Genomic DNA, 70,128 nt, shown 5'->3' on the forward strand with positions numbered 1-70,128 from the left:
GTTTCACAAGAAAGACTTTGCATACAAACTTCTATTTACTATATCAATGTTTTGAAAGAGTTTTAATGATTGATATTAAAATCTACATATTACAATAATTTTGATTCAACTCTGGCTGTGGAGTAACAATGTACAGTGAAACATGTATCTAGCAATAGGATAATATAAAATGGTTGAATATTGTAAATAAACATTCCTTACATTCTAATTATATTTCTATCGATGGTGTGAGTTGGGTAAGATATCTTTTAAGTTTAAATTCAATTGAAAGTTGTCTTTCCTCAATAATAGTCATTCGAATTTCTGAAGTCTGTCGACTAGTGTTGACATATCTGACCACCACTTTGGCAAATATGTACTTTCACAAGAAAAACTTTGCATACAAACTTCTATTTACTATATCAATGTTTTGAGAAAGTTTTAATGATTGATATTAAAATCTACATATTACAATTATTTTGATTCAACTCTGGCTGTAGAGTAACAATGTACAGTAAGACTTGTATCTAGCAATAGAATAATATAAAATGATTGAATATTGTAAATACACATTGTTTACATTCTAATTATATTTCTATCGATGGTTTGAGTTGGGTAAGATATCTACTAAGTTTGAATTCAATTGAAAGTTGTCTTTTCTCAATAATAGTCATTCGAATTTCTGAAGTCTGTTGACTAGTGTTGACATATCTGACCACCACTTTGGCAAATATGTAGTTTCACAAGAAAAGCTTTGCATACAAACTTCTATTTACTATATCAATGTTTTGAGAAAGTTTTAATGATTGATATTAAAATCTACGTATTACAATTATTTTGATTCAACTCTGGCTGTGGAATAACAATGTACAGTAAGACTTGCATCTAGCAATAGGATAATATAAAATGATTGAATATTGTAAATACACATTGTTTACATTCTAATTATATTTCTATCGATGGTTTGAGTTGGGTAAGATATCTACTAAGTTTGAATTCAATTGAAAGTTGTCTTTCCTCAATAATAGTCATTCGAATTTCTGAAGTCTGTCGACTAGTGTTGACATATCTGACCACCACTTTGCCAAGTATGTACTTTCACAAGAAAAACTTTGCATACAAACTTCTATTTACTATATCAATGTTTTGAGAAAGTTTTAATGATTGATATTAAAATCTACATATTACAATTATTTTGATTCAACTCTGGCTGTGGAGTAACAATGTACAGTAAGACTTGTATCTAGCAATAGGATAATATAAAATGATTGAATATTGTAAATACACATTGTTTACATTCTAATTATATTTCTATCGATGGTTTGAGTTGGGTAAGATATCTACTAAGTTTGAATTCAATTGAAAGTTGTCTCCCCTCAATACTAGTCATTCGAATTTCTGAAGTCTGTCGAATAGTGTTGACATATCTGACCACCACTTTGGCAAATATGTAGTTTCACAAGAAAAACTTTGCATACAAACTTCTATTTACTATATCAATGTTTTGAGAAAGTTTTAATGATTGATATTAAAATCTACATATTACAATTATTTTGATTCAACTCTGGCTGTGGAATAACAATGTACAGTAAGACTTGCATCTAGCAATAGGATAATATAAAATGATTGAATATTGTAAATACACATTGTTTACATTCTAATTATATTTCTATCGATGGTGTGAGTTGGGTAAGATATCTACTATGTTTGAATTCAATGGAAAATTGTTTGCCCTCAATACTAGTCATTCGAATTTCTGAAGTCTGTCGACTAGTGTTGACATATCTGACCACCACTTTGGCAAATATGTAGTTTCACAAGAAAAGCTTTGCATACAAACTTCTATTTACTATATCAATGTTTTGAGAAAGTTTTAATGATTGATATTAAAATCTACGTATTACAATTATTTTGATTCAACTCTGGCTGTGGAATAACAATGTACAGTAAGACTTGCATCTAGCAATAGGATAATATAAAATGATTGAATATTGTAAATACACATTGTTTACATTCTAATTATATTTCTATCGATGGTTTGAGTTGGGTAAGATATCTACTAAGTTTGAATTCAATTGAAAGTTGTCTTTCCTCAATAATAGTCATTCGAATTTCTGAAGTCTGTCGACTAGTGTTGACATATCTGACCACCACTTTGCCAAGTATGTACTTTCACAAGAAAAACTTTGCATACAAACTTCTATTTACTATATCAATGTTTTGAGAAAGTTTTAATGATTGATATTAAAATCTACATATTACAATTATTTTGATTCAACTCTGGCTGTGGAGTAACAATGTACAGTAAGACTTGTATCTAGCAATAGGATAATATAAAATGATTGAATATTGTAAATACACATTGTTTACATTCTAATTATATTTCTATCGATGGTTTGAGTTGGGTAAGATATCTACTAAGTTTGAATTCAATTGAAAGTTGTCTCCCCTCAATACTAGTCATTCGAATTTCTGAAGTCTGTCGAATAGTGTTGACATATCTGACCACCACTTTGGCAAATATGTAGTTTCACAAGAAAAACTTTGCATACAAACTTCTATTTACTATATCAATGTTTTGAGAAAGTTTTAATGATTGATATTAAAATCTACATATTACAATTATTTTGATTCAACTCTGGCTGTGGAATAACAATGTACAGTAAGACTTGCATCTAGCAATAGGATAATATAAAATGATTGAATATTGTAAATACACATTGTTTACATTCTAATTATATTTCTATCGATGGTGTGAGTTGGGTAAGATATCTACTATGTTTGAATTCAATGGAAAATTGTTTGCCCTCAATACTAGTCATTCGAATTTCTGAAGTCTGTCGACTAGTGTTGACATATCTGACCACCACTTTGGCAAATATGTAGTTTCACAAGAAAAACTTTGCATACAAACTTCTATTTACTATATCAATGTTTTGAGAAAGTTTTAATAATTGATATTAAAATCTACATATTACAATAATTTTAATTCAACTCTGGCTGTGGAGTAACAATGTACAGTAAAACCTGTATCTAGCAATAGGATAATATAAAATGGTTGAATATTGTAAATAAACAATCCTTACATTCTAATTATATTTCTATCGATGGTTTGAGTTGGGGAAGATATCTACTAAGTTTGAATTCAATTGAAAGTTGTCTTTCCTCAATAATAGTCATTCGAATTTCTGAAGTCTGTTAACTAGTGTTGACATATCTGACCACCACTTTGGCAAATATGTAGTTTCACAAGAAAAACTTTGCATACAAACTTCTATTTACTATATCAATGTTTTGAGAAAGTTTTAATGATTGATATTAAAATCTACATATTACAATTATTTTGATTCAACTCTGGCTGTGGAGTAACAATGTACAGTAAGACTTGTATCTAGCAATAGGATAATATAAAATGATTGAATATTGTAAATACACATTGTTTACATTCTAATTATATTTCTATCGATGGTTTGAGTTGGGTAAGATATCTACTAAGTTTGAATTCAATTGAAAGTTGTCTCCCCTCAATACTAGTCATTCGAATTTCTGAAGTCTGTCGAATAGTGTTGACATATCTGACGACCACTTTGGCAAATATGTAGTTTCACAAGAAAAACTTTGCATACAAACTTCTATTTACTATATCAATGTTTTGAGAAAGTTTTAATGATTGATATTAAAATCTACATATTACAATTATTTTGATTCAACTCTGGCTGTAGAGTAACAATGTACAGTAAGACTTGTATCTAGCAATAGGATAATATAAAATGGTTGAATATTGTAAATACACATTCCTTACATTCTAATTATATTTCTATTGATGGTGTGAGTTGGGTAAGATATCTACTATGTTTGAATTCAATGGAAAATTGTTTGCCCTCAATACTAGTCATTCGAATTTCTGAAGTCTGTCGACTAGTGTTGACATATCTGACCACCACTTTGGCAAATATGTACTTTCACAAGAAAAACTTTGCATACAAACTTCTATTTACTATATCAATGTTTCGAGAAAGTTTTAATAATTGATATTAAAATCTACATATTACAATTATTTTGATTCAACTCTGGCTGTGGAATAACAATGTACAGTAAGACTTGCATCTAGCAATAGGATAATATAAAATGATTGAATATTGTAAATACACATTGTTTACATTCTAATTATATTTCTATCGATGGTTTGAGTTGGGTAAGATATCTACTAAGTTTGAATTCAATTGAACGTTGTCTTTCCTCAATAATAGTCATTCGAATTTCTGAAGTCTGTTAACTAGTGTTGACATATCTGACCACCACTTTGGCAAATATGTAGTTTCACAAGAAAAACTTTGCATACAAACTTCTATTTACTATATCAATGTTTTGAGAAAGTTTTAATGATTGATATTAAAATCTACATATTACAATTATTTTGATTCAACTCTGGCTGTGGAGTAACAATGTACAGTAAGACTTGTATCTAGCAATAGGATAATATAAAATGATTGAATATTGTAAATACACATTGTTTACATTCTAATTATATTTCTATCGATGGTTTGAGTTGGGTAAGATATCTACTAAGTTTGAATTCAATTGAAAGTTGTCTTTCCTCAATAATAGTCATTCGAATTTCTGAAGTCTGTTGACTAGTGTTGACATATCTGACCACCACTTTGGCAAATATGTAGTTTCACAAGAAAAACTTTGCATGCAAACTTCTATTTACTATATCAATGTTTTGAGAAAGTTTTAATGATTGATATTAAAATCTACGTATTACAATTATTTTGATTCAACTCTGGCTGTGGAATAACAATGTACAGTAAGACTTGCATCTAGCAATAGGATAATATAAAATGATTGAATATTGTAAATACACATTCTTTACATTCTAATTATATTTCTATCGATGGTTTGAGTTGGGTAAGATATCTACTAAGTTTGAATTCAATTGAAAGTTGTCTTTCCTCAATACTAGTCATTCGAATTTCTGAAGTATGTCGAATAGTGTTGACATATCTGACGACCACTTTGGCAAATATGTAGTTTCACAAGAAAAACTTTGCATACAAACTTCTATTTACTATATCAATGTTTTGAGAAAGTTTTAATGATTGATATTAAAATCTACATATTACAATTATTTTGATTCAACTCTGGCTGTGGAGTAACAATGTACAGTAAGACTTGTATCTAGCAATAGGATAATATAAAATGATTGAATATTGTAAATACACATTGTTTACATTCTAATTATATTTCTATCGATGGTTTGAGTTGGGTAAGATATCTACTAAGTTTGAATTCAATTGAAAGTTGTCTTTCCTCAATAATAGTCATTCGAATTTCTGAAGTCTGTCGACTAGTGTTGACATATCTGACCACCACTTTGGCAAATATGTACTTTCACAAGAAAAACTTTGCATACAAACTTCTATTTACTATATCAATGTTTTGAGAAAGTTTTAATGATTGATATTAAAATCTACATATTACAATAATTTTAATTCAACTCTGGCTGTGGAGTAACAATGTACAGTAAGACTTGTATCTAGCAATAGGATAATATAAAATGATTGAATATTGTAAATACACATTGTTTACATTCTAATTATATTTCTATCGATGGTTTGAGTTGGGTAAGATATCTACTAAGTTTGAATTCAATTGAAAGTTGTCTCCCCTCAATACTAGTCATTCGAATTTCTGAAGTCTGTCGAATAGTGTTGACATATCTGACGACCACTTTGGCAAATATGTAGTTTCACAAGAAAAACTTTGCATGCAAACTTCTATTTACTATATCAATGTTTTGAGAAAGTTTTAATGATTGATATTAAAATCTACATATTACAATTATTTTAATTCAACTCTGGCTGTGGAGTAACAATGTACAGTAAGACTTGTATCTAGCAATAGGATAATATAAAATGATTGAATATTGTAAATACACATTGTTTACATTCTAATTATATTTCTATCGATGGTTTGAGTTGGGTAAGATATCTACTAAGTTTGAATTCAATTGAAAGTTGTCTTTCCTCAATAATAGTCATTCGAATTTCTGAAGTCTGTCGACTAGTGTTGACATATCTGACCACCACTTTGGCAAATATGTAGTTTCACAAGAAAAACTTTGCATACAAACTTCTATTTACTATATCAATGTTTTGAGAAAGTTTTAATGATTGATATTAAAATCTACATATTACAATTATTTTAATTCAACTCTGGCTGTGGAGTAACAATGTACAGTAAGACTTGTATCTAGCAATAGAATAATATAAAATGATTGAATATTGTAAATACACATTGTTTACATTCTAATTATATTTCTATCGATGGTTTGAGTTGGGTAAGATATCTACTAAGTTTGAATTCAATTGAAAGTTGTCTTTCCTCAATACTAGTCATTCGAATTTCTGAAGTCTGTCGAATAGTGTTGACATATCTGACGACCACTTTGGCAAATATGTAGTTTCACAAGAAAAACTTTGCATGCAAACTTCTATTTACTATATCAATGTTTTGAGAAAGTTTTAATGATTGATATTAAAATCTACATATTACAATTATTTTAATTCAACTCTGGCTGTGGAGTAACAATGTACAGTAAGACTTGTATCTAGCAATAGGATAATATAAAATGATTGAATATTGTAAATACACATTGTTTACATTCTAATTATATTTCTATCGATGGTTTGAGTTGGGTAAGATATCTACTAAGTTTGAATTCAATTGAAAGTTGTCTCCCCTCAATACTAGTCATTCGAATTTCTGAAGTCTGTTGACTAGTGTTGACATATCTGACCACCACTTTGGCAAATATGTAGTTTCACAAGAAAAACTTTGCATGCAAACTTCTATTTACTATATCAATGTTTTGAGAAAGTTTTAATGATTGATATTAAAATCTACGTATTACAATTATTTTGATTCAACTCTGGCTGTGGAATAACAATGTACAGTAAGACTTGCATCTAGCAATAGGATAATATAAAATGATTGAATATTGTAAATACACATTCTTTACATTCTAATTATATTTCTATCGATGGTTTGAGTTGGGTAAGATATCTACTAAGTTTGAATTCAATTGAAAGTTGTCTTTCCTCAATACTAGTCATTCGAATTTCTGAAGTCTGTCGAATAGTGTTGACATATCTGACGACCACTTTGGCAAATATGTAGTTTCACAAGAAAAACTTTGCATACAAACTTCTATTTACTATATCAATGTTTTGAGAAAGTTTTAATGATTGATATTAAAATCTACATATTACAATTATTTTAATTCAACTCTGGCTGTAGAGTAACAATGTACAGTAAGACTTGTATCTAGCAATAGGATAATATAAAATGATTGAATATTGTAAATACACATTGTTTACATTCTAATTATATTTCTATCGATGGTTTGAGTTGGGTAAGATATCTACTAAGTTTGAATTCAATTGAAAGTTGTCTCCCCTCAATACTAGTCATTCGAATTTCTGAAGTCTGTCGAATAGTGTTGACATATCTGACGACCACTTTGGCAAATATGTAGTTTCACAAGAAAAACTTTGCATACAAACTTCTATTTACTATATCAATATTTTGAGAAAGTTTTAATGATTGATATTAAAATCTACATATTACAATTATTTTAATTCAACTCTGGCTGTGGAGTAACAATGTACAGTAAGACTTGTATCTAGCAATAGGATAATATAAAATGGTTGAATATTGTAAATACACATTTCTTTACATTCTAATTATATTTCTATCGATGGTTTGAGTTGGGTAAAATATCTACTAAGTTTGAATTCAATTGAAAGTTGTCTTTCCTCAATAACAGTCATTCGAATTTCTAAAGTCTGTCGACTAGTGTTGACATATCTGACCACAACTTTGGCAAATATGTACTTTCACAAGAAAAACTTTGCATACAAACTTCTATTTACTATATCAATGTTTTGAGAGAGTTTTAATGATTGATATTAAAATCTACATATTACAATAATTTTAATTCAACTCTGGCTGTGGAGTAACAATGTACAGTAAAACCTGTATCTAGCAATAGGATAATATAAAATGGTTGAATATTGTAAATAAACAATCCTTACATTCTAATTATATTTCTATCGATGGTTTGAGTTGGGTAAGATATCTACTATGTTTGAATTCAATTGAAAGTTGTCTTCCCTCAATACTAGTCATTCGAATTTCTGAAGTCTGTCGACTAGTGTTGACATATCTGACCACCACTTTGGCAAATATGTAGTTTCACAAGAAAAACTTTGCATACAAACTTCTATTTACTATATCAATGTTTTGAGAAAGTTTTAATGATTGATATTAAAATCTACATATTACAATTATTTTGATTCAACTCTGGCTGTGGAGTAACAATGTACAGTAAGACTTGTATCTAGCTATAGGATAATATAAAATGGTTGAATATTGTAAATAAACATTCCTTACATTCTAATTATATTTCTATTGATGGTTTGAGTTGGGTAAGATATCTACTAAGTTTGAATTCAATTGACAGTTGTCTTCCCTCAATATCAGTCATTCGAATTTCTGAAATCTGTCAACTAGTGTTGACATATCTGACCACCACTTTGGCAAATATGTAGTTTCACAAGTAAAAGTTTGCATACAAACTTCTATTTACTATATTAATGTTTTGAGAAAGTTTTAATGGTTGGTATTGATATTACTGACAATTATTTTGATTCAACTCTGGCTGTGTACAGCAAAACCTGAATGTAGCTATAGCATAATAGAAAATGATTGAATATTGTAAATACACATTCTTTACATTCTAGTTATATTTCTATTGATGGTTTGAATTAGGTAAGATATCTACTAAGTTTAAATTCAATTGAAAGTTGTCTTCTCTCAATACAAGTCATTCGAATTTTGAAATGTTGAAAAGTGTGGACATATCTGACCCCCACTTTGACAAATATGTAGTTTCACAAGTAAAACTTTGCATACAAACTTCTATTTGCTGTACCAATATTTTGAAAAAGGTTTAATGATTGATATCAATATCAACATCTACCTTTAGTATAATTACTTTGATCCAACTGATCGTCAAATGAAGAAAGCGGTACAGCAAAATCTTGATGTAGTTATGTTATATGGTTGACTATAAATTGATACACACACTTTCCATTCTAGTTATATTTGTATCAATTAAGATCACATGCAGCGTGGTCTCTATAATTACAGATCTATTTCAATATCATTGAGAGTTTCAACAATTACATGTCTCCCCTTACAATTAAGTATTGATGCACACCTGCAAAGCAATTTATTCACAGAAAGTAGCTCAAGATATTCTAGCCTTTGCGCTAACTACAGGTCTCGGCCAGTTTATGATCACATCGTCTTGCATAGCTGCTTCAACATGAACACAAAGACCAACATTTCTTAGTGGATGAACAACTGATGCTGTTAGTTCATGTTCAAACTTATCATCCTTCAAGCTGGGTTCCAATAGACAGAAATATGTACAATATTTCAGCATATGGATAATCACCTCTTGTAAACTTGCATAATTGTTTCTCCTAAATAGTATGTCATACTTCAATGAAGACTATTGATCATTTCCTATACAACCAATCTTGTGAATGTGAGAACATCTATCTCAACAGATATGCTGGCATCAAACAGACCCTTCAAGTCATCTGGAACTCTATGTGACATCTTCCAGTCTCAATGATGTTTGCTTTCTAGAAAGACACAGGTGAAAGAGCAAATGTATCTTCAGAGAGGATTCAACATGTTACCACTGCAAATTAACGTTCCTTAACTAAAGCATAAACGTGTGTGTGTATGTGTGTGTGTGTGTGTGTGTGTGTGTGTGTGTGTGTGTGTGTGTGTGTGTGTGTGTGTGTGTGTGTGTGTGTGTGTGTGTATGTGTGTGTGTGTGTGTGTGTGTGTGTGTGTGTGTGTGTGTGTGTGTGTGTGTGTGTGTGTGTGTGTATGTGTGTGTGTGTGTGTGTGTGTGTGTGTGTGTGTGTGTGTGTGTGTGTGTGTGTGTGTGTGTGTGTGTGTGTGTGTGTGTGTGTGTGTGTGAAGTATTTTAAGTATTTTAAATTTTAATTAAATAGTTGCACTACTTTATGTAATATTTAAATTAAATTAATAAAATAAATATTTGAGGTAAAAATAAATTTGCTTTATTTCTTTTGAAAATATTGGTAGCTATCTTTATTTTTTTCCATTCCCCCTAAGTGTAAATTCGGAAGTGAGTAATGAAGTAAGGGTCACACCAGGTGTGCTCATTAGCTAATTAGAGCACTAAGACCTGCTTCAGTTGGACCATGTTACACCAGTTATCTTAAATGGTTTGAGTTGCCGTCTTACAAGATAATTTAATAATAGCCATTGCTCCACCCGTTTGTCTTTGATATGCAAAAGTACTATTCTTCTGTTTGTTTGTAGGAAGGGCTTCGATAATTTAATAAACAGACATGCCACACCTAGCGGTTTCTAACGATACCGAGATCATCGCGAAAGTCCAAAAAGCAGCGAAGATACTAATGATTTTCAAAGTTCACACTTATGGGGAACAGACAGTAGACTGAGACAAGTGCACGAACGAGTGATACGTACGGGGACTGTTTAGTAGTCACGTGTACTTTACTCCCAGTTTTCTTGAATGGCGTTCACCAACTTTCTAACGCTATTTAGTTTGCTCGTTGCGCTACTTCGTTTGCAAGAAGTACAAAGTAAGAAGTGCTTTAGAGGAAGAGCTAGATTAGCAAATCTGCTTTGTTTGATGTCCGAAACGCCCACAAGTTTATATCTAGTTAATAATTACGAATACTCAGACTTATGATATAGCATGCACGCTGTTTCAACACTGTAATAGTTGTTGTGTACGTTGTGTGTCTTATTCTGTCTAGCAACAGCATTTGTACATGCGGCTGATGTTCGAGCACATTGGGTGTGTCCTATTGTTGGTTAGATAGTATGTACATGTAAACACTCTAGCTTAGTAGAGGCCTCCAGATATATGAAAAATGTTTTGATCGATCAGGAAAATATGTTGGGAAAGGCCAGACTGAGGCTGTGTACTACTGTTGAGAAGGAAGTACAAGTGGGCGGTTCACTTCCGTCTTGCTCATACGGATGTATAGAGCTCGATATCTCTTTCGTAGAGTAACCTGCCAGATTTTCTTTGTTGGTCTGAGGTAGTGGGATGTACACCTGTTAATTCACGTTTACGTCGCCAATATATAATGATTGTCAGGAAACATGCTGAATGAATGTAAACAATATCTGGCAACTCATTCGTTTCCAAAATTCTGTATGAGAATTTTTCAGAATGTATATCGTGGTACATGTTTAATGAGTATGTTTGCAAAATATTTTTGTTTCTAAATTAGAAATATTTTACCAAACTTTAGGATGTTAACTATTTACACTTATATCTATGTTGAGTGTTTCCATCATGTCGTCATTACAGGTTGTTCACTTGTATGTGCTAATGGAGGCACGGCCTTGCCAAATTGCGACGTTTGTAAATGTCCTCCGCAGTGGTTTGGAGACACGTGCGCAGGTAAACAAATGATTATGATTACAATCTATTCATACAGCTAAATTGCTGCCAAACTATAAATTTATTGCGTGTGTGTTTGCCTGTGCGCATACTTACGTGAGTGTGTGTGTGTGTGTGCGTGCGTGTGTCTTTGTGGGAGTGTGTGTGCTGTGGCACAATTGGTTAGAGTGCGTTTTGAGAATGGAAACATCGGCACCTTGCGTGTTTTTAAGTTCAAATCACAGCGATTGCGAGCTATGGCATAATTTCATAAGGCAAGAGAGTCACACACAATTGCCTCTTTCTTGAATTGAGAGTATAAATGAGTACCTGGTCTTTGACTATGGAGGCGAAGGCCTCCGACTGAGACAAAGTCCATCAGCCACTTGGGTCCGGGTGGGACTTCAGGTGCCCACACCACAGTTGGCGTCGCAATCGGTGCTCCTGCGAGCACCTGACCAGGCTCCAGGAGATTGCTTAGCACGACCCATAGCTTTCACTTAGTGCACATGAACCCAGTTATCTGGCTGGGGGCATTACCGTTTAAAGGCAGCTCCTTATCTATTTGCCATTGTCGTGTGTGTGTGTGTGTGTGTGTGTGTGTGTGTGTGTGTGTGTGTGTGTGTGTGTGTGTGTGTGTGTGTGTGTGTGTGTGTGTGTGCTGTCACGTATACATATTCTTGTGAAAGTATGCAAGGTATCTAATAAATTAATACAGTCCGATTACATCTATTTATATTCTAGATCCTTGTGGTGGAATCATCTCATCATTTTGGTATCGCATAAACTCACCCGGATTTCCAGATCATTATGGAAACTACATAAACTGCAGTTGGAATGTCATCGTGCCTCCAAATTTTACCACAGTTCTATCATTTACTACATTCAACCTGGAAGAAAACTATGACTATCTTTTTTTGTATAATGAAACTGCAACAGATTCTAAGCTGATCGCAGCATACACTGGAAACAATATTCCTCGTAATGTCAATTTGGTGAAATCTTCCTTTTTGGTGTTTCTCAGTGACTCTATAAAATCGTTTGAAGGCTTTTCTTTACATCTACAGAGATATCAAGGTATAACTAGTTAACCATGCTTTAACAATTGTTTAATTATAACATTCATTTTTTGTATAGGTTATCTTCCCAAATTTAGAGAATCTTTAGATGCGAATGATAACCCTTTGGTAGTCGCAGAAGAGCGTAATGTTACTTTGTCCTGCGACGCTGTAGCTATGCTGGAGCCTTCTTTCTTATGGTGGAAGGATGGTGTGGCAGTCACACGAACTAATCTTCCTTATTCTACTGGTCATGTTTTGACGTTTGCAAGTGTCAATAAATCAGACTCCGGTTGGTACACGTGTGAAGCAAGAAATGCTATCGGATCGATTCGAAAAATATTCGAACTATTAGTATATGGTAAGTCGATCTGATAATACTAAAATTGTCAAAACGAGATGTTTATATGTTATCTGTTAACGATCTAAAATAATGCGTAATGTCTTCTTCTGGTAGTTTTACAGCTATGCAATTTATAATACCAATAAATTTAAAATTAATTGCAATTTGCATTCTTTTTATAATTTATCATGTGTCTTTCAAGTTTTTAAATTGAACTGTTGTTTTTGTCGCAGAGACGGGATCTACACTAAAACCAACTCAAACAAAGCTTTCTGACATCGCCAGTCTTAGCACAGGTGGTCGTATGCCGTATTTGACTAAATCAATTATTTCTTATTGCGTATTTTGTCCAGACAAGAGCAAGCAACTCTCTCAAGTAGCTGTGGCGGGAATATCTGCGGGCGCCACTGCACTAGCTGCAACAATAATATGCGCAATATTGCTGCGCATTGTGATATTGCGTATACAGCAAACTCGTAATGGACAGGGTACCAATGAAGACACCGGCAATATACGACGGAGCGGACACGTTAATCCCGTATTTGACAAAAGCCACAACGACAGTGAAGCTCATTCGGACTATGAAACTATTGGTTTACGCGGACCGATCTATTTGCCTTCATTGCCTGCTCCTCCCCTTCCAGACAAAGAAATTTCAGGCACAAAGATACAAAATGCTTCTTCCAAAATACATCAAGCAGACGAGGCTACTAACGACGTCGTCTACTCTAACGACGACGACATCAATGAAACGAGCAATGATGAGCCAACTGCTAATGCAGTTTACGTTGACACCATGTAAGAATACTCTTGTCGTATATTGTTCTAATAACTCACTGCGTTGGCTCTTGCACATTATATAATAGGAAAGTATAGAACACACATGATTGCGCGTATGATGAGAATGATAAAAGTAGCTTATATATTTCTTTCAATAACACTTTTTTCCATTAGTGCATTTTAACCTTATAGTTTAATAATTGAAAGTAATTGTTTGAGGTTTCTGTGTAGCTTAACTAGCCGTAGTCTGACCATTGCGTTTTAAACTTTATATGTTTATCTAAATTTAGGAAAATTTAAGTGTATCGCTTATTATGTTCAGCTTTGAGTGGATATCCATGTAGCCTCAACGCTAGGCTATCCCAGCCCCAGTAGAGAAAAGGTTGTCGCTGCATTCATAAATGACTCGATGAAAAACTCCCTGTGATACTGGTAAAGTAATAATAAAGTATAACGTATGTATGAGAGCCGCTGTCTGCATCTCAGAACCAGAATCACCAGACTGACTTATGCTTAGGCAGTAAGATCGAGTCAATCGTTCTTTGCTTTGACTTAGTGAAATACGTAGATTATCTGCCATGGGTGTGTAAAGGCACTAAAACAATCTTGGCGATTCTCTGGCTCTGCAAAATTGACTTGACGATAATTGCGTTACGTCTAAGCAACACGTTCTTTGTGAAACCTGCTATAACAGATGTCACATTAGGTGTCTTTCATTTCAAACTTGATCTAACAAACCTTTTGAAAGTAAATGCTAAGAACGCGGTCTTTGAAGTCTGTCCCCGTGATGTTACAGCGATTGCTTTTGACAAGCTAGAAACATCAATCTAAGTTTATGGCAGTACTTTGACGTCATTGCCATCCACAATTATATCCACAAGAACCTAAACTGAAAGCATTGCCAATTTTTGCATTTAATTCGAATATATATATATATATGTATGTATGTATATGGATTACGGTCAAATTATTTGGAAGATAGTTGTAAACGGTGAGAGTGATCTTGACCAGTTCTCCTCTTTGGACCGAGTAGAAATGTGGTAAGTCGATGTCAATTATGAATGATTTGGAGAGTTGCAAAACTTGTGGAATTGCGATCGACATGGACGTTGAGGGAGAAACTGCAAAAGAATTTGCCAACCACGATGTAATCGTATGAGGAACAGTAACTTCTTCGTGGAATGTGCTATTTCTAGAACACTTGCATATGACTTCAAAAAAATAGCAGACAAAACAGTTGAATATAATACCTAACTTTGCGATTAAACCACAACCAGGTTATAGTCGAGTGCGTTGGTGAGTCAGATGAACTGAACAAAATTTCTGGTACATATTGCGCTGGCAGTTCAGTGACACTTTCAAAATACTCGCTCTCATTAGATTCTTCATATTCACCAAATTCTGGATACGCCTTACAGACTACAAATGTACGCACACACACACACACACACACACACACACACACACACACACACACACACACACACACACACACACACACACACACACACACACACACACACATACACATATATAAACCTTTTCAAATGATCTGCTTTATATGTGCTTACATGAACAGCAATCATTATCATCTTTCGGTGGCGGGCTTGGCTTCGGGCAAGCTTTTGGAGGTGCAATTTCGCTGTCAAACAATTGCAGTCCCGAGCTCTGTCGGTCAAATACGCGCATGATAGCTTTGAATGCCAAACATCAATAATAGCCTTACCGAAAACAGACTGCTTGCTTTGACATAAGAACAGTAGACTTTTTCGTAACGCAATGCGGTACAGTTTGGTGGACAGGAACTTGCGCTATTAAACTTTAGAGAAAATGAATCAATGAGGTTTGATTGTTATTTCCATCTTGTCTACTTACATTGGTAGTTGTATAATTACTTGGAGAATTATCCTTGCCTACGTTTTGCTGTAAAATTCCAATAGCGCGCAATGTTCCAGTTGCGTTTGATATAAGTGAAAAAGATTCACGACACTGATTACAAGAACAATACCAATCCCCATACCAGTCACATAGGTAATAGTCAATTGGTAACAATTTGGATTTTTCATCAAAGTTTCCAAATTCTTCGTACAACTAAAGATGAACGCCGTACCAATAAATAACTACATTAATCATGATATGCGGAAGCGGCTACTGAGGCACCTTTGCCTATGGGGAGCCCGAATAGTAATTTACGTGTCCTGGATAATTCTTCGCAGACCAGACAATGTCATGGTATGGCTGCACTCGTAGGTGTTCACCTTTGATTCAGCTCTCCCGGTTGGTTCCTCAGAGACAAGAAGATGGCCTTCAGTACGTATACCTAAGGTACTTCTACCAGCGAAGTAGAACAACTGCATTCAGGTATCTAGAGAGTCAATATCTCCAGTCTCCCCAAGGTGCTCCATCTTGTATCCGCACCCGATATGCCATAGCAGTAAATGATCATCTAACTTTAGAAGTTATAAGTTGATTTTTGTTGCTATGACGATGAACGTTTTGATCTACAGCCATCACGCCCACGTATGACATGCGAGGAGCCGTAATTACCAAGTTGGCTTTATCGCCTGGTTTCACTTCTTTTTCTTGAAATTGCAGCGAAATCTGCAATCCAAGCAATTAATTAAATATCTCAACTAATTACAGCTTCTTCTTTAAAATCATGTATATCTGACCCTAAATTCATTATTTTGAATCACGTCGAATGCAATGCGTGCAGTAGTTAAAGCTTTTTGGCTAACGATTACGGTGAATTTCGGAGCCATGTCTGACGTCACAAGAAATGATATATAGCAAGTTCTTTTAATTCCTCCAGATTTGCATAAAATTTGATGTTTGCTGCGAGCATTCCTATCACGTTGTGGCAAACAAAGGCCATGTCGGACAATCTGATCGCCACGGACAACCTGCAAACAACGATTGCACTAAATGTATTTTTTATGAGTTAGGATACTAAATGTTGCATTTACGTAATAATCTGCAATCATTGCTTTGGAAAAGGAAGAGGTAATATTAGTTGTCTGTCCAACCTACCACAACATGACAATATAACACTTTTATATATTTTGTAACGGTCTGAGATTGTTGGCATCCTAGCACTGTCTCGTTGCTGCTTGACAGTACAATTTCGCCACTGGAGTAGATAATGCTCCGACGAGTAGTTGCTCTAGAAAACTGATAGTCGTGCATTTTCTTTTGGACTGAATATGCCTGCATACACAGTTCTATTGCAATCTAATATATTATGGCAGCATATCATTTCTTACATAAAATTCAACAGCCAATGAATTACAAGACATGCAAACGGAGACAGTTGCTATCCCGTTGCTGTCAGTTGCTTGATATAAAGGTTTCACTGAACGGATTGTTGCTGATTTGCAAAACCCGTTGCCACGTCTATATATCCTACTTTCTAACGATACGTTTGCAGCTTTTGGTTTTCCTGAAAGTGTTGAAGATAAAACCTGCGTAATCAATGACTCTTAAATGATTAGAATATTTGATGATATATATATATATATATATATATATATGTATGTATGTATGTATGTATCATTAGACCTTCACGGTTGTCATCTGTCATGGATGAAAACCCCCGTTTTCTTCAATAATTGTAAGTTTGTATAGTTGTCTAACGATGGAGACTGTATTCTGTCCCTTGCAATGGACAGTAGTTCCAGATGTTGCATCAGTTACGTTGACGTCGATTATTGCGTCTCTCGGGCAGTAGATATTTGAGCAATTTTCAAAACATATCTCTTTTTGTTCCATTAATCTAAAAGAATAGAAATTAGTAAAGTAAAAAATGGTCTAACGCCTTGCATGTAAAAACAGCATCTAAGAATGAATACAAACAGTTGGAACTATAAAATGCAATCTTGAACAAATTATTTCAGATGAGTGACAGTCTTAATGAATTATTAAATTAATTAATATTAGAATACCAGGCATTTGCTCAACTGAAAAACCATAATTGGAGTGATGATATTCTATGGATACGTTTTAATTATTAATTATAGTCTAAACATGCATGATGGCCATTTTGCATGCAAGAAATGACCCAATTCTATTGTTTTGCGGTTATCCGTTAGTTATTTTCTGCAAGAACTGCAACACTGCCTTACACTCTGTCGTTATGACTACAAATGTTTCGAAAAGAAGGCTAGTATACTAAACTTTGCCCCGAGACCGTACACGACACAAGGCGAGTCAATTGGCATTGTCTCGCATGCTGCGACAGTTACGTAAACGTATTATCGCAACGCATCGTAAAATATCTTTAAATATAATCATAACCTAGACTTCAGTTAATTAGGCTTGTTGGCAATATAAATATTTCGCAAGAAAAACGCATAGTTTTAAGCAATGACGTAGGTAGCGTTATTTTCCTGTCGCACGAAAACCACACCAACCTCTAGGTGATCGGCATAGGTATATGAGGGGACACTTCAGCCAAACGTCTGATGTTGTACATGCTTAGATGTGCAAACTATGCAAAAATGGCCAGTTAGTGAGTGCGACGAAACAGTCGGAAACTTGGTTGCACAATAGACCTTTACAGTAGATACTATACTGACACTGCATGTCACAAAGGGAACAGTCGGTACATGTAACGATGACGCTACTAATTCGTCTGGCGCAACTACTGGTAAATCCAGACACACTGAAACGTTAGAGATATACCTCCAAAAAAAACTTGTTGAACGACCCTATATGGAATTAGATATAAACGGGGAGTAAGTATGCGTAACCGTACAAACCATAGCAAATTTCGGTACTTGAGTTTACCACTCGTAGTTGACTACTGACAAGTGAGCGACCAAAAGAATCCTTTAGACTTACAACTACTACCTGTTGACTCCGGGACAGCTTCGCTTTAGCGTTAACATAGACAACAAACGTCTCGCCTGGTATGATTCTTCTTGGTGCTACAATACGCCTATAATCAAAATATTAATGAAAATAAACTTTTGAACATTAATCTATTCCTCTTTACAACGATGAAAGAGAAGTATCAGAAGATACTGACTGACGTGTAACCGTTTCCAGGAGCCCAATTGAAAACAAAAAGGATTGCCTCTTTCATCTCGTTGGTCCGACGACTGATCTAGTGGCAACTGCTTTGCTGCAATGTGAGAGTTCGATCGCTTATATTGTTCTCCACTTGGCCACGTCAGAACAGGTGTTGCCACGACGTCACAAATGAACAATGTTAGCACGTCGTCGTCGAGACAGCGTCAGACCTAGTACTAAGAGACTGGAAAGAGGGCGGTCTTTCCGTCAAGACACTTTACCATCACTATGGAAGAACGTAGGCGTTTGCTATTTTGAGTAGCATCGGCTGACAATTGATTGGAAATCATTTGCTGACAAAGATATATGAATTGTGCCTGCCTTTCCAATCCACTCTTTGGCTACCGGTCACCAACTAAACTTTGCCTGCAAGTAAGCTTATGGATTTATGCCAATTTCCAAAGAGCTATGTAATTTGTTGAGTCTCATCCATTTGATGAAAGCGGAAGTCAACCAGATTTCTCCAAGAGCGCTATCAAGTCTGGCTATTTAGACGCATTGCGACGCTTTGCAACTGTTGTCTTGCTTCCTCGAAGTCAGTGGGGGTGTTGCCAATCCGTGCACCTTTCGGCCATTCCCTTTCAAAGTATTCTAGCCACATTGCGTACGCGTGCATTATTGCAAAACTAAACACCGGATTTTGCACTTTTCATATCTCGTTTCCACTTACTCATATCGCTAGTAAACCATCATTTCCTTGTCCAGCAAGCTGTTAAAGCAAACACGCTGACTAATTAAGGCAATTATATGTTTCCATCATGCGGTATCTATTTGAAATCACCCGATGCTGTAGGAAGGGGTACGACACGTTTCACTCACTTTGCACTTACAGTCAATACTCTACGCACAGTTTTCATCGTTCTGTACATGCAGAAAGCCACTCAAATCGTGCGGTGAGCAAGCACCGTCCAGGGAGGTAGTGTGAGACATCTATTACTAGTGTTCCGTAAACCCTATCAAGGTGCTCATATTGAAGCGTCCCGGAGCACCGCACAGAGTGTTCGAATCGTGCACCATTATAACAACACTAAATTGAGTGCACCTTAGGCACTGAAGGGTCTTAGCATTCGACTACCTATTTGGTGTTAATTGCATGACGAAGAGGCGCCGGACGTATGGAACTAATTAACTATTGCAATCATTGCATTTTTAATAGAATGCTTCATTCCTCATTTCCTAGTAAGGTAGAATCAGAATTCCTAGTAAGAGGCACACCAACACAAAACTAGAGCGTGGACTACGGTTAGAACGGTCAGATGATGTGCGGCAACTGGGTGCCATAATACCGTGAAAGAAGGTGTGACGTTCGTTCGGTTTCCAAAAAACCACGAACAAAGACGAAAGTGGGCGGTACAGGTCAGACAAACGAGATCGCTGGATAGCCCCAAGTAAACTTTCGTCTTGTGTAGTCGTTATTTGGAAGGAGAATGCTCTGAAGATTAACCAGGATGGTGAGAGCAATTTAGTTTAGGCTTCCGGGCGCCGAAATTGAGCCGAATGACAAACATACTGATTGAGCCATTGCGAAGGCTGGGCAGTTGCAAACACCGAGAAAGATGAGATTAGCATACGGAAAACGTGAAAGAAAGAGAATAGGTTGTATTTAGACTTCGTGTTAGTGTACATACATATTCTACCCTCTTGTGGTGGAATCACAAAGAAGTCTCTCCTATCATCTGGCTTATCACTGAGCCAAGCTTCCAGACAATTTCATTAATAGTTATTTGTTCGTTTGTGGCAGTATAACTCAAGATTGATTACTAACAGATTGGACCTCGCGATTGATAACTATCTACCTAATTATTGCGATATTTCGACTGAGACTCTCTGTGCTTCTGTCCTTAGAGCGGATATGCACTATTTGTGTTATATATATATAATACATACTGTACAGTGAGAAATTAAATTGATTCTAAATATGACCCACTGAAAAATTTCTACAGTACAAAATCTGCTGACAATAGCTATGACAGCAAATATGCACGATCTTGCTAATTGATGGTTAAAAGTACATCTTTTTGTCTTCTTGTAGCACAGAAATCCATTGTTGAAGTCAGCATTATTGATAAAATAAACTAATATTGTTTCTCATGAATTGGAGGAAGATCCATTTCCTAGATAGCCTTGCTTTAAGCAGTCAGCAGAACCAACACGTCTGGGGAGATGCCAGACAATTGTGGGTGTCCAGTAATGCAATTGTGTCAATTACTTTCAGTATGTCTTGGCAACAACCACAATGACGACCAGAGGTCAGCAACCACACTACTAAATAGTTTCAAATCTAAACAAAAATCCACTACATCACTTGTAGATAATCCTAAACTGTTTAATACCACGATAAATCGAGTAGCCGTTCGTTTTACTCGTCTTGGCATGCTTAGTATTAATGTGTCAATTTCGAATGTCTGCTCAAACTTATCTTATTCACAAGTAGGGTGCGAACAGCTTCTCCATGATTTTCTTTAGTAAGTCAGTAAGGAGAGAAAGCTGTAATAACAGAATCTTGTAAAACCATTACATGAGTTTCAGATTATTCATTTGAAATGCGCTGTCTTCGAATCTAATAAGCCATACACTAACTAGATATCAACTTGTAATACAACACAATAAACAATTCATAAATAAAAAATTATTAATGCATGCTGAGTAGTCTCAGCAACAGCTGCGTCTGGTATGTTGCAAGAACATACACATCGTCTAAGTCTTGAGTTTGTAAATATGCATAAAATGCTTTTGAAAACATTGGAAATCCCGTTCCTCCTATCAAAATAGCAGGCGCAACATATCGCCAACAAACTTAAAGAAGAAATCTCACCAAAATCAACAATCTCTAAGATGAAAGCTGTCACGTCATGACACAACCCCTAGCAACCGTAAATGCAGACTTTTACCATAACGGAGAAATAAAGCATTGAAATGTCTTGTGTGGGCGTGTTTAGTAACTGTATGTTTCTTTCAGATTAAATTATTGCTGGTTAGCAAGAAGACGGATACCTGTGCTCTTTCCAAGGTAAGGACTGTGAGAGATATGGTAGCAAGTTGTAATTTATTGATTAAAGCAAATTGGAACGCAAGACTTATTGTGATGTGTTTCTTTTCTATTATTTGTTTAGTACACTTGTGAAACTTAGTTAGGGTAGTGATGGGTTCCTTTGCTTGGCGGTACACCTGTTTGAACCGAAAATGAGTGCAATTTCTCAGTCGTTTAGTATCTGCTTTGGAAAAGTTTGTCATGTGTATGAGACGTTACACATGCGAAAAACGGTGTTGCTGAAGATGTCTCACTAAATCAAACATACTAATCGAAGCACTAATATATATGGTAAGTATCACAGGAATTTACCAATAGCTTGACCTTCGGCATGCAATAATGTAACCGAATCTAATTTCAGAGCAACTGAGAAGCTGCCTGAGACTTCAAAGAAATTGAGAAGCAATATCAGCATTAAAATGGAAAGTCTTGCTTCTGATTCAGATGTACTGCAGCACATTCCAACACTTGCAGACAATATCAATACTGCCCGTAGTAAAAAGATTGAAAGCGCAGCACTACAGAATAACTATGATTACTGCAAAAATTAGATGTTAGGTGGAATGAAACATTTAGATTTATCTAAAGAAAGTATTGTAAATAGACAATGTTTCTGTTGCACTCTCTTACTGGGAGATTTGATGGTACCTCGCAGTGGTACAAGATTACAATAAGTACTAAGATACCACTGCAGTGCTAGTAATATGACAGTAAACCTGAAATTTTCAATTAGATGGGATGCACGGTTGACTGTCATAAAAGCAATACGTTGACAATTTACAAGACGATTACAAGTAGATAAAAAAACCATTCCCAACATTCACACAATACATATAAATCAAGACAAAAAATTGCCTTGATATCATTTAAAATTTGCAAGCACGCAATTTTTGTCACAAAATAGTTACAAATAGTGTTTTGTCTTCTTCAAAGTTGACATCTACTTTCAACTTTGACTAACTTCTATACTGACTTTAAAAAGCAAAAATAATTGTGCTTACAGATAACAAACCAGCTGCAAAATGTATCCTCTGCTTCATTTTGCTCTAAATTTCAAATTTGGAATAAGAAATAAAAAATGAGTCATTTCTATCAAAGTGGCCTCTTTAGTGCACCAATATGGCAACCATCAAACCGTTTCATGTCAATTATTTCCTTTTTCACATACCATTGTTCTTGCCAATATGCTACTAATGAAAATGCAAATCTCACTGGGCCTATCTGGTGTAACCCAGTACAGGCTTGAACTAAGGGTTGGTGCGCTCATGATTTCTTTACCTTCTTCATACCAAGATCACTAATGATGTCTTCAGATCTCCTTGTCTAGTTTAAGCGACTTCAGTTACTGTGCGTCTGAGTTTTCAATAATGTTCAATAATGTTCAATAATGTTCAATAATGTTCAAAAAGGCTTAAAGGCAGTCCCTTAACCTTGCTGGCGTCAGCCTTACAAGGCCCTGCATTCACATGGCAAGGTTTAAGTGGGGTGCTAAAGGGTTGCCTCCTCAAGCTGTCCATTCGTTTTTGCACAAGAGGAACAAGCACTGTTTACCGTGGAGCTTTGACACTTTCAGATGTCTCCGAGGCGTTTTAAAAGGACGTATTTATAAATATAAAAGATTTGAGAGATCGGCAATTACGTACTTATTCGACATACCATCTGCGATTCCTTCCCGACGGCGGGTTAGATTTCCGCCCAATCCCGTTTTCTGCACTGGATCAATGGTACAATACCCACCCTTAGCTGAATAAGGTGTGTATTCTTCTATCCTCTACGATACAATTCGCAGCCTACTTATCTAACAAGCTCTTTACATATCAGTTTAATATACAATATATCATCCTGCACACGACTACTTAAAGAAACTTGGATTATATCGTTCTCCAATATAATAAGCAATTCTGCAGATTGTTGCGCAAAATTGCAGGTTGACCAGTAGTCCGTTCAGTTCAGAATGTATAAATGTGAAAAGAGATCAAAAAGCTTACCTTGCCTAGTATTCCGCTCAGGTCTGCATCTATCAATGTGACAGCGGAACCAAAACTTTTTTAATCAATTACATACATATTTCGTTTAGATCGACACAAAACCTATTTAAGAGTTACTTTAAATACATAGAGTCAGACTCGAACAGCTATCTTTGTGCGCTACTATTTCTATGACCGACGTAATATAGCTACTGTATTATGGATTTTCACAATATTCAAGAAGTCGTTTGCATGATGACAATTCTGCAGAACAAATACTTCGATTTCTGCAACGTTGCCATCTTTTAAGGAACACAGAAGACAGTCACTGTGTATCTGCCATCAATATCCAAAAGTTTCTAGAGAAACCGATGGTTACATCTGAAGATGTCCAAGAAACAAATGCAAAGTACCAAAGTTATAAATTCAACAATGCATTCAAAATATCTCCAATTTTTTTTCTCCTATCATTTCCAGGTTTTCGCCTACTTACAGTTTTCGCTATTTCACCAACAACTTCAGCTTTAGTTTTCTCTGCACGTCAACCAAAGAAATAAGCAAGGGTTGAACCAGATGCAGTTGAGAAGCCAATACTGAATAAAAACCATCAGCTCTATCAGCAACCAGATACAGAGCGTCTGTTGCAAAACATGCTGCTGCGACTCTATGACGATTCGAGTCACAAAAGAAGACATTTAAAAAACTTAAATCCAGCACGTGTTGTTTGATGTAAAGTGGCATAACGGAAGGTTTTTTCAAACGTAGATGGAATGATGTGGACATTTGTGACAGACAAAAACGGCTGCGTTTACTAGATTAGAGTTAAATTTTTCACTATAAAAATTAGTAATACCAATTTTCTGCACATGGTTGTAAAAATGTTGACAGATAGACATGAAAACAAGCCAATATTGAGGAAATTGAACGACGTGGCTTGATGACCATCCTCAGCAAAGTTTGCATTAAATCCTGTTAACTTTAGCATAACAACTCCCTTGAGGTTGAGTTGTGAAATGTCTTTAGCCTTTAAATCGACAAGTGTGAGTGTGGAAGGCTTATTGAAAGGAAAGATTTCATCTCTTAACCTGTACATCGGGTGAGGGCATGTATGGTCTCCTGAATCGCTAGCTAGTATGTGACGTGAATGCATACGTGCCTTAATTGCGTATTACGATAGAAAGCTCTGTGATCTCTATATTAGTCCAAAATTACACCACACAATTTTTATCGATTACGTTGCATTTGTTGTCGCGATAGCATCATCGAGAGCTTCTGTCACGGCATCAAGTTTAAGTGCTCCGGATTGTCGATACATGAACGACCCCTGCCACTGGACACATGAAAGTGGTAACGTGTGAACGCAGCAACCCTTCTACCGATCATATAGACGCACGTGCTCCCAAATACAACTATCCACAGCGATGAATGGAGAGCGTACCGTTGCGCTATCCAGCTTCCAAACGTTGTCATGATCCAAACAGTAAACCATTCAATTAATTTTCAAGACCGTGCAACCGACGTTCAAATATATGTATACGATCTATATCGAATCTTATTAGAATAGAATAAAGCTACGACTGGTACTAATGAAAATCTGCCACAGACATATGCTGCCACAGTGCCAAGACAAGATCAAGAGAAGAGAGAGATGTATGGGAAAACAAGACAGTAAGCTCCAGAAAACATCGTTGCTGACATAGCAGCACGATACTTGGTACCTCACTGACATTCCTATTATGGACATACGTCCCACTTCTTGACGCAGTTTTATAACTAGCTAGAGGTAGCTAGAGTTTGTAGTTTCGCCTATCTACTTTGTAATTCGATAAACTTTACACAAAAAGAAACATTCTCGTACTGCACTGTGCGCACGAGAACAATCTGTAAATTTGTTTAATATCCCGAAAAAGAGTAGAACGCTATATAAAGTAGACGTGTACAGAATATATTGTATATCACTCTTGTTAGCGATATCTAAATATCTTGTTCGGCAGCGCGTTATATCATAAACGCTTGAAGAATACCCACAACATTTCGGAACAGGCTTTCATACCCATTTGACTATACAAATCAAGGTGACCAAATACAATTACCATAAAAAATTTGCAAGTTCCTAATTAAAACAGACTTTTCAGGAAGGGTTTAGAATGATTTTGATCAATTCGGTTGCATTTTACAATTGACAGAACCCAATATTTTACTGAATGTAGCAATAGTAAGTGGTTGTCTCTTAGATAATAACACTATTTGAATGTTTGATGAGCTAATTTCCGGCCTTTTCTTGAGTAGTTTTCTGATGAGGAGCAGACTGCAAAATGAGGTTACCTCGTCCTGGTATTCGTATTATCATGTTACATTGCATAGGATCTGTGAGAGCGGGAAAACGTTTGCGGAATTATCCGAGCACGTCCGGACAAAGATGATCGTGTTTGGACTGTTTCTACAACCAAACTAAACTTTACCTCCAACCTGCGATAGGCATATCTGTACCTATAAAAATCATAAACAGTATATAATATGCTGTGATTGCAGATGCAATCAAACTCAAACGGAGAAAAGGAGGAACATGTTACCACAGCCGGATTTGGAGCCCCTTGAACTACCGGTAGTTTCAGTGGTCGTGGTTGTGCATGTAGTGTTATTAGACTGACTGTACTTCAGACGCCCTCATTTACGGGAGAGGTGATTAGATAAGACCAGGATCTATTATGGGGCACACAGCCCACCGCGTGGTCTCTTTATAGTCTCACTGTATAGTGACAAGAGTGGAAGGAATGGCTTCTTCTTTTTCATCTCTAAAACCTCCCGAACCGGTCGACTTTGCCACACCAAAAGCGTGGCCGCCATGGATCACACGATTCTAGCGTTATCGTGTTGCGTCTGGCCTTGACAAGAAGGAGGAACTAATTCAGGTCAGTACACTTATTTATGCTATGGGACAGGACGCAGAAGATATTTGGGGAAGCTTCACGCTATCAGAAGACGAGAAGGGGATGTACGAAAGTGCTAAGTAGAGCTTCCAAAACCATTTCGTGCGACGGAAGAACCCTATCTACAAGCGAGCCCGGTATATTAAGAAGGAAAAACAAACAGCATAAAGCGTACATGCGTTCGTGACTGCTCTTCACACCCTATCTAAACTCTGTAAATACGGGACATTCAAACAACAGCAAATACGAGATCGCTTGGTGGTCGGTCTTCTAAATGCAGATCTTTCTAAACTATAACACCTTCTATCAGATCTGGAGCTTGCTACAGCAGTGGCAAAAGAACGTAACAGTGAAGCAGTGAATGCACAACAGTCAATAGTCAAAGGTTATCAAGCCACGCCTACCCATTTGCTGTTTCTGCTGACGCTGTGCACCGAAATGCCCAACTGGAAAGGCCACAACGCCAACGTCCTTCCAGAAAAGAAGAGAAACGACCACCATAAATAGCATGCCTTTATCGCTAAATTGCCGATGGTCCAGATACGACGAACACCCCGTGGCAAAAGCCCCGCCAGAGACTCAAAATTCTTACAATGCAGCAAGATAGGCCATTATGCGTCTGTGCGTAGTTCCGCACCCGCACATTTTGTATCCACAGCGTCCACAACAGCCCAATATGATGCTTTTCTTAACTTCCTTAATTCTGGTAATGCGTGATCCAAACACGTAGATGTCGGAGGCTCACAAATTCTTATGAAACAGACAAAGGGGACAACGTTATCGCCATCCCAGAGCAACTCTATCAACAAAGTCTGTCTCAGAAATAGGCACTTCAAATATCTGACCGTTTTCTGCTCGGACCTGACCGCAACCAACTTCCCGTCCCAAAGTGTATCAAAATCACACTTTCGCGTACCGTTGCAGATGCTTTGCCGACCCACATGATCTACGTTGGACGTGGGTTACAGACACTTCTTCTGGGTAGACTAGCCATTCAAGGTTTACGCATATCAAGACAAGTCAATCACAACAGCAAACGCCGCATCGTCATCAAGAAAGCCCACACGTCTTTTCTCGTCATTCTTTTTAGGACTCGAAAAATTCAAAGGTCTCGCTCATAACATTTCGCTACGGGAAGACGCAATTCCTTATTCTCTAGCTGCTCTTCGTCGAGTTCCTCTTCCGCTAATGCCGCGCGTATAAGCAGATCTACAGCGCATAAAGTCAGACGGAATTATAGAAAGCATAGACGAACCAACTAAATAGTGCTCTGGCATTGTGATTTGCCCTAACTTGACTGCAACATTCGCATCTGTACAGAATTCACACGCCTCAACAAAAGGGTTCGCAGGGAGCGTCACATCCTCCCATCAAATGGAACACCTCTTAGCAACAATTCAAGAGGCAAACACAATTTCCAAACTGAATGACAACAGTGCATTCTACCAAATTCCCTTGGCCGAAGCCTCGCAACCTCACCACATTCATTACACCCTTCGGTCGTTTCTGCTATAGTCGTCTACCATTCAAGATATCATGAGCCCTAGAACACTTCCAAAGAGGAATGTTGGTTCTGTTGGTGAAAATGGACGGCACCATTTGCGTCATGGATGATATAATCGTATTCGGGGCGACGCAAGATGAACACCACAAATGTCTTGCCAATTCAGCAATTCAACAAAGAGGTAATTCGCTTCTGTGGCTACCTGTGGCTAAATGATCGGAAAATATAGAATAGAGCCTGACCCAGAGAGAATTTTTGGCACTTACCATTACCAGAAAATTAGCCAATTTCTGGGAATGGCTAATCAAATAGGCAGCTTTTCTCCTCGGTTCGCTTCACTGTCGCAACCTCTTCGACAGCTTCTCAGCAAAGACCGGGCCTGGTTATGGGAACCACAACAGCAACAAACCTCTACAGAAATCAAAGCAGAATTAACCAGTCACACAGTTCTCGCACCGTTCAACGTCAACTTTGAGACACAGATTTCCGTAGATGCATTTTTGTTTGGCATTGGAGCCATCATACGCCGGGAACAGCTCCCAGGATAACGGCGCCCTGTCGCTTACCAATCTCGAGCTATGACACTCACCAAACAACGATACTCCCAAATTGAGAAAGAAGACATAGCAGTAACGTGGGGGTGTTAACGGTTCCATCACTACCTTATCGGCTCACTATTCTCCTTTGTAACCAACCACAATCCTCTGGTACCGCTATTGTGCACGAAATCCTGGATAGCCTACTGTCGCGAATAGTCCGATTTCGGTTGAAGCTAGTGAGGTACGATTTTACCTTTCAGGCGCATCTCTGGAAAAGAGATAGTCAAAGCCGATACACTCTCGCGCGAGCCAACTCATACAGCAACAAGGCGTGACCACGAGTTTCAAGTAGAAGTGGATGCCTGCCTGGTCGCCGTGACCGATGCCCTATGTGTTCCAGATGAACGACTAAAGGAATGTCTGCCTTTCCAAGAGCAAGACTTCGTTTGTCATTCTATTGCTGAGTACGGCAAAAGCGGCAGCCCCGTGACACATGACCTGCCAGACAAACTTAACCCGTACTTACCGAAACAGGGAAAACATACGATAAACCACGGGCGGTCTTCTCATATGCGGACCACAAATCGTAGTGCCACATAAAGCCGGTCCTCAAGTCCTAACGAAACTACTTTTGAAATATCAAGGTACCACCAAATGTCGACAAATACCAAAGGAATCTGATGGTGGCCCGAAATGAGTACACAACTACACCATTACGTACACAACTGTCGTGCTTGCGCCCAACACTAACAGCAACCAAGTAGAACCATTAGTATCAAGTTCATTTCCCACTTACCGTGGCAAAAGTAGCGGCGGACAATTTCAAATATTAATCGAAAAGTTACCTTTTGGTCGTCGACTGCTACTCACGGTTTGTGGAGGTATGCCCTATACAAACTACGACTACTGAATTTGTAAGAGAGTATAGATCAGAAACTGTATAGGTCAACACCAGATCAGGAGCGCAGGAACGGGTCGGGCAGGTCATACTTTTGGAAATATGGACTTCAGCAAGCGAACGATTGCCGTAAACTTCCGGTTTAGGTATAGGCGATTAAGTATATTATTTATTGATATATGTACTTCTAACAGGAGCTTCTATCTCCGTATATACTCCTGACTCTATTGTATCCATGTTGCCTCGATGTCCAGAGTCGTCTGTCACGAGACATCTACTGAGCATGCCCAGGTAGCAAAATGGCAAGGCAGACGTCCGCGTCCGGCTTTGATAACGACGACATTGTCATTGCAACACATCCGCATCAGCCGTCTGCAGCAACGTTCAGGTTTCCAAAGCAATCGTACGGAACGAAACTGAGAAGCTTCCAACCTTCTTGGTTTGAGAAATGGCCATTTCTCCACTACGATGAAACGAATGACGCCGTCTATTGTCACACCTGCTTGTCAGCCCATTTCATGAAGAAGGTCAACATTCCAACGGCTGACGACTCATTTGTAAGTTGTGTACATGTACAAGTTGTTTTCCAGTAGTCTCATACCAGACTCCCTCGCGATCAGATTTGCATGAAGTCATGCCTCGCTTAACCAGGTTGTTAGTGATAGGGTATGAGATTATATGCTACATTTCAGTTATTTTTGCAAATTTTTGTACCTTTTTTGGTGACGTAAACTCTGACAGTCTACACATGACATACACACAATTATTGTTGCCACAAATCATGAGTTTACGCTTGGACATCCATTATTTTCACTAGTTTTTCTACTGCAGATTAGGAGAGGATTTACAAATTGGAAAATGCTACAGTATCTTTCAAGAATCATGAGAAATCAGCTTGTCATAGGGCTGCCACCGAAATTATAATTAGCCTTCCTAGTACGACCAAGGATATTGGTAACCTGCTCTCTAAGGAGCATGCTACCTCTAAGAGGAGAAATAGAGCTGCCTTCTATCATATTTTGTCTTCAATACGATATTTGGCTAGACAAGGACTAGCAATACGAGGCCATGGAGAGGACAGTGATGGAAACTTTATCCAGTTGCTTAGACTGAAAGCAAAAGACGATGACAATTTGTCTTCATGGATGACAAGGAAAGACAATTCTTATACGAGCCCTGACATTCAAAATGAAATAGTAGAGTTGATGTCGTCACATGTGTTGAGGGTTATTGCAAATGATCTTCGCAAATCTCCATTTCTCAGTATAATGATTGACGAAACAAGAGATTGTGTCAACACAGAACAAGTTACTGTAGTTGTCAGAATGGTTACCTATGAGTTTGATGTTCATGAGCAATTCCTGGGAATGTATGGTGTACCATCCGTAGATGCTCAGACTTTGACAACTGCGATAAAGGATGTTTTTGAGAGATTTAATTTCATTTTTAATAAATTACGCGGGCAATGCTATGATGGAGCCAGTGCGATGAGTGGAGCAAAAAGTGGGGTAGCCAGGAGAATACTTGAAATCGATCCAAGGGCACTGTTTACACACTGCTATGGGCATTCATTGAACTTAGCTGCCTGCGATACAATGGAGCAGATTAAACTCCTGAAAGATGCATTAGGTGTATCTTTCGAAATAACAAAGTTGTTGAAGTATTCACCTCGTCGTGAGGGGATTTTTCTAAGATTGAAAGAAAACTTGCCAGAAAGTACAGCCACCGGAATGAGAGTCCTTTGTCCTACAAGATGGACAGTTAGAGCTGACTCACTTGCAAGCATTTTGGAGAACTTTCAAGCCTTGCAAGAAACCTGGCAGGAATCAATTGAAGTTGCACATGACACTGAAACCAAAGCAAGAATTGGTGGAGTGGAAGCGCAAATGAACACATTTGATTATCTATTTGGCACCATGCTAGGTCACATGGTTTTGAGACATACCGACAATCTTAGCAGAGCATTGCAGGATAAAGGTTTGTCTGCTGCAGAAGGACAGCAAGTTGCTAGAATGAGTCTAGAGACATTGAAGTCTTTGCGTACAGATCAGTCGTATGAGTTGTTTTGGCTGAATGTCAACAAGAAGGCGGAGGAATTGGAAATTGGAAAACCCATGTTGCCTCGTCGGAGAAAGAGGCCTAGAAGATTTGAGGAAGGCGAAGATGGGTATCATCATGAAACAGTCCGTTCTTACTACTTGCAATACTACAATGAGACTCTCGATGTCGTAATCAACTGCATCCAGGAACGATTCGATCAACCTGGCTATGGAATGTATAGCTCTTTAGAGTCGCTCTTAATCACTGCTGCATTGCAGTACAAACACGCAGATGATGATACTGAAGCACTTGCGAGGTACAAGTTTGAAATGGAGGAACAACTGGAGCGAGTACGTGCCTTCTACGGCGATGATTTTGACAAGGAAAAGTTGAGAGGGCAGCTGGTAACATTTAGTCTGCATTTCCAGAAGAACACAGAGAAACTTGAGAAGGTTACAATATTTGATTTAAGGCGCTACTCTTCTAGCTTGTCATCTGGTCAGAGGTCCTTATTGAGTCAAGTATGCCGCCTCATGCAGCTGATTTGGTTATGCCAGCTACCAACGCCACCTCGGAGAGATCCTTCAGTGCACTGAGACGTGTTAAGAACTACCTAAGAACTACCATGTCTCAGAAAAGATTCAATAATCTAATGGTGCTTCATGTGCATAAAGACTATGTCGATAGTGATTTGGATCTGGATGTCATTCATGACCAGTTTGTAGCAAAGTCAGAAAATAGGCTTCGACTATTTGGGAAGGCCAATGAGGTTCAGTAATCACAGTAGTAATAATAATAATTTGTGTGAACTCCATGCTGTTTTCAATTTTAGCGCACGCTAAATAGGATAAATCACGTGACTTTACCACATCTCTTAGCGCGCGTTAGGCCCGACCAGTCCTAGAATGCTTCCTACGCCCCTGCTACACTGTACACAAACGACAACTTGTAGTGCGCTCTTCACGCAAACTCACGTCCCTACACGTCGTGGTTTGTATTCTGCGCCTGTCAACGGCAGTAACGACACCTAGTAGAGCCGTGTGTTCCAACCGATGCTCCGACATCTACACTAGCCAGCCAGCTGCATTGTCAAAGACTTCATGATCACGTCTACTACACAGAGTCTTGCGGAGAATTCACGGCGAAGTTTTGTCGCGATTTCGCGGCTAGTCGAATCGAATCCGGACGATCAAGTCACAACGGATGCGCGCATCCCGAATTTTCATCGCGAATTCGAAGCTCCACGCGCGACTAGCAGCTACTCGCAGCGAATTCACGGCGATCAGACACATGCCGATCGCGTCCGCGGCACCACTAGTACAAGAAAGTGCTTCCTAACGTCCCGTTCGCGTTCCCTACTAACCCACAAATCATAAAACCGTAGCTACTGTAAACACAAAGGTACCCGTGCAGCAGAATGCGACACGATGTTCTAGTGCGACATGTCTTCGTCGTTCTTGTATTACGGCCGTAATTGGAAAGGTATGCATTTATGAAACTGAACACTAATGCTGGTCCTAGGACCAACCGCAATATATTGAGAAGAGGCGGTACCATCCCAGACTCGTGGAGGACGATTTTGTATCGGCGCTACACGGGTCTGGGAGGCCGAGGCTAGTCGAGTGCGCTAGAAGTTCTCTGCAAGTCGCAAGGTTGGTGGGAACATGCAAGGGAGCTAGACGTAAGCTACAGACACTGTTTCTACACTTTAAGAGACGAATGGAGCTAGTCGTGTTGTACCGTCCGGCGTCGCTTCTAACTAGGAGGAAAGGAATACCGGAAGTGCAAGGTTACTCAATAATGCACATCGATTTGAAGGTGAAGCCAGGAGTTTTAAATATTGTCACGTTGCAGATGTAGCAATTGATGATGAAATGAAATTGTAAAAAAAGGAGTTAATAAAAATAATTTTTTCATATATTCGGTCTGTGTAGAGAGTCACGCTCTTTAATAGCATCCGTGCTCTGTTAGACATCTAAGCAGCCAATAACAGATCAACAAGAAACCAAACCAACTGATTCTATAGGCAATGGTAGTTCCAACACCAGGTTTATTGAACATGACAGCCATTATTCCCACATTGAAGATCCATCAGAGGCCAGTGATACTCATCACTTTCTACCGCAACTCACATTGCAATCCAAGTTGTTCCTCAAAGTGGAGATGCTTGGACATAATATGACTGTGATGACATCTATGAGTTAGTATGTGAACTCAATTATTCCATAAGAAAGTCCACTCCCATTGGTGCTGTTCCGGATGCAGCTGCCAGCATGTCATCATTTGAAGACATCTCTGTAATCCAAGATATCTCTCTTATGTCTTAATTCGTCCATCGTTTGAAGAAGTGACAAGTGATGACTCAACTGCCGCCTCACTGGACACATCAATAAATAGCAACCACTCGATCACGCATGAAAGAAAGTTTTTTGTGAAAGCTGATTTGATCAGCTAATTCGACGCTGTCCTACATGTGGCAAGGCAATTTTGAACACATGCAAGTTTATTGTTAGCAACTGCCTTTCTGTCACTACTGAGTGTTGCACACATCACATTTTCAAATGGGTTTCCCAAGCAAGCATAAGAGGCATGACTTTTGGCAATCTTCTTATGTCAGCGTCAATATTATTTTCTGGCAGTACTCATGATAAATTTTCTCATCTTTCTGAACTCTTTAACTTGCAAATTTTGTCACGTTCTGAATTTTCTCGAATTCAGATGCCTATATATTCCCTGTTGTTGCTGAGGTATGGAGAATTCATCAAAAACAGTGTTTGCTGTGATGGAAGGAAAATCTCTGAGAGTGTCTTCAGACGGACGTTGTGATAGTCGCTGAGACGTGCGCTTGAAGATACTCTGTAGTAGGTGCAGTCGTTGATCTTTTAGTCATTGACTACGCATACGCAGCCCAATGCAAAGTATTGCAAATGATCCGTCAAGGAGCGGTTGCCGGTTGTCATCTCTGCACATAGCTGCCCACTAGGTGCAATACTTGCGAAAGATGGTCTTTTTTATTAGACAACAAATAGTACATCACTCCTGAGTACCATCCGTTGCGTAGTACTGAAGACTATATTCGTATAACAAACGTGATATGCAAAGCTGGAGGGTAGAGAAACATTATATCATTGCTGTATTTGTGAAGGCGTGAACTACGAAAAACCGCGACTCAAAGTAGAATACGATCCTTAACACGAGTAAACTTCGTTCAGAACAAATGCACCGCTACACTGTTGGTTCTAATTTTCTTGCCAATCCATGTTTGAAAAAACGCTCACAAACGGTAAGCAAACATATCCTATCAATCAAAACGTACATTTGTCAACATTACTGTTTCATCTGCCGTATACAATTATACGTTAAATGAAAGAAATTACAACACAATAACTGCAGCGATGTCTAAAGCTATCAGCGCTAATACGACAACAGTGGTTGACTCCAACAAAGTTTGTATCAAGATAGCGATGCATCAGAATTTTTTATTTGTATCTCTTGCAGATGCCTGCATTGGCACGTACATTGCACTTGGTGTTTCATATATGTTTTCTTCATCACCGCCTTCGGACCTTACATCACCGTATGCAGGGTTACTCTTCATGTCTTGTACGTTTTCTACCACTTCATACGTTTCTACTGGTTTCAAATCCGAGCTTTCACTTTCAATGACTGCAGCATTAGCAAACGACAGCATCCCAATTGGTGTGTTTTGATCGGCTCTGGAGTCATCGTGTAGTGATTTGCGAGAGGGAAATTCCGTCGGCATGTCCGGTGAGGTAGCTACATTGCTTGCAGAAAGTTGTCTACGACGATGCACAACGAAATAGAAAATAATCACGCAAATAAGAACTGGTATGATGGCCGTCACAGTCACGGATATACCAGCCACAGCTCTTTGAGACAACTCTTGTTCGCCAGCTACATCTACAACATAGAGCAAAAAGTAATTGAATAAACTTCAACATGTCTGCAGATATATAGTCAATATTAGTTGACTTATACCTTGCGTTGTACTTATATCATGAGTAAAATGCAACTCTTGTGAGGTGGTCGTAACGTTGTCTGTAAAAATATACCAAACATTCTTTGCATTACTGTATTTGTAGATATAATTATACTTAATTTATAAGATCGAGAATGCATTACGTGATGTGTTTACATTCCCAGTTGAAATCAAAGATGTCAGTGAAGCTACTGTTGATGCTAAAAAATATAAAGAATTGTCATATATCTGTTACTCTAATCGTATCGTTGATCGAATACCATAAGTTGGACATGCATTTTGCGGTCGACATGCATCTGCGTATACAGCTGGTCCTAAACACCGGACTCTACTGGTGCTGCATTGTCTTTGTACAAGTGTGATGCCATAACCCGATCCACACGATAAACTGCACTGAGAACCTCTATTTGACTCTAACCATCCTTCGATCTCTACGTCATGAAAAGCACATGTTCAAGAGTTTAATAATTTTTCTATGTAATCATAGAGTTTGCTTGGTCATGCCTTGAAAGGTCACTCTAGTACTTGCTGTACTGCTTCCCACAAGATTAATTGCTGTGCAGTTGAAAACGTCATCTCTTTGCTTAGTCGAATAGTATTGTATTGTCAGATAACTCTTGAAATAGTCAGCAGAGATTTTGTATCCATTGCCCGAGGTATTTATAGCAACACCATTTTTGTACCAGACAAACATGGGTTTTGGATTGACGATCCTAGACTGACAGGTAATAGTTCTTTCGTCGTAAAAACTTTTCCAGTCTTCCTTTTTAGATGTTATAAGTGTGACGGGTAAACCTGTAATAATTATTATAATAATAAGTAGGTATTAGTACATGATTTAGTGTAGTATACGTAACACATATTAACTGACCTGGAACGTCGATGAAAGTAAACCAAGAAACGCCGTGATCGACCAACCGTATTTCGTATATTCCGACATCGGCTTCAGTTAAATTTGAAACAAAAATTCTAATATCGTGTATGGATTCATCGAGAACAAATCGGTCATCAGTTGAAGTATTCACATAAATTCCGTTTCTGTAAATTTTGGCCTTTCCGAGATCGACGTCGCAGTATCCAAAAATCAAATCGCAAGTTATTTCAATTTCAGCACTTGGGTACATGGGAACAGACGAAGGGCGATAATTAATAGACATAATGCAATAAGCCTAGAATGCATATATGTATAATCAATCATTGCTGTTAAATAATTATACCAGTACCGGTAGTATTTGACGCATATAACGTGGCTGCAATTGACTCTACTTGACCCAATGAGTTTTTAGCATAACAGAAGTAGTTTCCAAGATGAACGTGATCAACATTTCTAATTAGCAACCATTGCCTTCCTTTTGTATAGTCAAAGCTTAAAGTATCTATTGATATCCCATCCTAAACCAGAACAAATGTAATTGCTATTATTCATTAGAACTAGCTTGTAACCTTTTTCCAGTTGACTTCAGGCTCAGGAATGCCATACACTTTGCACCAAAATGCTGCTTGCTCAGTGTATGGAACGAATGGTTCAAGATAAATACTGACCGGCATTTGAATAATGACCGGGAAAACTAAATAGACAGGATAAGAAATATGTTAACAGCGTAATGTCTGTAAGTAACATCTATAATCGCTAGAGACCACAACTTTGTTACCTTGAATGCAAATATTACGCTAATGTAAATAGTACTTTATTAGCATAAGCATCATATGGTAATAAACAGTCATAAAATAAAGTCAACGAGCACTAAAAGTGTCTTGCATTCCAACTTTCCTTTCGGTAAATCAGGTAACCAATGCTAAGAGTTGTTCTCGCGCGATAAATAATATCTAAATTTATTGATTTTGGTTTTCATATATACTTGCCATATCTTTATTGAAATCGTGACAAAAGCCTGACTCATATAGGAAAGTGTTCCCCACTTTCTCTATTATTTTGTTCTGCGAGCATTTCGCTAAATATGTAACTATAGCAGTCTCTGTTTTCCAGCGATGTTTAAGTGTTAAAATAAGACATCCGTTCAATATTTCCATAGATACGAATAAGGCAGCACAATATGTGAAAAAAATATCTTAATAATACATTATTTAAAATATGTTACGTAGTAGCTAATTACACTCTTTACAAGTTTTCCCTTTCTAAAATCCCATAAATGACATAAACAATATGGATTTCCTATAACGTTCTATTCAATTCAAGCAATAAACTTTGTTCTTTAGCATCTAAACTTACTTCTGCTTTATACAATAGCGTAATATTATTGTGGTAATATAATTTGTACTATACTTTAAATGGTAAAGCAATACCCTTGCTGGTGCACGAAATTTATTTAGTTGGATCATGCTGTTTGAAACTTCAAAGAGTACATACACACCTGCTGCATCTGATGTATTTATGACCCAATATATCTATGTTTCTGAACATAATATCGCTAAATAATTTTTTTCAAAAAATTTGCAATAATAAAACAATTACTGTAATTTGAAAAAGTATACTAAACTAAGTATTACATTTTACCATGAACTGTTAGTTGATAACTCCTCTGTGTCTTCCCAAAGTAGTTTCCTGCCTCGCACGTGTACCAACCTGTATCCGTTTCGTTGACACGAGAAAAGATAAGCTCACTCCCACTTTGTGTGACAAAAAGCTTTCTATTTTTAGCAATCGTAAGACCGTCCTTTTTCCAGACAATTTGAGGTTTGGGAATTCCGATAGCATCACAGAGAAAGCTAACTTTGTTTCCTTTAATTACTGTGACGTGGACATGGTTTCTATCGGTTGCTTTTAAGAATCTGGGAATGTAGCCTAAATACGCAAATTCAATATTTACACATTGCTGCTGAGCCCGATACTATTATTTTACCTTTATATATATTTCAATATAGAGAAAATCCTTGACGAGTGACTGAGGAGTCGGTTGTAAATACTATTAGAAACGACTTTTCCATAATTGTTTCAAACGGAATTTCGTTTGAGGTATATTTGCCGACCGGTTCAGATTCAGTTGTTTCTACCTTGTAAACTTTGACATAATCGATAAATCTTTCTAGATCAAAGGATTTAAACGACAGAACGACGGTAGATTCTGGAGGCACTTCGACAATCCAACTACAGTTTTCATAATTTTTGTAATTCTTTGGAAATTATGGTGACGTTATATGACCAGTGACCAAAGAAAGGTTACCGCCACATGGTTCTGTAAAAGAAACAGTATTTTTAGCTTTAATATATTCCGCATTCAACATTCCGCGGTTTCGCGGTAATTTAAGTCCATATTTTACCTATTAGCAATACTTAAAGTTAATCATAAACAGAATGTCTTTCTTTGCAGCATGCCAATATAGTATACTTGATATGACTTCAATTATATAGTAAAATATGTGGCCAAATTCCAAATTTTTACTGTAATTTGTCTTGAAATGTATGAATCATTGTATTAATTAAGTAGATGGCCAAGCATGACCTTGGCGAAACAAAGTTACCGACACACAAACAAAAGAAAGCAGAACAGAGGAAAGAAGAGCAAAGCAGAGGAAAGCAGACCTCAGCAAAGAAGAGCAGATCAAACACCCGATCGATTTGCCTTTGTATGAAAGACCAATAAGGCATATGAGAATCTTTGGGATAGTAATTAATTAATAACAGCTAATTTATCTTACATGCATTCTAGACAAGGTTTATGCTGTCTAGTTGATTTACCTGAGCAATCGTATCCTGTCCATTGTGGAGCACATTTGCAACTGCACGGTTGCACAATTGAGCCTTCATTCAAGCACACAAGCGAGCAACCTAACCAACATTAGGACAAAAAATATAACCGCCATACAGAATATAGAATAAATTAAATTACACTAAGATTTGACTAATAATTAAAAGTAAAATATGTAATTGTCGTATTACCTTAATTGAAGCTAATATTCTGCATGTTGAAGACAAGTGCACAATCACAAAAATTCATCAACGTTTAAATATGTTTGAAATAATATCAAACTGCCAGTCTTTATATTATTATGTGGCCGAACTGCCTGCATGATTAAACTTTGCAGACTTTACTTTTTGCTTAGTGAAGTAGCTACTTTCTGCTTACATGACGAATCCTTATCGCCAGACTAGATCAGCCTAATAGTCAGTCGGCCAACCCCAAAGGTCGCTTCTCTTAGAAGTTGCGTAGCCCCACCCAAGCCCGGGGAAGTTTTGATAACTCTAAAAGAGAAAGCAGTATGACAGAACTCCAAATGCACTTGTTTGCCTCTCCATACCGGGGCCGTTAGGTAGCCGCACGTCAACAAAATTTAGGGGCGTGCCACAGACGTCAGTACAGCGACCTTGCTAACTCTGTGGTCGGCAGAGCACTCGAAACGGGTTAAAACGCACCATGCAAACTACTGAGGCATAAAGCATCCATTGTGAACATGTTAGTTAGCAGCATTAGCCCAATAGCCTACGATATCACACGTGATCACATGACACGCGATGACGAAACCTTTTAAGTCGCGTCTGTCAACTTTCCTAGCTAGAGACCTAAACTAAACCAGATTGCTCATTAGCAGTTCAACTTCTATTACAGCAGCAGTAGAATAAACTGTAAGCAAACAGAAAGCCGTACCAATGCGAAGTAGGCTGTCAACAAAAAGCCTAGATGTCCAGGAAAGCAGGCATCACGTAGAATGAAAGCGCTGCACAGCTACCTTGTTGTGGACTACGAAACGGTGTCTGCTGTTCTCCTACGAATGTAAATCAATGGTCTTTCAGTAGTACTCTTGCCCAACCTCAGGTCTCAGACACTTGGCCTCATAACCTCGTCGGTTTGTCATTTGGCTGGCTTCAAAAGAGTCCAAATTATTTTCTGAACGTGTGGGAAACAAGTAACACGCCAGACAGACGATGACCAGTGTTTATTTGCGTAACCTCGAGTAAAGAATTGTGATGCGGGGGCGTAATGACTACTTCCGGTAACGTGATCGAAGTCTATGGTAGAGTACAGTGTTTCTTTAGCCGATGTTATGTGGAGTGTATGACGTAAGGAAAAGGTTGCTACATGCAGAAAGACGTAATCGTAACTGGACAATAAAGATTTAATTGCTCAAAGTTCACTGCAAGGACACTACATGTAAGATTCACTTTCAGACTGTGGTTTTAGTTAGATGATAGACGTCATCGGAACTGGACGATGACGACTTAAATAGGTGCTAGAAATTGAAAGTAATACAAGTACACTAAATAAAGATTCACTTCGAGACTAAATGAAAGTCGTCATCGTTGCTGGTCGATGAAGACCTAAGTGATAAAAGTTCAAAGTAAATACAAGTATTCACTACCAGATTGTTGTCTAGAAGAACTTCCGGTTGGCAATATATAGAAAGAGCTTTCGCCTACCTACATTAGTTTACTAAATTAGGTGTGAGCAATCTACTTGTTGTTATCTTTCGACTCAACTCTAATTAACTCAGCTTTCAACGGTATTAGAGGTAAAGCTGTCAAATGAACAGTTATCTGCCAAACCGAACGTCAGAGATATATTGTAGACTATGACAGATCTCAAATTCAAAATCATTTCGCAGTTTTGTTTTGAATATCATCTGATTTCTGTTCAGAGAGCAAAGATAGCAAAAAGTGACTCTGAGCACTGCCAGTGCCATATTTGTATGATGTTACCGATCCTCTTACGGCTTTTACACAAACCAGTTGGAGAACGTTGTAACATGCAGCAAGTATTCGCTTAGACGACGTCTTTACAGTTCTACAGAATTCTTGCACAGATGAATCGAAACCGATAGGAGCTTAACACAGACAATGGTACCAAGCATACACTAACAAAATGGTTTTAGACACAGTTCAGCGCAACCGAGATGTTAGCATCTCTGAAAGTAGTTCTATAAGAGAGTCAGACGACCCAGACGCACCTTAATTAAGCAATGGGCAGCACTGCAACCGATCGTTGGACCAGAAGACTTGTCTCCCCAACCAACATCAAACTATGTTTGCTTTGTGAACAGAGCACAAAAACAATTTAAGGGAAACGACAGTCTTTAAGCAGAGTTACTACCTTTTCAGCATGTTGTGCTATTTCAAACGCAGCGGAAATCTGAAAATACAGAAGAATTTTATTGGAAGTGCATCAAGGACCGTGTCAGCCTGATGGTATCGCCAAGGAGCTTTACTATCATGAATCTTGCTACAGTAATTACACTCACCAGGAAACATTAACCAACATGCTTGATTCTCAGATCTCTCTAGAAGATGCACAACACAGTACAGCATATGACTGTGCGTTTCAAACTCTTGCCGGTGAAGTCGAGGGAACAATACTTAGCGAAGATGAAGAAGAATTATTGCAAGAATGTCTGACTTGAGGTCAACATTTGTAGACTTTTTAAAGCAGGAAGGTGTTGACTCTCCAAATTACAAAATGAGCAAACTGAAGCGTCGTCTACAAAAGAATTTCGGTAATCGCATAATATTATTTGCAAATCCACAAACTGTAACGGAGCCGAAACTGGTTACGTCTGCTACTGCATGTGCCCCAGCTATTGAATGGACGACAAAGCCACCGGTACCTGTTGACGTTTTGAAACTGATCGGTTGCATCTGTAAAACTGGGTGCAGCTCTAAGCACTGCTTTTGCCAGGAAAGCTGCTTGCCATGAACAGATGTGTGCCATTGCGACAATTGCGAAAACCCTAATACGCGTGAAGTCTTGCAGCCTGCTTCCACTATAGCATCTGCAAATGCGTTTGAAGCTGATAATTTTGATCTAAACTCTACTGATGAATATGATGAATAGGTGGCTCTTTACATTTCATTGGTTGTTAATTAATTAAGTGTAGTTTCTATATGAAATCATTAGTCCACTAAATAATGACTAAAATTGACTCTTAGCGATATAGTATAGCCGTAAATTTAGACACTATATGTCAGTAACGCATACGTCCTGCTTTTGATGGTCTTATGTTAATTATTGTACACTTGTACTAACGTCTAAATAGTTAGTATTTCATGTACGTTCCACACATCTGGGAGTTTGTCACGACTGGTGCGGTATTTACTGTCTTGCCGAACGCTCAGGGTCAAGTTACTGTTGCAAGGCAGTCACACGCAGCAGCACAAGCGTAGCAACCATGAAGGAGTTTTCTTTCATCAACAGAACTACCGGCAATGTGAGAAATACTATCTAGAGACCACACTTCATTACCTCCAGCTCTAGAAAAGACAGCTGTACTTGTTTAAGTCTTCGGGTGATATAGCTAATGTCTATAGACCTTATGCGTGAGACCACGTTCGTCTCTTACTCTCGGTTCGCTGTTGCTGCGAACTTGCGTGGGCGTGGCGTCAGTCAATCTAGTTCTTCTTGTTACTCAGAAACGGCCTCGTTCCAAGACGGCAAACAATCGCAAATGCACTCGCATGGCTTCTATTCGACGATTTCAACTACGGAAACTTCCCCGGTTTTGGGGCTACACAACTTGTCGCTTTCTGATGTTGGTCGAAGGACTTGAGGGGTTGTTGCATACTATTCCCTAGCATATTGCAGTCTCCAAACTAATCGTATTATCTCCTATCCGTGTACGACTTGCAAGGATTTTGTCTTCTTTTATCTTGGTCTGTAGTGGCTTTGCTGTTCCTTTCTCCGTGTTTTACTTCCGGATGCATCAGCTAGGTGCGTTAGCGTCCTAGTAGAGTTCTTGTACGCTTACAGCAGCAACTTTACGACACGTGCTAATCTTACTTGACCTAGATACACCTGGCTACTATAAACTGGGTTAAGCTGGCTCATAGCGCAAACAGTTCCAGAATGCGAATGCCTGACATTTCATCTGGAACTGTAACCGTACCATATCTACAGCCACCTAATGTTCATACCTTGTTCTTGGTAAAATCCGCAGAAAACAATCAGTAAGTTGATAAGCGTATGAACGTACAACATCACTCCAAAGTATCTCTTGTCGCAGTCTCGATCTGTCAAATGAGCATATCCTCTGGCAGGAACTAACTATGGAAGCCGATAAGTGCGAGTTCATATCAACGCGCACCTGTCGGAAACTGCCATGCGGCAGGTAGGTGTGCGTTGATATAAAAATACAAAATACAGCATGGATTTCTAAATTTATAACGTGTTTTAAAATTTGAATTGTTTACTATCAACGTAGCTCATATGCGATTTGTTATCAACAATGTACACATCATAACGTGCGTTATTTCATTTTCGATAGACGCGTTACAGCCCTAGATTCTTGCTGAATCCTAAAAAAGAGGTGTGGAACGTGCTTGCGCTCTTCGATCAGTAACTGCAACGATTGTTTCAAAGGTGTCTCCATTTTGGGATCGTTGTCTACTACAAGTCGTACAATCTGTGCGAATCGACCAGTAAACTGGATACGAGTAATGTGTTTCCGAGGCCGTAATCTTACAATGTGAAGATTGCTTGTGCGTTTAAAGCGTTTTTGTATGTTCATATAATTTATCATTGATCGAGTGATTGATTAATAATAATTAGCAAAACTACACAAATACACATATATGCACACTGTTGCACAGGCTTAATTTTGTTTTCAGTAACGATGTAATTGTTATTGTAAAGTTTTATAGATTTAAACTATGAACAAATTTCTAACAGATATTTTCAAAAGTAATATACCCAGCTGAAGAAGATACTTGGATTGAAACATCATGTGAGTTCATGTTATATTGGTATGCTGTGTATGAGAGCTCTACAATAACCGATATATCGTCATATCATATACACACGCATGCACGTGTGCGTGTATGGTTGTCTGTGCATGTTATATCTATATACCATTATATACACACACACACACACGCACACACATATATATATATATATATATATATATATATATATTTATTTATTTATTTGTTTGTTTGTTTATTTTCATATATATAGCCAAATATATATTTCAATACAACCAATCTACGATACAGGCAAATCTCTTAAACTAAAATTACTGTCATTAATGTCTAACAACAATCTACTTAGAATCATGCTTGCATTATACGACCACGACTTAACTGACAATTGCTGCAACAAATTATTTAAAGACTGACTAAAAGGAATAGAATTAACAGAAACAGTTTTAGATGCTATAGTCTTTAATGCATTCAAGCTGACATCCGACCATGTCTCAAATGATTCAACTGCAAGTGGAAAGAAGAGAGCACCAGATGAAAACACTTGGGTATCGTACTTCATACACTTTGAAATTTCTCCTTCTAAAGCCGCAAAACAGGTGTTGCTTGCTGAATGCGACACAAATCTTTGCTGGAACGAATTACACACGTTTACATCAAAATAAGCCGGACGGCCAAACAAAAAGTTTGGATGACAGACATTGCCAGGTCGACTATAGTTCACTGAAGAAGAGCTTTGATCGCGTCGGGTCTCTTTATCGCGTACTAGCAAAGCTTGAAAAATGACATCCTTCAAAGCATCATGACGTCTAGAACGTAAAGAAATCTTCCGGCAACCAAGAAGATGATCACCAAACATATCCAATACCTGGCAGCAAATGCAACGGACAGCATTTGGAGATGAAGAAAACAGTGGAAGACCGAGCCAAAGGTGAACAGCAATCGTGAACTCATGACAACTCATGGCAAGCCCGAGATTGGGGTTGGGAATGGCTGTAAGCCATGCTCCTGCATGGGGCTCAGGGGTAATGTTCAACCTGGCTTTGACTCTAATAGAACAAAACTCCTTAAATAGATCAAAATCCCATTTGTCCACTTGACTCTGAAGAGAATGCTGAGAAGCAACGTTTATGTCAGTGTCTATCTGAACATTTTCATAAGTAGTAAAGAACGTTTCTTTAACATTCGATTCACCATTCACTTTGAGAGATAAAATTTCGTCAATTGAGGAGATGCTAAATAAACAACATTAGAATAGAACTAATTATTGGCGTGTAACAGGGCGAAAGCTTGACGTTTTGTACTTACGCAATTCAGGAGTGTGAACCCATGTATGAGATTGTATTGCTTAGATCTTTGCACACACCATGGGACCTCAACTAATACATTGCCTAGAATAGTAGCCTTGTCTAGAGAAGAACAGAACAGCTGCTAGACACATCGTGGCGACTTGACAGGAAGTGTAGACGTGAAGAATCGTATAGTCCCAACCCATGCAAAACTTACAAACTGTTTGAATTCTACTATGGTTTGATACTTTAGCAAATCTCATACAACAGCACAGCGAATGCAATAAGCAGCTCGACTAATTTTGTTACGGTCTTCCCTGCGTTTCTTGTTGCTTTGCAATCAAGTGACCACAATATTGTCTCTCTGAATCCAAAGACACCTTCTAGATGCATGCAAAGCTACGACTTAATTTGTTTGAACTCTGGAATCCAGTAAATAGGCTCGCAAAGAAGATCAAGAAATGCCCTTACTCATTTAGTCAATAGTCCACGAATTGTCTCAACGTAACTACCAACAATTCCAGTATTATCTTAAAGATACATCTTAGTTTCTTTGTCAAGGCTCAGTACTTCCATCAGTCAGATGCAGATAGTTTCTGACTCTCTATCAATCCTATACTCATTAACAGTTACATGAATTCTATTTCTTTTCAAAGAATTTGATTCACAGAAGTGTGTCAAGTGTCTTTAACATCTTACATATTCAGTCTTCGTCAAAGTAGATGCAATAACTGAATGAGTGATTTGGTGACGGTCCCTTGCGAGCAACAATTTTTGAAGTCAGACGATAGTCGAAATTTTATCTACTAGCTTGTACGAATACGGAGATACCTTAATTATCATAATATCGCTTGTTCTAGCAAATGGACTGGTCACACCTGCAACAAATACTGGTTGTCAACAGTGAAATAAGGACTCGTGTCAAAGTTCGTGTATGAAACACCTACGGAAGTTACAAACCGTTAATATTATCTAAAGAGAATCGGCTGCTTGTTAGGCATTTCATTAGAATGATCACTTTAAAGAAAAACTCTCACAGAATACAAAAATTTGCTGAAAGAAAGATACAAGGACCAATATTATCATGCATGAAACTTACTGTCCAACCAGCCACAGAGACAGAGAAGTGCAAGTTGTTCAGATGATTTCCCGTATTACACGTATTCCCTTACTCTGTGTCATCGTTTGGAAATATATTCTTTAGTTTTAACTGTAACAAGTGCTTCTAACGCACCCAAATTGCAGCGAGACATGATCTATGAACTAATTTTAAACGGGGCTTCTTTAAGGCTCCGTTTTATACCAACACAGTCGCCATTTGCGTGGTACTGTACGCTACTTTATTAACCTAACCGCGATGCTTTACCTTAATCATAGCTAGATCTCCTCTATTCAGCGATGTAAAGCAATCATACTCATCTCCCACTACTCTTTGTAACGACATTTATTATACTGGCGGGAATGTGTAGAAGTATACAATATATACAATGACCTATTTTGAGGTGGCAGTTGTTATGGTTATCAATGTGCATAATTGGCGGAAAAACCAAACGAGAGGTTGCCTCTCTTTACAAAGTTTCTGTCTAAAACAAGAATTTTACAAGGAAATGGCAACATAGACTTGGCTTAGGTGAGACTGATATCACGAAGTCTTCTCATGTATGTTCAGATAATTTCCCACGTAAGTCTTGGTCTTCACATTTGAAAGGCACGTATACCAAGCTGGGCCGATATGTTCTGCATCTGAATCTAAGCAAGAGACACTCAACAAAATGCTACCAGATGGCAGAGGCACAATTCGAGGTAAGCAACTGTTATAGCTACAAGTAACAATTTTCCTATTAACTTAAGGGCCGGATCCCCTACTGACAAAATACAATCATTTTAATTCATGACATAAATGTTACATAGGAATTATTATTTAATTAAATTGTTTTAAAGTTAGCTCTTGCTAATGCTAGAAGAGTACCAACGGTCTAACGGTCAAATTGTCTCCATAGCAACAAGGCACGTCTCCGCTGTTTTAAATGAGGATACAACAGTTATTGCTCGCTCGCTTCGCTCAAACGAGCAGGAAACGCGAGGCTACTTAGATTGCCAACAGTCTGATGAGATTAGATTCCTTTTTTGTACGTTCAAGCTCATCTTGATGAGTTTCGATATCTCCGGTTGTTCAAATTATTTATGGAAAAGACGTCAAATGTTTTCGTCAGCGTAACGAAGGTAAAATCGATCCATAAGGTTGTTGTACGTCGTGTAACAAATTTTGCTAACTTAATAGAATAAGAAGGCTCGTAATGGCGTCCATACTGTCTTCTCGCAACCGTCGAGTGCGCCGGAAGTTCTCTGCAAGTCGCAAGGTTGGTGGAAACATGCAAGTGAGCTAGACGTAAGCTACAGACACTGTTTCTACACTTTAAGAGACGAATGGAGCTAGTCATGTTGTACCGTCCGGCGTCGCTTCTGACTAGGAGGAAAGGAATACCGGAAGTGCAAGGTTACTCAATAATGCACATCGATTTGAAGGTGAAGCCAGGAGTTTTAAATATTGTCACGTTGCAGATGTAGCAATTGATGATGAAATGAAATTCTAAAGGAAAGAGTTAATAAAAATAATTTTTTCATATATTCGGTCTGTGTAGGGAGTCACGCTCTGTTAGACATCTAAACAGCCAATAACAGATCAACAAGAAACCAAACCAACTGATTCTATAGGCAATGGTAGTTTCAACACCAGCTTTATTGAACATGACAGCCATTATTCCCACATTGAAGATCCATCAGAGGCCAGTGATACTCATCACTTTCTATCACAACTCACATTGCAATCCAAGTTGTTTTTCAAAGCGAAGATGCTTGGACATAATATGACTGTGATGACATCTATGAGTTAGTATGTGAACTCAATTATTCCATAAGAAAGTCCACTCCCATTGGTGCTGTTCCGGATGCAGCTGCCACCATGTCATCATTTGAAGACATCTCTGTAATCCAAGATATCTCTCTTATGTCGGAATTCGTCCATCGTTTGAAGAAGTGACAAATGATGACTCAACTGCCGGCTCACTGGACACATCAATAAATAGCAACCACTCGATCACCCATGAAAGAAAGTTTTTTTTTGTGAAAGCTGATTTGATCAGCTATTTCGACGCTGTCCTACATGTGGCAAGGCAATTTTGAACACATGCAAGTTTATTGTTAGCAACTGCCTTTCTGTCATTACTGATTATTGCACACACCACATTTTCAAATGGGTTTCCCAAGCAAGCATAAGAGGCATGACTTTTGGCAATCTTCTTATGTCAGCGTCAATATTATTTTCTGGCAGTACTCATGATAAATTTTCTCATCTTTCTGAACTCTTTAACTTGCAAATTTTATCACGTTCTGAGTTTGCTCGAATTCAGATGCCTATATATTCCCTGTTGTTGCTGAGGCATGGAGAATTCATCAAAAACAGCGTTTGCTGTGATGGAAGAAAAATCTGTGAGAGTGTATTCAGACGGACGTTGTGATAGTCGTTGAGACGTGCGCTTGAAGATACTCTGTAGTAGGTGCAGTCGTTGATCTTTTAGTCATTGACTACGCATACGCAGCCCAATGCAAAGTATTGCAAATGATCGGTCAAGGAGCGGTTACTGGTTGTCATCTCTGCACATAGCTGCCCACTAGGTGCAATACTTGCGAAAGATGGTCTTTTTTATTAGACAGCAAATAGTACATCACTCTTGAGTACCATCCGTTGCGTAGTACTGAAGACTATATTCGTATAACAAACGTGATATGCAAAGCTGGAGGGTAGAGAAACATTATATCATTGCTGTATTTGTGAAGGCGTGGACTACGAAAAACCGAGACTCAAAGTAGAATACGATCCTTAACACGAGTAGACTTCGTTCAGAACAAATGCACCGCTAAACTGTTGGTTCTAATTTTCTTGCTAATCCATGTTTGAAAAAACGCTCACAAACGTTAAGCAAACATTTCCTATCAATCAAAATGTACATTTGTCAACATTACTGTTTCATCTGCCGTATACAATTATACGTTAGATGAAAGAAATTACAACACAATAACTGCAGCGATGTCTAAAGCTATCAGCGCTAATACGACAACAGTGGTTGACTCCAACAAAGTTTGTACCAAGATAGCGATGCATCAGAATTATTCATTTGTATCTCTTGCAGATGCCTGCATTGGCACGTACATTGCACTTGGTGTTTCATATATGTTTGCTTCATCACCGCCTTCGGACCTTACATCACCATATGCAGGGTTACTCTTCATGTCTTGTACGTTTTCTACCACTTCATACGTTTCTACTGGTTTCAAATCCGAGCTTTCACTTTCAATGACTGCAGCATTAGCAAACGACAGCATCCCAATTGCTGTGTTTTGTTCGGCTCTGGAGTCATCGTGTAGTGATTTACGAGAGGGAAATTCCGTCTGCGTGTCCGGTGAGGTAGTGACATTGCTTGCAAGAAGTTGTCTACGACGATGCACAACGAAATAGAAAATAATCATGCAAATAAGAACTGTTGTGATGGCCGTCACAGTCACGGATATACCAGCTACAGCTCTTTGAGACAACTCTTTGCCAGCTACATCTACAACATAAAGCAAAATTAATGGTAAAAACTTGAACATGTCTGCAGATACAAAGTCAATATTAGTTGACTTATACTTTGCGTTGTACTTATATCATGAGTATAATCCAAGTCTTGTGAGGTTGTCGTAACGTTGTCAGTAGAAAAATACCACAAATTCTTTGCATTACTGTATTTGTAGATATAATTATGCTTAATTTATAAGATCGAGAATGCATTACGTGATGTGTTTACATTCCCAGTTGAGATCAAAGATGTCAGTGAAGCTTCCGTTGATGCTAAAACGTATAAAGAATTGTCATATATCTGTTAGTCTAGTCTTATCGTTGATCGAATACCATAAGTTGGACACGTAGTTTGCGGTCGACATGCATCTGCGTATACAGCTGGTCCTAAACACCGGACTCTACTGATGCTGCATTGTCTTCGTACAAGTGTGATGCCATAACCCGATCCACACGATAAACTGCACTGAGAACCTCTATTTGACTCTACCCATCCGTCGATCTCTACGTCATGAAAAGCACATGTTCAAGAGTTTAATAATTTTTCTATGTAATCATAGAGTTTGCTTGCTCATGCCTTGAACGGTCACTCTAGTACTTGCTGTACTGCTTCCCGCAGGATTAATTGCTGTGCAGTTGTAAACGTCATCTCTTTGTTTAGTTGAATAGTATTGTATAGTCAGATAACTCTTGAAATAGTCAGCAGAGATTTTGTATCCATTGCCCGCGGTATTTATAGCCACACCATTTTTGTACCAGACAAAAATGGGTTGTAGATTGTCGATTCTAGATTGACATGTAATAGTCCCTTCGTCGTAAAAACTTTTCAAGCCGTCGTTTGTAGTCGTTATAAGTGTGACGGGGAAACCTGTAATAATTTGCATAATAATGATCAGGTATTGGTACATAATTCAGTGTAGTATACGTAAAACATATTAACTGACCTTGGAACTCGATGACAGTAAACCAAGAAATGTCGTGGTCGACCAACCGTATTTCATATATTCCGACATCGGCTTCAGTTCCGTTTGAAATAGTAAATCTGATATCGTGTATATATTCATCGAGAACAAATCGGTCTTCAGTTGAAGTATTCACATAAATTCCGTTTTTGTAAATTCTGGCCTTTCCTAGCTCGAGATCGCATGAGAACCAAATAAAATGGCAAAATAGTTTAATGTAAGCACTTTGGTACATAGGAACAGGCTGAGAGTTGTAAGAAAACCAGACATCCGAGAATAAATCTAGAATGCATGTAAGTATTGTCAATCATTGCTGTTAAACGATTTTACCTGTACTGTTGGCATTTGACGCATGTAACGTAGCTGCATTTGACTCTACTTGACCCAATGAGTTGTTAGCATAACAGAAGTAGTTTCCAAGATGACGGTAATCAACATTTCTAATTATCAACCATTGTCTTCCTTTTGTATAGTGAAAGCTTGAAGTATCTATTGATATCCCATCCTAAACCAGAACAAATGTAATTGCTATTATTCGTTAGAGCTAGCTTGTACCTTTTTCCAGTTGACTTCAGGCTCAGGAATGCCATACACTTTGCAGCAAAATGCTGCTTGCTGAACGTTTGGAAAGAATTGATCAAGGTGAATACTGACCGGCATTTGAATAATAACCGGGAAAACTAAATCAACAGGATAAGAAACACTTTAACAGCGTTATGTCTGTAAGTAACATAGTCGCTAGAGACCACAACTTTGTTACTTTAAATGCAAATATTACGCTAATGTCAATAGTCATAAAATAAAGTCATACAATTCAAGCAATAAACTTTGTTCGTTAGCATCTAAACTTACTTCTGCTTTATACGATAGAGTAATCTTATTGTAGTAATACAATTTGTACTGTGCTATAAATGTTAAAGCAAAAACTTTGCTGATGCACGAAATTTAGTTAGTTAGATCATGCTGTTTGAACCTGCAAAGAGTACACATACACCTGCTGCATCTGATGTATTTATGACACACTATATCTATGTTGCTGAATATAATATTGCTAAAATATTTTGTTTCAAAATATTTACAATAATAAAGTAATTACTGTAATTTGAAAAAACATACTAAACTAAGTATTACGTTTTACCGTGAACTGTTAGTTGATAACTCTTCTGTGTCTTTCCCAAGTAGTTTCCTGCCTCGCACGTGTACCAACCTGTATCCGTTTCGTTGACACGAGAAAAGATAAGCTCACTGCCACTTTGTGTGACAAACAGCTTTCTATTTTTAGCAATCGTAAGACCGTCCTTTTTCCAGACAATTTGAGGTTTGGGAATTCCGATAGCATCGCAGAGAAAGCTAACTTTGTTTCCTTTAATTGCTGTGACGTGGACATGGTTTCCATCGGTTGCATTTAAGAATCTGGGAATGTAGCCTAAATACGCAAATTCAATATATTTACACATTGCTGCTGAGCCCTATACTATATATTTTACCTTTATATGTATTCCAATATAGAGAAAATCCTTGACGAGTGACTGAGGAGTCGGTTGTAAATACTATTAGAAACGACTTTTCCATAATTGTTTCGAACGGAATTTCGTTTGAGGTATAGTTGCCGACCGGTTCAGATTCTGTTGTTTCTCCCTTGTAAACCTCGACATAATCGAAAAATCTTTCTAGATCAAATGATTTAAACGACAAAACGACGGTAGATTCTGGAGGCACTTCGACAATCCAACTACAGTTTTCATAATTTTTGTAATTCTTTGGAAATCCTGGTGACGTTATATGACCAGTGACCGAAGAAATGTTACCGCCACATGGTTCTGAAAAGGAAAATATTTTTAGCTTTAACGTTGTCCGCATTCAAAATTCCACGGTTTCGCAGTAACGAAAGTCCATGTTTTACCTATTAGCAATACTTCAAGTCGATCATAAACAGAATATTTTTCTTTGCAGCATACCAATATAGTATAATAGATATGATTTCAATTATATAGTACGATATGTGGCCAAATTCCAAGTATTAACGTAGTTAGTCTTGAAGTATACGGATCATTGTATTAATTAAATAGATGGCCCAGCATGACCTTGGTGAAATATAGTTACCGACACACAAACAAAAGTAAGCAGAGCAGAGAAGGGGAAAGCAGAGCAAAGCAGAGGAAAGCAGACCTCAGCAAAGAAGAGCAGATCAAACGCCCGATCGATTTGCATCTGTACGAAAGACCATTCCTGCATATGGGAATGTTTGGGATAGTAATTAATTAATAACAGCTAATTTATCTTACATGCATTCTAAACAAGGTCCATGCCGTGTAGTTGATTTACCTGAGCAATCGTATCCTGTCCATTGTGGAGCACATTTGCAACTACATGGTTGCACAATCGAGCCTTCGTTCAAGCACACAAGCGAGCAACCTAACCAATATTAGAACAAAAACAATAAACGACTTCATTTCTCTTGGTATTCAGAATAGATTAATTTACATATTGAAGACAAGAGCAAAATCATAAAAATTAATCAACCTTTAAATATATTTGAAACAATTTCAAACTGGCAGTTTTTATATTATTATGTGGCGGAACTGCCTGCATGACTAAACATTGCTGACTCAACTTTTTGCTTAATGAAGTCGCTACTTTCTGTTTACATGACGAATCCCACTTGCCAGAACAGAACACCCTAAGGGTTGTTGCATACTTTTCCTAATTACATTCCAGTCTGCGACCTAATCGTTTTATCTCCTATCTGTGCACGACTTCCAAGAATTCTATCTTCTTTGATCTTGGCCTCTAGTGGCTTTGTTATTCCTTTATCCGTGTTTTATTCCCCAATGCGTCAGCTATAGTCCGTCAGCCAACACCAGAAAGCGACAAGTTGCGTAGCCCCCCAAACCCGGGGAAGTTTCCGTAGTTGCAATCGCCGAAGAGAAACCATGCAAGTGTATTTGCGATTGTTTGCTATCTTGGAACGGGGCCGTTTCTGAGTAACAAGAACGACTAGATTGACTAAGGCCACGCCCACGCAATTCACAGCAACAGCGAACTGAGAGTAAGAGACGAACGTGGTTCCATGCATAAGCTCTATAGACACTAGCTATATCACGCGAAGGCTTAAACTAGTGCAGCTGTCTTTTCTAGAGCTGGAGGTAATGAAGTGCGGTCTCCAGATAGTATTTCTCACATTGCCAGTAGTTATGTTGATGAAAGAAAACTCCTACACTGTTGTTACACTTGTGCTGCTGCGTTTGACTGCCTTGCAACAGTAACGTGACCCTGAGCGTTCGGAAAGACAGTGAATACCTCACAAGTCGTGACAAACTCCCGGATGTAGGGCATGTATTTGTAATACTAACTATCTAGACATTAGTACAAGTGTACAATAATTAACATAAGACCATCGAAAGCAGGTTGTAAGCGTTACTGACATAAAGTGCCTAAATTTACGGCTGTACTAGATCGCTCAGAGTTATTTTAGTCATTATTTAGTGGACTAATGATTTCCTAGAGAACCTACACTTAATTAATTAATTAATAACCAATGAAATGTAAAGAGCCACCTACTCATCATGTTTGTCACTAGCGTATGCATCAAAAGTATCAGCTTCAAACTCATTTGCAGATGCTATAGTGGAAGCAGGCTGAAAAACTTCACGTGGAATAGGGTTTTCGCAATTGTCGCATTGGCACACATCTGTACATGGCAAGCAGCTTCGCTGGCAAGAGCAACGCCTAGCTAATTAGAGCTGCACCCAGTTTTTACAGCCGCAACTGATCAGTTTCAAAACGTCAACAGGTACCGGTGGCTTCGTTGTCCATTCAATAGGTACCTCATTGTCATCACTAATCTGCCAACCTTGATTGTGGAAAGATGGTATATCAGGATTAGCTTCCATTGCACGTCGCCATACACCAGTCTGATAATTTGCTCGTTTGATATGCATCTTCAGAGCGTCTTGAGTAGGAGGAAGCTGTGCTGATTCTGCAGCTCGTGCACAGAATAAGGAATACCTCACGCTATTAATGTCGGTGGTGACGTCATGTAACCGTAGATCTTACAAACGTAAGGTTGACATTTCTTAAACAATACATCCATGTTACTGTCAAAGCTTTTCCAATTGGCTGAATAGCAGTGCAAAACGACTCATTCTTGTTTAGAAGTTCCGGTGGTGCAACTTTGCCTTTACCTGCGAAGGCGCCGGTTGTATCACAGCCTGTGAACGCATGGTATCCTGGCAAGGCTAAGCAAAGCTCTCTCCCCAAACTTCTTCCTACTTGCGTCAAATTGATGAAGCGGCGACGATTTTTTGTACTCGTGAGAAACACGATAGTTGCCGGTATATTGAAACATCTGCCATCACTTCTGGCGTTAAATGCAGGTCTTGGTCGTCTTCATATTCTTCTGTTTGTGTGTTGCGTTTGCCTTCGTCATGCAACGACAGAGCTACTTTTCTCAGAAGAATCTCTTGTGGTACAGTAGCAGACGTGACCAGTTCCGACTCCGTTACAGTTTGTTGATTCGCAAAGAATATTAAACGACTCTGCTACTATACTACTTTCAAAGATGCTAACATCTCGGCTGCGCTGAAGTTTGTCTAAAGCCTTTTTGTTTGTGTATGCTTGGTAGCATTGTCTGTGATAAGCTTCTATCGGTTTCGATTCATTTGTGCAAGATTATGTAGAACCGTAAATACATTGTCTAGGCGAGTGCTTGTTGCTTGTTGCAACGTTCTCCAACTGGTTTGTGTAAGAGCCGTGAGAGGATCGGTAACATCATGACGAATATGGCACAGGCAGTGCTCAGAGTCAATTTTTGCCATCTTTGCCCTCTGCAATGACATCTGATGATATTCAAAACAAAACTGCAAAATGATTTAGAATTTGACATCTGTCAAGGTCAACAATAATGCAACAATAAATCTCTGATATTTGGTTTGATATATAACTGTTCCGTTGACAACTTTACCACTGATACCGTTGAAAGCTGAGTTGAAAGCTGATTAGGAACACTTGGTCGAAAGGAGACAACAAGTAGCTTGCTCACACATAAACTAATGTAGTTAGGCGAAAGCTCTTACTTCTAGATTGCTAACTGGAAATACATCTAAACCACAATCTGGCAGTGAATGCTTGTACTGTACTGTACACTATAGACTTCCATCACGGTACCGAAGTAGTCATTACGCCCCCGCATCACAATTCTTTACACGAGGTTACGTAAATAAACGCAGATCGTCGTCTGTCTGGCGTGTTACTTGTTTCCCACACGTTCAGAAAATAATTTGGACTCTTATGAAGGCAGCCAAATGACAAACCAACGAGGTTATGAGGCCACGTGTCTGAGACCTAAGGTTGGGCAAGAGTACTGCAGAAAGACGGTTGATTTCCATTTGTAGAAGAACAGCAGACACCGTTTCACAGTCCACAATAAGGTAGCTGTGCATCGCTTTCATTCTACGTGATGCCTGCTTGCCTGGACATCTAGGCTTTCTGTTGGCAGCCTAGTTCGCATTGGTACTGCTTTCTGTTTGCTTACAGTTTGTTCTACTGCTGCCGCAATAGAAGTTGAACTGCTAATGAGCAATCTGGTTTAGTTTAGGTCTCTAGAAAAGTTGACAGACACACAACTCAAAAGGTTTCGTCATCGCGTGTCATGTGATCACGTGTGATATTACATCGTAAGCTATTTGGCTAATGCTGCGAGCTAACATGTTCACAATGGATGCTTTATGCCTCAGTAGTTTGTATGATGCGTTGTAACCCGTTTTGAGTGCTCTGCCGACTACAGAGTTAGCAAGCTCGCTCTACTGACTGTGTGCCACGCCCCTAAATTTTGTTGACGTGCGGCTACCTAACGGCCCCGGTATGGAGAGGCAAACAAGTGCAGTTGGAGTTCTCTCATACTGCTTTATCTTTTAGAGTTATCAAACCTTCCCCGGGCTTGGGGGGCTACGCAACTTCGTATAGAAGCGTCTTTTGGGGCGTTGGCCGACGGACTACTAGGTGAGTTTACGTTCTAGTAGAGTTTCTTGTACGCTTAGAGCAGCAACTTTACGACAAGTTCTAATCTTACTTGGTCTCTAAACACCTGGCTACTATAAACTGGGTTCAGCTGGCTCATCGTGCAACCACTCCCAGAGTGCGAATGCCCGACATCGCATCTGGAACTATAACCTAATGTTCAGCCACCTAATGTTCATACCTTGTGCTTGGTGAAATCCGCAGAAAACAACCAGTAAGTTGAAAAGCGTATGAACGTACACCATCACTCCTAGGTGTCTCTTGTCGCAGTCTCGGTTTGTCAAATGAGCATATCTGCTGGCAGGAAGTAATTACAGAAGCCGATAATTGTGCGTTTATATCAACGCATACCTAACGGCGACTGCCCTGCGGCAGGCAGGTACGCGTTGATATAAACAATGCAAAATAAAGCCGGCATTTCTACGTTTATAACGCACTTTAAAATTTGTATTGTTTAATATCAATGTATCCCATATCCAATTTGCTATCAACAATTTACACACGTAGCGTCATATTCGCGTTGCAGCCTTATATTCTTGTTGTATACTAAATAAAGGAAGTGTGGAACATGCGTGCTCTCTTCGATCAGTAACTGCAAAGCTTGTTTCAAAGGGGTCTTCATTTTGAGATCGTTGTCGACTACAAGTCGTGCAAACTGTACGAATCGACTTTCCCGTGAACTGGATACGAGTAGGGGGTTTCTGTAGCCATACTCTTACGATGTGATGATTGCTCGTGCGTCGCAAGCGTTTTGGTATGTTTATATAATTAATTATTTGATTGATTGATTATTAAAAATAATTTACCAAACCTACACAAATACACACCTAGGCACACAATTGTACAGACTAATTGCTATTTTCAGTAATGATGTAATTGTTATTGTAGAGTTTTATAGTGTTATACTTTGCACAAATTGCAAAAGATATTTTTAAAGTTATATACCCAGCTGAAGTACCTGGATTGAAATATTATGTGAATTTATGTTATTTTGTTATGGTGTGTATGAGAGCTCTACAATAACCAATATATCATCATATCATATACACACGCATGCACGTGTGCGTGGGTGGTTGTCTGTGCATGTTATATCTATATACCTATATACATACATACATTCATATATATATATATATATATATATATATATATATATATATATATATATAAATATGTATGTATTCAAACTCAAACAATTTCCTAATCATCCAGACACCACCCAGTCTTACATCACACTATCTTTATCCCAACTACGTATCAATGACTTGTACTTCATGCAGAATTCTCTTTTGAATCATTGTTTCAAAATTATTATGTATACACACACACACACACACACACACACACACACACACACACACACACACACACACACACACACACACACACACACTGTAGATTCATATTGTGTAATGTGAACAGCCGTTAGACATGTTACGCCTTTCCTTTTACACAAACGAATGTTGTTGACCTGTTTACTCTTTGAGCAAACTGCAACACTCCTTTCAAAGTCAGTTCCAGTTTCCTACACGTGGTTTTTATGATACAAAATTACAGACGAATTGGTTGCAGAAACTGTCTTGTTATGACACAATCATGAATGGTAAGATTCGTTTGTTCTAGTCTTGGGATGTTTCTATGATTGAAGTTTGAGTCCCATTTTTGACTAAGTAGTTTTTAAGTTATTAGTTGGAAGTAGTCATGATGACAATAAATGTATACGATACTTTCTATTAAATAACATTAGTTAGTATGTACGCAGTAAGTACAATTGTACGTACCTTATGTAGTATAAATAGAAGTCTTAATATTAATAAAATTGGACTAAAGAAAATAAAGACATGATATAATGACTGGATTGATGGACGACAAGAATTCATATTAGACAGTGCTTCTGTCAACTTCACAAGCTGCTGAATCACAAGAGAAAGTTTGCCACAATTTAAATGAGCTTCTTCATCTAAACAAGTGATCAGGATGAAAACAAATTAATACCCAGTGTATACAAAAATGTACTCTAGTTTAAGGCAGCTCCTTAATTTATCCTTCGATAAAATCTGCTAACAAGCTAGTGGATGAAACACAAAGTTTTAAGATTTATTTAATTTCAGATTTCATATAGAAATCAAAAAAGGAGCAGGCGGTTCAAAAGACCTTAGACTACTCTTATGCTAGATTAGTAAAAACTGTAGTAATAATAAGTATCCATGTACATGTCACAACATAATGTACATAACCATTTTCAGACAAAATGCCAGCTTCTTTGTGCTAACCATTGATTGGGTCAACTCAACTCAACTTGATTCAAGTTAATCCTTGCCCATAAACTAATTATAGCAACTACAGTAAACAAATATTGTACTTTAGATTATTAAAATACACTATAATTATAGCTGTAAATTATTTAATGTATTGACAGACAAACAGAGAGAATGATACAGTAGCGACAGATACACAGACACAGACAAATCAATACCCGCTACATTTAAAACTACAGACCTAATTAATTAAATAAACAAATGAATTGCAAACTTATATACAGACATACATATCACAAGTAATTGAACTTGTTGTCTGTTTGTATATATCTATGTACAGTATCTCTGCAAGTTTTTATTAAAAAGAAGTAACTAAATAGTTTGCAGTTCACATTCATCATTGCTTTCTACTTGTAGCTATACAAATGCAGGTCTGTTATTTAAATCAAAAAGCAGTCTGGCTGCCTGCCTGCTTGCACTGCCTGCTTGTGTCATCAAGTACAGACTAAAACTCAACCAAATCATAGAATACAAAATATTGACATTCATGCATGCATTTGATATGCATAGCAATCAACATAATTTATTATGCATATATAAGATAAAACGTTGGCGGTTTGCTAAGAAATTGATAGACAAAGAGTATTGGCAGATTTTATTTTGCCTGTCCAGCCATCGTTGTTTGATAACTGACTTATGTTTTACCATAAGTGGTCATGGAGGAGTTTAGGGAATTTCCCTAATAATTCTGCGTCTGCCTGCTGCGTGTACATGTATCTTCCTTTCTTGGTGGTTACTTGAACTGCTGCTGTTCGCGTAATTTCTTTCGGCACTCAACATAGCGGTGACCCACGATATCGCAGTAGTGATCGACACGTTCCCCTAGACCGCTTAGGTTGAGCTCTAGAGTACGTACGAGACATCTGCGAGCGCAATTAGTTGATCGAAAGGCAGCAGGTGAGCACTGAGCCTGCTGCATCAGAAAACTCAAGACCTTGTCCTGTCGCTCGCCCACCTTGACCATCTGCTGAAGGAGTTGGGTTGTATCGTCGTCGATCTTGTTTGCACTCGACTTGGTACTCCGCGCGCAAGCCCTCATGAAATAAACTGACGAGAGTATCCTACGGCATGTATGAGTCGATCACCTAATTTGCAGCTCTCGTTGCAATATTGAGAGGCAATCTGACAGAATCGCATAGCATCTAACATCTTCCTGACAGATGCCCGTGACCTTTTAGTTTACGGTTCCAGTAGGTAAAGCGGGTATATACGGTGCAACATCTCGACAAAGGCTCGCCGATAGACATACAGACCGTTTTGTCCGTGAGAGCGCGATCGCCATGTGCCTAGATGACATCTAGTGCTGTCATATACATTGCAATTCTAAACAGCACACGAAAGATGCATCACTTTGTGGCGGTGTAGAGCTCTTCCGCGTGACACAACTATCAATACATAGGCGTGGAAATCTACTAAAAACTAACCACAACGTCAGTCCACTATATATGATACCCTGTGTCATATACAGTATAACTGACCATTGCAAATGTACAGTTTTAATTAACAATTAATTAAGGCCACAGATACCAGTTCTAATTGTGTTAATTACTATTCTAAATTGTTTCAATAATTGTTATTAACCACTACATTTAATTAATACATTTATTTTGATCCGGCGGCTGTGAAGAAACAATAATGTATCTATTGTTGACTATATTCTAGTTATATTTCTATTGATGACTTCAGTTGGGTAAAATATCTACTAAGTTTGAATTCAATTGAAAGTTAATTGTCTTTCCTCCATACAAGTCATTCAAATTTTGAAAACTATCGATAGGTGTTGACATATCTGACCACCACTTTGGCAAATATGTAGTTTCACAAGTAAAACTTTACATGAAAACATCTTTTAATGTATTAATATTTTGAGAAAGTTTTTAATAATTGATATTAATATCTACATAACATAATTGTACTGATTCAACTCTGGCATTGTACAGCAAGACCTGAATATAGCTAGTATCATATAAAATGGTTGAATGTTGTAAAGACACATTCTTTTACATTCTAGTTATATTTCTATTGATGGTTTGAGTTGGGTAAAATATGTTCTAAGTTTAAATTCAATTAAAAGTTGTCTTCCTCAATACTAGACATTTGAATTTTTGAAATCTGTCGACTAGTGTTGACATATCTGACCACCTCTTTGGCAAATATGTAGTTTCACAAGAAAAACTTCGCATACAAACTTCTATTTACTATATCAATGTTTTGAGAAAGTTTTAATGATTGATATTAAAATCTACATATTACAATAATTTTGATTCAACTCTGGCCGTGGAGTAACAATGTACAGTAAGACTTGCATCTAGCTATAGGATAATATAAAATGGTTGAATATTGTAAATAAACTTTCTTTACATTCTAATTATATTTCTATCGAAGGTTTGAGTTGGGTAAGATATCTACTAAGTTTGAATTCAATTGACAGTTGTCTTCCCTCAATACCAGTCATTCGAATTTCTGAAATCTGTCAACTAATGTTGACATATCTGACCACCACTTTGGCAAATATGTAGTTTCACAAGTAAAACTTTGCATACAAACTTCTATTTACTATATTAATGTTTTGAGAAAGTTTTAATGATTGGTATTGATATTACTGACTATTATTTTGATTCAACTCTGACTGTGTAGAGCAAAACTTGAATGTAGCTATAGCATAATAGAAAATGGTTGAATATTGTAAATACACATTCTTTACATTCTAGTTATATTTCTATTGATGGTTTGAATTGGGTAAGATATCTACTAAGTTTAAATTCAATTGAAAGTTGTCTTCTCTCAATACAAGTCATTCGAATTTTGAAATGTTGACAAGTGTGGACATATCTGACCACCACTTTGACAAATATGTAGTTTCACAAGTAAAACTTTGCATACAAACTTCTATTTGCTGTACCAATATTTTGAAAAAGGTTTAATGATTGATATCAATATCAACATCTACCTTTAGTATAATTACTTTGATCCAACTGATCGTCAAATGAAGAAAGTGGTACAGCAAAATCTTGATGTAGTTATGTTATATGGTTGACTATAAATTGATACACACACTTTTCATTCTAGTTATATTTGTATCAATTAAGATCACATGCAGCGTGGTCTCTATAATTACAGATCTATTTCAATATCATTGAGAGTTTCAACAATTACATGTCTCCCCTTAAATTAAGTATTGATGCACACCTGCAAAGCAATTTATTTACAGAAAGTAGCTCAAGATATTCTAGCCTTTGCACTAACTACAGGTCTCGGCCAGATTATGATCACATCGTCTTGCATAGCTGCTTCAAAAAGAACACAAGGACCAACATTTCTTAGTGGATGAACAACTGATGCTGTTAGTTCATGTTCAAACTTATCATCCTTCCAGCTGGGTTCCAATAGACAGAAATATGTACAATATTTCAGCATATGGATAATCACCTCTTGTAAACTTGCATAATTGTTTCTCCTAAAATAGTATGTCATAATTCAATGAAAAATATTGATCATTTCCTATACAACCAATCCTGTGAATGTGAGAACATCTATCTCAACAGATATGCTGGCATCAAACAGACCTTTCAAGTCATCTGGAACTCTATGTGACATCTTCCAGTCTCAATGATGTTTGCTTTCTAGAAAGACACAGGTGAAAGAGCAAATGTATATTCAGAGAGGATTCAACATGTTACCACTGCAAATTAACGTTCCTTAATTAAAGCATAAACGTGTGTGTGTGTGTGTGTGTGTGTGTGTGTGTGTGTGTGTGTGTGTGTGTGCGTGTGTGTATGTGTGTTAATTTCTCAGTTGTGTTAGCACTGGTTCGATTCTTCTATCCGGGAGAGTCCGTTTTCCATGAGCACGAGCTTTGGTGAGCTGTCAACAAAGTGTCTAGAAACAAGCACAAACGCAGATAGATCAAAGAGTAACTTTACTAGCTAGAGAATCACTATAGTTGTTGAATAAATATAACTGTTAACAGTAAATTACCGAGGAAACAGCGACGAATTCACTCCATACGTGACTCTGCACAGCCACACAGTCTCTTTCCCTTAGCACGCATGCGTAAATAACCTACATTGTCTGGACAGCGAGCGGTCGTCTCACGAGCATGATCTTAGGAGGGTCATGAGAAAAGATCAAGAGCTTGATGAGGCTAGATCAGGAGGCTCATGAGAAAAGTCAGGGTCGAGGCTCATGAGAAAAGGTCAGATCTCATGATCTCGTACGCATGAACTTCGACTCATGAGCCATAATTCTCATGAGGATTGTCTCAATTTCCTCATGAGAAAGGGGCGTATCTCATGAGGAAATGGGGACAAAAGCTCATGATATTTTCTGCATGGGATATGTTGATGTTTCACACACGTGTATGTGCGTAAAAATTTAAATAATTTATGAGTATATATAGGTATATAGCTATATAGGCACATACACGCGCAATGATAGGCTTTCGTAAGTAATGCCTGAAGTTTTAAAAGCAGATTTCATAATGCTAAATTCTAAAATTTTTAGTAATGTAAAATTGAAATATTTATTGAACGCATGCATAATGTATAACTAGTGCTCTTCTAATATCCTTTTAGAAAAAATTGACTTTTGAACGTGGATAGAACCAAACCTACCTATAATTAAATTACATTAACATTATTATTTCTCTACAGACAACATGCGCATGGTCTCGATTTACCACTCGCTAGCTTGCTTTTAAAATCAGTGTCAGATACAAACTGGAAAAGGGGTACTGTATATACTGTACTTTCTTTGTTTTTTTTGTTAGTTAATTAATTTAATTAAGTCCCTACGTAAATTTATGTTGTTGCATGAGTATTCAATTCTGAGGATTTATCATGAAGTTTAGGCTCAAAATAATAGACAGTCTGAAAGTGTTTACACAAAAGTTGATGCTGTTTACAACCAATTGACGTTAGTTGTGTACTTAACATTTCTTCCATGTTACTTTATTAAGAAAATTCTGATAATCATTTAGACAACGAAATGACATGATACTTACTATAGAGGGATGTCAGCAAAAGGTGTTCGGTCTCCATCTCTAGTAACTACCTTGACAAGAGCTAAATCGTACTTTCCAATGTCCTCGAAGTTCGAAAAAGCTAGAGAACTTTTCAATATCTCTGGACTGTTGCATCGTTTAGTCAAAATGCTTGCAACCTGTCCGCCTCTTCCGTCTCCGTCTGTGCATCCGCCAGATGTTGCATCAGACCGGTTGCTGTCTTTTTTATCCGCATTCCTTCTCTCCTGCTTGTACGCGGAAATAGTCGCCAATCAACGGTGTTGCTGGATACAGGTTTTAGTAAGAGTGGCTTCAAGAAACCTGCGCAATTTGAAAGCAAGCGCTGTGTGAGCTAAAATTGGCGAGTCGACAGCGAGTCGGTTGCATGTTATTGTCTTACCTGCAAATAGAACTGCACTGAGAGCGGTAAATAAGAGTGCAAGTAACAGGTGCAACTTCGAAAACATTCTACAGTACCGGAAATTTATAATGCCATTTGTTATCAACCAATAACCCATGAGAGACCTGGCACCTGGCCTCGGTTTCAAACGCTTCCTTGTATGTAATACAGCACGTGACAAATAAAAGGAACAGAGGATACGGAGATATCAGTTTATTATTAACTAATCAATTAGATTAATTATCCTATACTTGTTAAAGATATCTAGATATCCGTATATTATTTGATGTAAATGAAAACAAGACAGTGCACCTATTTTCACAAACGTCGAAATTTTGCATTGTTTAATTCTTACTATTTCTTCCAATTTAGTATATTGCAGTCAGATAAGAATAATTACAAGTCACTTAAGAGTCTTACAAAAAACTTGATTATTTAATTTATTTTAAGTATTTTAACATTTAATTAAATAGTTGCACTACTTTATGTAATATTTAAATTAAATTAATAAAATAAATATTTGAGGTAAAAATAAATTTGCTTTATTTCTTTTGAAAATATTGGTAGCTATCTTTATTTTTTTCCATTCCCCCTAAGTGTAAATTCGGAAGTGAGTAATGAAGTAGGGGTCACACCAGGTGTGCTCATTAGCTAATTAGAGCACTAAGACCTGCTTCAGTTGGACCATGTTACACCAGTTATCTTAAATGGTTTGAGTTGCCGTCTTACAAGATAATTTAATAATAGCTATTGCTCCACCCGTTTGTCTTTGATATGCAAAAGTACTATTCTTCTGTTTGTTTGTAGGAAGGGCTTCGATAATTTAATAAACAGACATGCCACACCTAGCGGTTTCTAACGATACCGAGATCATCGCGAAAGTCCAAAAAGCAGCGAAGATACTAATGATTTTCAAAGTTCACACTTATGGGGAACAGACAGTAGACTGAGACAAGTGCACGAACGAGTGATACGTACGGGGACTGTTTAGTAGTCACGTGTACTTTACTCCCAGTTTTCTTGAATGGCGTTCACCAACTTTCTAACGCTATTTAGTTTGCTCGTTGCGCTACTTCGTTTGCAAGAAGTGCAAAGTAAGAAGTGCTTTAGAGGAAGAGCTAGATTAGCAAATCTGCTTTGTTTGATGTCCGAAACGCCCACAAGTTTATATCTAGTTAATAATTACGAATACTCAGACTTATGATATAGCATGCACGCTGTTTCAACACTGTAATAGTTGTTGTGTACGTTGTGTGTCTTATTCTGTCTAGCAACAGCATTTGTACATGCGGCTGATGTTCGAGCACATTGGGTGTGTCCTATTGTTGGTTAGATAGTATGTACATGTAAACACTCTAGCTTAGTAGAGGCCTCCAGATATATGAAAAATGTTTTGATCGATCAGGAAAATATGTTGGGAAAGGCCAGACTGAGGCTGTGTACTACTGTTGAGAAGGAAGTACAAGTGGGCGGTTCACTTCCGTCTTGCTCATACGGATGTATAGAGCTCGATATCTCTTTCGTAGAGTAACCTGCCAGATTTTCTTTGTTGGTCTGAGGTAGTGGGATGTACACCTGTTAATTCACGTTTACGTCGCCAATATATAATGATTGTCAGGAAACATGCTGAATGAATGTAAACAATATCTGGCACCTCATTCGTTTCCAAAATTCTGTATGAGAATTTTTCAGAATGTATATCGTGGTACATGTTTAATGAGTATGTTTGCAAAATATTTTTGTTTCTAAATTAGAAATATTTTACCAAACTTTAGGATGTTAACTATTTACACTTATATCTATGTTGAGTGTTTCCATCATGTCGTCATTACAGGTTGTTCACTTGTATGTGCTAATGGAGGCACGGCCTTGCCAAATTGCGACGTTTGTAAATGTCCTCCGCAGTGGTTTGGAGACACGTGCGCAGGTAAACAAATGATTATGATTACAATCTATTCATACAGCTAAATTGCTGCCAAACTATAAATTTATTGCGTGTGTGTTTGCCTGTGCGCATACTTACGTGAGTGTGTGTGTGTGTGTGTGCGTGCGTGTGTCTTTGTGGGAGTGTGTGTGCTGTGGCACAATTGGTTAGAGTGCGTTTTGAGAATGGAAACATCGGCACCTTGCGTGTTTTTAAGTTCAAATCACAGCGATTGCGAGCTATGGCATAATTTCATAAGGCAAGAGAGTCACACACAATTGCCTCTTTCTTGAATTGAGAGTATAAATGAGTACCTGGTCTTTGACTATGGAGGCGAAGGCCTCCGACTGAGACAAAGTCCATCAGCCACTTGGGTCCGGGTGGGACTTCAGGTGCCCACACCACAGTTGGCGTCGCAATCGGTGCTCCTGCGAGCACCTGACCAGGCTCCAGGAGATTGCTTAGCACGACCCATAGCTTTCACTTAGTGCACATGAACCCAGTTATCTGGCTGGGGGCATTACCGTTTAAAGGCAGCTCCTTATCTATTTGCCATTGTCGTGTGTGTGTGTGTGTGTGTGTGTGTGTGTGTGTGTGTGTGTGTGTGTGTGTGTGTGTGTGTGTGTGTGTGCTGTCACGTATACATATTCTTGTGAAAGTATGCAAGGTATCTAATAAATTAATACAGTCCGATTACATCTATTTATATTCTAGATCCTTGTGGTGGAATCATCTCATCATTTTGGTATCGCATAAACTCACCCGGATTTCCAGATCATTATGGAAACTACATAAACTGCAGTTGGAATGTCATCGTGCCTCCAAATTTTACCACAGTTCTATCATTTACTACATTCAACCTGGAAGAAAACTATGACTATCTTTTTTTGTATAATGAAACTGCAACAGATTCTAAGCTGATCGCAGCATACACTGGAAACAATATTCCTCGTAATGTCAATTTGGTGAAATCTTTGTTTTTGGGGTTTCTCAGTGACTCTATAAAATCGTTTGAAGGCTTTTCTTTACATCTACAGAGATATCAAGGTATAACTAGTTAACCATGCTTTAACAATTGTTTAATTATAACATTGATTTTTTGTATAGGTTATCTTCCCAAATTTAGAGAATCTTTAGATGCGAATGATAACCGTTTGGTAGTCGCAGAAGGGCGTAATGTTACTTTGTCCTGCGACGCTGTAGCTATGCTGGAGCCTTCTTTCTTATGGTGGAAGGATGGTGTGGCAGTCACACGAACTAATCTTCCTTATTCTACTGGTCATGTTTTGACGTTTGCAAGTGTCAATAAATCAGACTCCGGTTGGTACACGTGTGAAGCAAGAAATGCTATCGGATCGATTCGAAAAATATTCGAACTATTAGTATATGGTAAGTCGATCTGATAATACTAAATTGTCAAAACGAGATGTTTATATGTTATCTGTTAACGATCTAAAATAATGCGTAATGTCTTCTTCTGGTAGTTTTACAGCTATGCAATTTATAATACCAATAAATTTAAAATTAATTGCAATTTGCATTCTTTTTATAATTTATCATGTGTCTTTCAAGTTTTTAAATTGAACTGTTGTTTTTGTCGCAGAGACGGGATCTACACTAAAACCAACTCAAACAAAGCTTTCTGACATCGCCAGTCTTAGCACAGGTGGTCGTATGCCGTATTTGACTAAATCAATTATTTCTTATTGCGTATTTTGTCCAGACAAGAGCAAACAACTCTCTCAAGTAGCTGTGGCGGGAATATCTGCGGGCGCCACTGCATTAGCTGCAACAATAATATGCGCAATATTGCTGCGCATTGTGATATTGCGTATACAGCAAACTCGTAATGGACAGGGTACCAATGAAGACACCGGCAATATACGACGGAGCGGACACATTAATCCCGTATTTGACAAAAGCCACAACGACAGTGAAGCTCATTCGGACTATGAAACTATTGGTTTACGCGGACCGATCTATTTGCCTTCATTGCCTGCTCCTCCCCTTCCAGACAAAGAAATTTCAGGCACAAAGATACAAAATGCTTCTTCCAAAATACATCAAGCAGACGAGGCTACTAACGACGTCGTCTACTCTAACGACGACGACATCAATGAAACGAGCAATGATGAGCCAACTGCTAATGCAGTTTACGTTGACACCATGTAAGAATACTCTTGTCGTATATTGTTCTAATAACTCACTGCGTTGGCTTTTGCACATTATATAATAGGAAAGTATAGAACACACATGATTGCGCGAATGATGAGTATGATAAAAGTAGCTTATATATTTCTTTCAATAACACTTTTTTCCATCAGTGCATTTTAACCTTATAGTTTAATAATTGAAAGTAATTGTTTGAGGTTTCTGTGTAGCTTAACTAGCCGTAGTCTGACCATTGCGTTTTAAACTTTATGTGTTTATCTAAATTTAGGAAAATTTAAGTGTATCGCATATTATGTTCAGCTTTGAGTGGATATCCATGTAGCCTCAACGCTAGGCTATCCCAGCCCCAGTAGAGGAAAGGTTGTCGCTGCATTCTCATAAATTGACTCGATGAAAAACTCCCTGTGATACTGGTAAAGTAATAATAAAGTATAACGTATGTATGAGAGCCGCTGTCTGCATCTCAGAACCAGAATCACCAGACTGACTTATGCTTAGGCAGTAAGATCGAGTCAATCGTTCTTCGCTTTGACTTAGTGACATACGTAGATAATCTGTCATGGGTGTGTAAAGGCACTACAACAATCTTGGCGATTCTCTGGCTCTGCAAAATTGACTTGACGATAATTGCAACGCCATGCCGCCAGAATTGTATTCCTATTATCTTCGCCTGTCGAAGTGGGGTAACGCGCGTCTTGATATGCCATGATTGCATGTCCAGAAACCAAGTGCAATTTGTACGTTGAAGAATAGACCAAAATTTGACACTGAAAAAGACACTAAACGCACTAGGGTTTTGATATGGCCTTTTAAACGACATGTACAATAAAAGTAATAATATCTAGTATATGTAAAGCTTCAATGGTGTGTGTGTGTGTGTGTGTGTGTGTGTGTGTGTGTGTGTGTGTGTGTGTGTGTGTGTGTGTGTGTGTGTGTGTGTGTGTGTGTGTGTGTGTGTGTGTGTGAGTGTATTCGCGATACGCGACCACGTCTTTTGTCCGTTTGCAACTGAAATCGGCACGCACACTGTGTGCACAAAGGAGAAGATTTACGTAATAAATAATGCTGCTCAGTGTCCCCTCTCGAGGAGTCGATCCGCGTAAAATTTCTTG

At 37.8% G+C, this 70,128-nt stretch overlaps 4 protein-coding genes and 1 long non-coding RNA gene across 6 annotated transcripts; 2 read left to right on the top strand and 3 right to left on the bottom strand.

The window, feature by feature from the left end:
* Positions 1–29,931: 29,931 nt before the first annotated feature.
* On the top strand, positions 29,932–32,450 carry LOC134181730 (zinc finger MYM-type protein 1-like). The gene is made up of 3 exons (XM_062648999.1): positions 29,932–30,189; positions 30,469–32,170; positions 32,212–32,450. The coding sequence occupies exons 1-3, from the start codon at positions 29,932–29,934 to the stop codon at positions 32,448–32,450; spliced, it is 2,199 nt and encodes a 732-aa protein (XP_062504983.1).
* Positions 32,451–34,885: 2,435 nt separating this feature from the next.
* Positions 34,886–40,541, bottom strand: LOC134182313 (uncharacterized). Of its 2 annotated transcripts, XM_062649709.1 has the most exons (12): positions 40,277–40,541; positions 39,370–39,459; positions 38,534–38,866; positions 38,188–38,475; positions 37,116–37,240; positions 36,896–37,064; positions 36,544–36,841; positions 36,177–36,467; positions 35,933–36,103; positions 35,816–35,872; positions 35,672–35,731; positions 34,886–35,593 (listed from the first exon to the last, which is right to left on the bottom strand). In XM_062649709.1, the coding sequence occupies exons 6-12, from the start codon at positions 36,911–36,913 to the stop codon at positions 35,142–35,144; spliced, it is 1,347 nt and encodes a 448-aa protein (XP_062505693.1). In that variant the 5' UTR covers positions 36,914–37,064; positions 37,116–37,240; positions 38,188–38,475; positions 38,534–38,866; positions 39,370–39,459; positions 40,277–40,541; the 3' UTR covers positions 34,886–35,141. The 2 variants fall into 2 exon arrangements, with proteins under 2 accessions (XP_062505693.1, XP_062505692.1); XM_062649708.1 differs by having other exon boundaries at positions 36,896–37,240.
* An 8,969-nt stretch (positions 40,542–49,510) lies between these two features.
* Positions 49,511–57,477, bottom strand: LOC134182162 (hemicentin-1-like). Its single transcript, XM_062649527.1, has 11 exons — positions 57,382–57,477; positions 53,508–53,597; positions 52,670–53,002; positions 52,321–52,608; positions 51,738–51,862; positions 51,513–51,687; positions 51,165–51,464; positions 50,798–51,088; positions 50,554–50,724; positions 50,437–50,493; positions 49,511–50,215 (listed from the first exon to the last, which is right to left on the bottom strand). The coding sequence occupies exons 1-11, from the start codon at positions 57,443–57,445 to the stop codon at positions 49,773–49,775; spliced, it is 2,337 nt and encodes a 778-aa protein (XP_062505511.1). The 5' UTR covers positions 57,446–57,477; the 3' UTR covers positions 49,511–49,772.
* Positions 57,478–62,586: 5,109 nt separating this feature from the next.
* On the bottom strand, positions 62,587–63,571 carry LOC134182560 (uncharacterized). Its single transcript, XR_009970359.1, has 3 exons — positions 63,497–63,571; positions 63,085–63,397; positions 62,587–63,019 (listed from the first exon to the last, which is right to left on the bottom strand). It is a non-coding gene; the product is annotated as an uncharacterized LOC134182560 (long non-coding RNA).
* Positions 63,572–67,504: 3,933 nt separating this feature from the next.
* LOC134181731 (uncharacterized) lies at positions 67,505–69,225 on the top strand. The gene is made up of 5 exons (XM_062649000.1): positions 67,505–67,511; positions 67,559–67,891; positions 67,952–68,233; positions 68,448–68,510; positions 68,568–69,225. The coding sequence occupies exons 1-5, from the start codon at positions 67,505–67,507 to the stop codon at positions 69,014–69,016; spliced, it is 1,134 nt and encodes a 377-aa protein (XP_062504984.1). The 3' UTR covers positions 69,017–69,225.
* The last annotated feature ends 903 nt before the right edge of the window (positions 69,226–70,128 follow it).

This window comes from Corticium candelabrum, chromosome 7 (assembly GCF_963422355.1).
Source record: "Corticium candelabrum chromosome 7, ooCorCand1.1, whole genome shotgun sequence".
NCBI lineage: Eukaryota > Metazoa > Porifera > Homoscleromorpha > Homosclerophorida > Plakinidae > Corticium > Corticium candelabrum.

Bases quoted from the DNA above. Each gene is read 5' to 3' on its own strand.
- LOC134181730 (XM_062648999.1), top strand. From the start codon at position 29,932: ATGGCAAGGCAGACGTCCGCGTCCGGCTTTGATAACGACGACATTGTC. The intron at 30,190-30,468 runs GTAAGTTGTGTA...ACTGCAGATTAG, and splicing joins CAACGGCTGACGACTCATTT to GAGAGGATTTACAAATTGGA. The intron at 32,171-32,211 runs GTCAGAGGTCCT...CGCCTCATGCAG, and splicing joins CTCTTCTAGCTTGTCATCTG to CTGATTTGGTTATGCCAGCT.
- LOC134182313 (XM_062649709.1), bottom strand. The intron at 36,104-36,176 runs GCATGACCAAGC...TTCATGACGTAG, and splicing joins TACTAGAGTGACCTTTCAAG to AGATCGAAGGATGGTTAGAG. The intron at 35,873-35,932 runs GTATTCGATCAA...TATATTTTTTAG, and splicing joins AAATGCATGTCCAACTTATG to CATCAACAGTAGCTTCACTG.
- LOC134181731 (XM_062649000.1), top strand. The intron at 68,234-68,447 runs GTAAGTCGATCT...TTTTTGTCGCAG, and splicing joins ATTCGAACTATTAGTATATG to AGACGGGATCTACACTAAAA. The intron at 68,511-68,567 runs GTGGTCGTATGC...TATTTTGTCCAG, and splicing joins CATCGCCAGTCTTAGCACAG to ACAAGAGCAAACAACTCTCT.
- LOC134182162 (XM_062649527.1), bottom strand. From the start codon at position 57,445: ATGGTGTACGTTCATACGCTTTTCAACTTACTGGTTGTTTTCTGCGGA. The intron at 51,863-52,320 runs GTAAAACGTAAT...CTGTTGATTTAG, and splicing joins TTATCAACTAACAGTTCACG to TTTTCCCGGTTATTATTCAA. The intron at 50,216-50,436 runs GTAATGCATTCT...TTTATGTTGTAG, and splicing joins TGGGAATGTAAACACATCAC to ATGTAGCTGGCAAAGAGTTG.